This window comes from Ambystoma mexicanum, chromosome 9 (assembly GCF_040938575.1).
Source record: "Ambystoma mexicanum isolate Mex_15411 chromosome 9, UKY_AmexF1_1, whole genome shotgun sequence".
Lineage (NCBI taxonomy): Eukaryota > Metazoa > Chordata > Amphibia > Caudata > Ambystomatidae > Ambystoma > Ambystoma mexicanum.
The window spans coordinates 169,690,106-169,762,194 of NC_090931.1; the positions used below are offsets into that span (position 1 = coordinate 169,690,106).

The window sequence follows — 72,089 nt, forward strand, 5'->3', positions numbered from 1 at the left end:
GAGCCCTGGAAGTCCACAAAAACTGCACCCGAAACAGAGAGCTCCCGTACCTTAACATGGACACGGTTACTTGAGATTTGAACAAGGATGGTCTGACAGAAACACTTGAAGGGAAGCCAGCACCTGATCACAAAGGCTGCCTGTGTCCAAATGTTTTATATGGCTCGCAGTTTGCAGTCATTTTACTGTTAGTGTGGAATAACTAAAGGAAGGCCAGGGTTCATTATGAACTAAGAAGGTGTTCGCAGGCTTTAATCACAGATTGTGTGTTCACTGTTTCCCAAAAATGCTCTTTTATTTGATGAAAAACAGACAGTAGCTTTCGTGCTTTCTCATTGATTTCAGACCCAGCTGAAGATGTATCTGACTCATGGTGGTCACCCCCATACCTCCCTCCTTTAGGTCACACGCAGCACAATTCTGTCACACACTGTTTCCAGAGGGCGCCCACTCCTATTGATTTCATACCACACTTAAAGCACTGCCAAGCAGAGGTCGCCAAACATACCCAACCAAGACCTGATCCCCAATCAAGACTGTCTCAGTCGTCACTGATACCAGTGGAGGAGAATAGAATGACCCTCTGCCTCACAAGAGAACCTGTTTTTACAGAATGATAAGTGCCAATTCCATTTCATTTAATGAGTGAGTTTCACTAGGTCACCATATGCCATCAAGGGAGCAAGAACGTTTCCCGATATGTTCCTAGACCCCAGAACAGAGACCCAATCTTTTTAGGGGAGCAACCAGCTGGCCTGACTACACTAGTACCACCAAGCATTTTAGTGATGCATGAGGAACCGACATCAGTACCCAAATTAGTTTTTTACTTTGATACATATGATTGAGTAGTGCGACCTTGTATTTCAATGTTTAAAAAACAAAAAGGGAATGGGTGTTAAGAACCAGAATATTTATTTGGCATGCCAATAGGCAAAGCATGTGGCATATATTGGCAGCAGCAGCACCGACTTACTTTGTGTTCTATCACATCAACCAAGGAGAGATTGTTTTAAAAAAATACGTGCCAATCAGGAGCTAGGAAGGATCTACTTTCCTGTAAGGCGAGGGTGGTACACTGAGAATCCTGCAAGTCGTGTGTGCGCACACTCACCACATTGGTCCGATCTCCCTCCCAAACAGTTTGAACAATCTTGTCTGACAACTGATGCAGTGCCTCTCCTCCCCCTCAACCCCCCGATAATATGCAATTCCTCCTATGGACGCGTGTGAATGCATGCTTGCTGATGGAGCACTCTAGATCACAAACAAGCAAACGCATGCTGCTTGAAGACATCCCTGGACATGCTGCTTTCATGCCCGCCTTCTTGCTGTGAGGAAAGGCACCACCAGCTTTATATTTTATTTAACCCATGCCCACTCCACGCCTCCAGGTCCCACACATGCTACTTCTGCCACCAAAAGGACTGCACCACCGGAGTCCAAAGGAGAGTAGGCAACATAACTCCAACAAGCATGTGTGGCTAGTTTGTGTTTTTCACTTCTCGCGCCATTGGGGCCATAACTTTCGGTTACCACTACGTAACTTGGGAAAGACAATATCCTCCATTTAACAAATAAAATACAGACACTGCACACAGTGTAGCATAAGGCAGCAACAATCCTTCATCCAACAGAGTAATCAGTTAATACCCCGAACAATCTAATGTGATCCAGGAGGGAACCTCACGTTACAGTCCAATATAGAACATTCGCACCTGGGGAAGGGCGCTCAGCCAATCAGGGGACTGGAGCAGCGAGTGAGAACACACAGTGTACCCCTCGCTGTTTCCAGCCACCTCAGGCCCTACCCTGGAGGGGAGGGGGGGGGGGGAGCGCAACCTTGATTGTGGGGAGGCTACAGTGAGCTTATCCAAATTGCCTCCCCACATATCCCCCTGCCCTGACTCAAAGACAATCTGCTCCCCCTCTTCAGCCCCTCCCTCCCGCTGGCCCAGAGCTGTGTGGTCCAGTCCCGGCACTCCACCCGCACACAGCCACTGCCACGGAAATGGGACTAAATCCCTTTTCCCATTGCAGCAGCCATCTTTTTCCGGGGAGATTGGGCTTGCATAATACACAGAAATAAAATTAAACCATTTGCACCCTTGATGAATGCCGGGGATAGAATGGCTATCACCCCCTTGTAAGGGTGCGGACATGGGTGGTAATGGCCCACAGACCTTGCTGGAGCCCTTGCTTCGTTCAGGCCTAGGTTCGGGCTGGCAGGTTGTTACTAGCAATTTCCACCCCTCCCCCCCTAACGCAGGAGCGATTGCCATAGACTTCTTGCCTCAAAGGAGGGCCATACCACCAACAACTCCTGCAACGTAGTTGATGCAGCCCATATTGTAATCAGGTTCAGACTCTCATGACATACTCTAAACTGTATGCATTGCCTGCCCCAATGTAGAATAAATCAAGGCCATACCCTCTACAGGGTGGTAAGGGACAACTTTCCACACAAAATCAAATCATAATCAGGTACAGGAATCACCACCTGTGGTGTGACAAGGAATAGAACCCTCAGCTCCCCCGATATAGTCAAGGAGATAAGCTTTACCTCTTCCAGTTTAATCAGGCCTGCTGCACTCCTTCACAGGGAAGAGTTCTTCCCCAAGACAGTGCAATCAAGAATAATCCAATTACATCATGTAGAGGAAACACTTAATTTCACACAGGGTAACAAGACTTCGCTCACTAACTCAGCAAAATGAAGGATACGACACTCACCAGTGATTTTAGGTAAGAACCCTAACCTGTCTAATTAGGTCAGATATCTCACCCTCCCTACCCTTATGGAAAAATGCACACCCCAATCCACATATACAGTTTATTCAACGAACGCACGAACACGCGAAGAACACGCGAAACACGCGAAACACACACACACACACACACACACACACACACACACACACACACACACACACACACACACACACACACACACACACACACACACACACACACACACACACACACACACACACACACACACACACACACACACACACACACACACACACACACACCCCCCCCCCCCCCCCCCCCCACCCCCCCGAGCTTATTGCTCAACTACAAATTTAGCTAATGTGTTCTTCAAAAGTCAACCTTTATTCATAATGTTGGGCTCTTGTTCAAAATGTAGGTTGCCAACACGTGTTTCGACACTGCAAAAAGGTCCTCTTCAGGGATACATTACCATTTTGATATCCACAAATTTGCATTCATCAGACATATTAAAATGCACATAATCCCCACGTACATTTAAAATTGTTATAACACATTTTGTTGAGACAAGGGAATTGACGGAGCAAAATATAAACCAAAAACAAACATTTTTAATTAATTTAAGCATAAACGTTCATGGGCCCCATTTCACAGATACAAATTAGTCAAAAATATATATACACAAGTATTAAGATACAAACCACCAGCCAGTACGCCATGGTTCGGGGAAGAAGAAAAAGAAAAAAAAAAAAGAGCAAAGAACAAAACATCCAATTAACAACAATACTGTCCTCACTTTCCACTAATAATTGTCAACACAGATGCATATTTCAATAGGTTGCGCACCACCACCAAAACAACCATTCATATGTAGGTACTGACATAAGTATAACAAGAGGACCCTCTAAAAAAAGTGCCCAAAGGACATTGTCCATGTTAGAATTGCAATTATGTCCCATCATAGGCCAAACACCACATCACCAATGCCCAGGAGTGCTCCCACATTCAAAAAGCACCTACAGTGTCCAGGTCAAAAACATCAAAGAGGACTGCGTCATTACTGAGTATCGATTTGTCAGTTTCCATAGCCCGCATTTAAGCCAAGGAACAAATCAAAACTGTACACACCACCCTCATCACTTCTGCCTGCCATAGATAAAATGAAAGAAAACCATCCTCCAATATAATATGGAACCATCCTTTGTCCCCTCCCAATCTAGCTCTGATCCCATTACCCGATTGCTTTCTATGCATCTTTCAGTGTCATGATACAACGTTCTTCACACTTAATATCTTAGTCAGTTATTGTTCATTTCCTCATAATGTCATCTATAGACGTATCCTGCCAGAGAGGAGGAATCCCAGAAAAACAATAAAACAATAGCGTGATAAGTACCAACTCATATTACATCAAAATGTTCCATCACCCAGGTGCCCTCACCCAAGTACGCATTATACTTTACCTTTAATTCTCATGAGCACCACTTCACGCTCCTTCAGACTTCCACTATTGCCATACTTCATGGGTTGGTTCCACATACATCTTAGCACTTCAATAGCCTGCACAGAATTTAAACATCAACAACTACATTTAAAGCCCTCCTCAAAGCCAAAACAACATTGCACTTCGAAAGCTGCAACTCTAAACTTACTCGGCAAATGCCAGGTCAGGTCAGGTTTGCTCCGTCTGCGGCATTCCACTCTTTCCAAGTGGCCATTTCCCTGCGCGCCTCTTATAACCTCGTCCCTGCATACGCAGCATGCCCATCGCATCTCCTTTCCATTTCACAACAAACACACGTCACTGCGTTACCAAGCACTGTTCTGTGCCATACAATACGACAAGACCTAGTCCTTTCCGTGCCCACAGACCCTCATCTGCAAACAGCCCGGGCCCAACCTTACATAAGTGATAAAGCTGCACATCAGTGTTAACATGGTCACGTTAAATTCCTTCATCCTTGCCTTCAACCATATCATAATAACCATAGAGTAAAGGCACCAAACAGACCAGAGCACACACTAACGGATCCCTTTTTTTGATATATAGACTAAATTGCATACTCGTTACTCACCTCATAATTAATGTGTCACCCCACCAACCTTAGAACCCAATATATCTGACCTTTCCCATATCACTAAAGTTGTCAAATGCCACACAATCCTTATTAACCTTAAAAGCTGGTTCTTAAGCTAAACACAGCACTCTAACCCCACAAAGAGTATCATAAAACACTTGAGGGATTAAATAACCCCAAAAACTGAAGGGCGGTGTGGTAGTGGCAAAGTCCCCTTGGCCTACACATTCTTACAACATATATAATTTCAAGAATCCTTACTCATCCAAGTTTAACATTGGTATTTATCTTTGTGCAATTGTACATTTCCCCCACATATTGAGACGTGTGTACTAAGCTCTCCACAACGTCCAAAACATAATCACTGTCTCTTTTGACTGACACTGTTGTTATCTGTATCCATTGTCACACTACCCACGTGCCACATTAGATCATTACTGCACAGTACACAACACCCCATTTTGTGTTCAGTATTCAAGCCTAGAATTATTAGTCTATATTTGCAAATTATCTTTGCTTCTGCTTGTCTCAGAAGCCTCTCACGGTCTCCAAATCTAGAGTCCAATCTTATGGTTTTGAGGCTGACAAAACATACGTCATCTTGAATTTCGTGCCAATGTACTGACAGTGGTCATTTATGATCCTCCTTACCAAGTGTAGCCAGGTGTTCCCTAATATAAATCCGTAGTTTTCGGATCGTGGGAATATAACAAACTTTGATCTGCAATTCACAAACTCTGATATCTCAAATTCTTTACACATATTACTTTGGCACTTTTAGAGGGTGCTCTTGTTATACTTAAATAATATATGTCAGTACCTACATATGAATGGTTGCTTTAGTGGTGGTGCGTAACCTGTTGGCAACCTACCTTTTGGACAAGAGCCCAACATTATGAATAAACGTTGACTTTTGAAGAAAAAATTAGCTAAATTTGTATTTAAGCAATAAGCATTTGGGGTTGTAATTGTAATTTGGCACAATTGGTCTAACAATGTTTGTTGTCTTACCATTATAGTGTTCGCAAGGGCAGATTCGCTCCCAATTTATTTTCAGGGTATAAAATAAGTTATACTATAATAATAAACACTGACTAGGGACTAGCCATGTTATGTAGGGATTGGTGTACTAACACTGTGTGAGACTACACAACACTTTATCTGCTTGGTATTGGGTAACCCACCTTTTGGTATAGGTCTGTAATACACAAGTTGGTAGTGTGACCAAAATGCATTGGGCACCATGAAAATTTCCCAAAAAAATTAAAGCTTCAATTTTATGAAAAACGAATTGAATACTACAGAAATCATGGTTTAGTATGAATGTTTGTAACTAAATACTGAGAACCGTAAAAGTGTTATTAAGAGAAACCATATGCGAGAAATTCACCTGATGTCCTTCCAGACCTCCGAGTAATCCTTACCCAGACAGCATTCCCTAATAAAGTAACCAATCACACCAGGAGTGTCAGTACAAAGCTTTGGGTTCTGTACCACCACATCCTCCTGTCCTACCCTCTCAAAATTGGTAGCTGACAGAGGTGAAGAATAGTTGACAATACCATCGGCCACCAAGTCAGGAAGAGAATGACACAACTTTGTGACTGTTGCAGTTGTACTTTTTGGATTGTGCGAGACTCGTTAGGGTGAAATTGCAAAATAGCTGGCATTTGTAAACATTTAGCTCTTGTTGAAACCATGTAGGAAATATTGAAAAATTGATCTCTGCAGCAAAGCTAAGTCAGCAGGGGGTTTGGTGGTCAGTCACGACCTCTGCGATAAGGCGTGGGGTAGGGAGAATCCAACAACACTGTTGCATTGTCCTTAGTCTTAAATGTCCCTTGGCAGACGTCAAAGTCCATAGGAGGTAACAGGTCAAGCTCTCTGTACGTCCGAGGAAACTCCCCTCCGAGATGCACGGCTCAGTAATAAAGAGCCCTGGAATGACAAAATGCAGTACATCAGTAGGGGCATTCAGGTGCTACAAACCCTCAAGTCAGATAACGCCCCAGCCAAGAATTTTACAGTACAATCAAAACAGACAAGATAATAAAGCCAGACTACCACAGCAGGCACCTGTGCTGGAAATTCAGGTCTCTGAGGGGCAAGGTAAATAATCTTCATCGAGCTCTACTGTCAGAACACGGACACGTCTGATGCGTCTCAGGCCCGAACCTGCTTCATGCGCCTTTTTAGAGGGTAAATGAAAAAGCTGGGAAATTTAGTTTCAGCTTTTCTGTGGACATCAATTTGCAATAATTGCAACGTGGCTTCAACAAATGCTAGCTATTTTACAATTTCAATCTCACACAATCCAAAAAGTACACCAATTAAATGAAATGAGACAGTCACGAGGTGTAGTGTAAAGTCACGAGGTGTAGTGTAAAGGAGGACATTCCTGCCCCTACGCAATGCCTCCGACAGTGGTGTACCCTTCAGTACGAGTCACACTAGAAACAGCATTTGCACTGTACATCTGCTTTTCCTACTGATGGCACAGAGAGGAGAGACTTATACCTTCTCTCATAGAAGAGCCCCTACACTCTGGGCTTGCAGTAGTACTGAGATACACAAGTATTTTGGCAGTATACAAATAATCACAAATAGGCAATTTTCTCAAACTCAGCCTGTGCTTACACTGATGAAGCACGAGGTTGGGCTGAAGGGACAAGAACAATGCACTGTGTATAGGGCCATGCTTTTATTTGAGAAAACTGTAACTCCGTACTTGACTTAAACTGTTTAAGCGGAGTGAAGAAAGACTTCCAATCCATCATGCATGCATTTTTAAAAGCAAAGTCAGGACTGGAAACATTGCGTTAGGCATCACACAGAGACAATACAAATTAAGGCTAAAGAAATGGTACTAATACGAGGCTAGCAACCTTACTAAGAACGAGCATTTCTGAGAAATTCGACAAGACACATCTCAGTAAAATGTAGACTGCCCTTCCTCTAGCTTAGTAGGCAGAAACAAGGCACCTTGATTCATATTGGGCGCCCGATATCTTTTTTATTTCACATTCATGATTTAAATGTCACGAGGTTTAGGAGGTCGAGAGCAGCGTGGCACAAGCTGCATTTGAAGAGTGGTTTTTGCTTTAAACAATGTACGTGCAGTAAAGGAGACAATTGACCCTTTGGATCTGCCTCCCAAAGGAAACTTGTGTTGAAACATCCTGCGCCCCTCTGTGCTGAGCAAAGGCACATTCCAAAGGTGGACAATCCCAGGTCTGCTAGCTCCTTCCATTCAAACCAGCAGTTCTGCACCCAAATAAGAACCCTACCCCTTAAGCACACATCACCATATAGAACAGGGATCCTAGCTAGCAAAATCCCAGAGAAACTTTTGACCTGGCCAGAGTCTTCGCCAAAACATTGACTCAGAATATTGGAACCTGCTTTGAGAAGGAAGGCAAAAGTTATTGCAACAAAAATTGGCCTTCACTGTAACAAGGAGAAGAATTTCACATTAGTAAATATTACACTTGAGCATTGTTCAAAAACTGTACCTTTCTGGTCAATTCCATATTGGTTTGAATTACAATAACAACACACAAGTAGGCTCAAAAGGGCTACGGAATGTGCTATACTTGCATAGATGACTTGCAAAAATAAAAATGTGCTGCTGAAATACCACTACCCAGGAGCTACATTGAGAGAAGCCTGGACACCACATCTTTGATAACAAGTAAAGAAAAATGTGGCAGAATCAGTCCATGAATGCACACAGCAGGAAAACAAGATAATTCTAATCAAAGTAGAAATCTGCCAGCACAAAATTCCCAGTCTTAAAATAAAAAATTGAATGCTCCCTTCCCCAATATAACAGCAAGAACATTATTAAATTCTCACACCTTAAAGTGAGCAGTGCAGAATTTGAGAATGGACAGGGCTTTTCACATTTTCATGGACACCATGTTCACTTTTGGTGGAGGGTAATGGGGGTGAGGGACAAGCCCCATCAGGAGAAACAAAAAAACAAAAACACTGCACACTGGCAACGTAGTGCCTAAAAGGCAAAGCACTCTTTTAAAAAAAGACTTTTGTACAAGGCAGGGATCTGCCTAAACCAAAGAGTGCTGCCAGCATCTCTTCAACTGCTGCCATGAAGAAAAAAAGAGAGCGAACAGTTGAAGAGCTGGAGGTGCAAGGAGTGCATGCGACAGACCTGAGCAGCAAAGGAATATGGCAGCAGGGAGGCTAGTGGTCACATATCTAGTTTTTCATTAAGAACATTTCCCTAGATCGAAAATATAAATGCCTCGCCCTAATCAAGCATACTTCCCCTCTTGTTCCACACAGCATTACTGGAATATAAAAGCAAGCACAATATTTGGAATAGCTGATCATAGCAGGCTAAGTGTCATCAAGAAATATGACATTGTTAAATTGTGTGTAATAGGAGCTTGTAGCCAGTTTTTGACGTTTTAGTGCTGTTCCAGGTGAAGCAGGAAATCGGAACATGTTTAAAGCACTAAAGACTTTGCATCATAGTTTTAAAAAGTTTTCATGTTGTGAAGTTTACCTGCAATGAGTGGTACAAGTAAGGAAAGTCCATCCTTAACTCTGCATTGTTGCCATTTGGTACATGATTGATGCACGCAATGGACAGCTCGGGCATGTGTCATTCAAACACTGACTCGCCAAGGCGGCCTTTGCGGACCGGTGTGCAATAATAGACATGAAAACCAGTAGAACAAACCTCTAGAGATACACATTTAATGTCTGCAAAATCATTTGACGGCAAAGAGGGCAGTTGCGCTGGTAGATTGGTTGCTGCAGAAGAATTTTGGTGCACTCACAGCATAGGCATAAGTGCCGGCATGGAAGGAGCAAAACAGTCTTAGTGTGGTCCTGGCATATGACGCACATCTTCCTTTCCTCTTGTTCTTTCAATAGTCTCCAGGGGTTGTGTGCGGAATCAGCATCTTCTTGGTCTTCTGAATCATTGGTCACAGGCTTTTCTTGGGATGTCCCAGGTCTCTCCTCAGATGTCTGGATATTATGCATTCCAGAATAAGAAGCATTTCGACTTGAAGATGGTTGCATATTTGTTCCCTGCTCAGTAGGATCACGTAGCGGGAAATCAATTACTCTTGTTCCAGCGTGTGGTTGACGATTAACTGCAGGTATGGGCAGACGTCCATGGTGGCCTGCAGAAGCCCCAGGATTAAAAGCAAGAATTCCCAGATTGACAGCAGGATCCCTTTGATTGGCTACAGGGACAATCTGCCGCCCAGGGTTAACTGCAGCTGGCTGGCCAGGATTCCCAGCAGGTACAACCAGTCGTGCATCTTGGTCCAGGTGCTGGGTTGGTGCTTGAGCGGTTTCATTCCAGTTGGCCATCCTGAGAGCTGTTGCTGCTATTCTGTGCCAAAGATCAGAACTGACAACCATGTGAAAACTTAAAAGAACTACTCGATGAAGGCGTTGAACATCCCTCCAAAACCTTTGCAAAGATGGCACAGTGGTGAAATACCCTGATATTAAGTCTACGATCCGCCAAGACAGTGCTGGATTCACTACAAGGATACTTACTGTTATGATCAAAAGCAGCAATATTAGCCCATAAAGATTCAGTAAAAAGAGGTTTACAAAGACATTGGTTACTGACACTAAGAATTCAAATGCCAGCTGGCATGGGCTCCAAAGAAGGATCGCCATAGCAATGGCGCTGCTGGATACGCGCGACAGAAACGCTGTAATGAGTTCTGTGAACCTCAGAAAAGGGCCCACAATGGTGTCCCACAAGGCCAGCGTGATAGAGAAAAGATTTTGTGTTCCAATTAGGCACATGTTAACGAGGCTATTTACAAAATATGCAACCAAGCTCATGATAATGGTGCACACATCACAAGTCTGTCTGAGGACTGACTGGCCAGAGACAATGAGGTTCATAAACCCCTTGTGCACAACTTCCTTGCTTCTGAGGACAAGATGTGAAGACAGGTGCCCAATCACTTTCAGACTCTCCAAGCTGGCAACAAAGCTCCGGACCATGTTTGCCAAAACATGCACAGAGCCCACAATTGTGCAGCAAAACATCTCTGCGAGATACAGGGCAGAGAAGAAGGCAGTGTTCCAGCAGTACATTAGGCCGGAGACCAGCGCATTAGGGAAATTCAATACAAAGGTTATTATCCAGATGATAACCCTGAGCAACGTGGACACTAACCAAAAGTTCAAGTCCAAGACAAAGGTCAGGAGGTTCAGAGCCAAACTGAAGCCATGTAGAACAAGAAACACCAACTCCATGATTGGGATTCACACAGGTGCACAAGTACTGGATGGGAGGATTCACTCGTTCAGGAACGGAGGATTATGTGGGAGTTGCTGATTCAGAAATTTCCAGAATGCTCCCATTCTCAGAATTATCATATCTTTAATTGTTAAGAAAGATAACTTCACCAATATGTCAGTTTGCAAGTAGAAGCACCTGCCTTTATAGAGGTGTGAATGGGCTTTTGGTCTTTGGGAGCCGTTGGTAGTTTTCGGGACCACTTTTAATCTCATTGACAGCCGTGCACAGTGCCAAGTTCAGGTTTTATCTTAAACACGGTTTGCTTTCCCAGTCTCGCTTCTGTAGGCAGTGCTTCCCTAGACTTCAGGCACAGATCCAAAAACTCAGGCACAACTTTGCTCTTCTAGGCCTAGATCTTCCTTACACTGAACCAATTATAATCACATCTCTTTATATTAAGACCCAGTTCAAACTAGTCTTCTTGATGTTATTCTCTAGCAGCTTAACCTTTGTCTCCTCGTCCCACTTTCAGTCTTACTTTTGATCGTCTGGGTCAAATCTTCCCGGTTATTCCACAATGGATGACAACCTAGGAGGGGGAAAAAAAGAAAACCTGTTTTTGGATTATATTTCAATTACATCTGTCTAATTTTTAGAACAGTTGATCTTTTCTTCTTTAGTGGGAGAATGTATACCTTCTTTATTTCTCATTACATAATCATGTTCTGATAATTGCTAGCCACATATTTTGATTAATTGATAGGGAAAAAGTCACTCTACTTGCCACATTTTTATAGGACTTATTTTGAATGTGTTGAGCCTTACTTAAGCAAACTAATTCAGGATGCCCATTTTCATTGGATTTATGTTAGATTTTAGTGTTGAAAAACATGTACAATTTGCTCTCCTCTTACGAGTAGCTTATTGGCCCATCCACAACATCATACATTTCATAACCACATCACAGCCACATGTACAACCACAATCCACAACAGTATCTGCATTACAACCACAATCATGTCTTCATCTTAACTACAGCCAGACCTAAATCACATCAAAACATCACCAACATCTTCAGCAGAATCAATTCATAACCACATCAAAACCTCTTCCCAAAATGCATTCCAATGGCAACGCAAACTCATCCACCACAAACATTGATGTCACAACTACTTAAATAACACAACCACATCTTCATCACAATCACATTGCAGCTTCATCACCATCCGCATCCATATCCATAGGCACACATCACAACCACATCAAAAGCTCATATAATAACATCCACGTCCCATTAAACCCACAATGTAACTAACCCCAGACATTGCCATATTCCATTCACATCGCAACTACAGAAATGGCAGAAGTGTGATATACAATACCTTTTACATCCAGACTCAAGTCACAGCCACATAAATCAAAAATCACAAACACATCAACATCACAGCCTTATCCCATAACTACCACATCTTCATCAGAACCATGTCATAACCACAAGCACATCATACATACCCAGATCCCATCTTCACTCAGAAATTCACAATTACACCTTAACACAGGCAACAAAAAAAAGGTCCAAGCTACCAGCCATCTATAATAAGTAAATCACTACCTCAACCCGACACATGCCTGCAGCTCACAATTTCGGAGTCAATTATCACTGGACAATGGCTAGAGGTGAGTGTACGTTTTGCACTGCACCCAAATCTATAATACAGTACAATACATAAATGTGTTAGCATGAGTAAATAAGAAACATTGAAGCTGGGGTTCGTAGGTTAGACAAGGGGCAGCACGTGTGTTTACTTAGAGCTTTTTTGAGCTTTATGTCTCTGCCAAACCTCTTGAAGATACATATTACAGGGGTCCTGATTGCAGTCAATGTATCTATGATGCAGAACAAGTGCCTCCTGTTGAATGTTCTCTTACAGCAGCAGCTATCGCGGAGGAGCCAGTAGAACTGTAAGTTGGGCGAGGGGATAGGGGCAGGCATTGCTGAATGTTGCTTATATAGTTTTGTTTCCATGCTGCTTGGTACATTGATGGATGTTCCAATTGTGTGCTACATTAAATTGTTTTTTCTTGACAAACACTGTTGCTAATAGTCATAGTAAGAATACTTCCACATTCTTTTTACTAGGTCTAATTAGCGGGTTTCTGTGCACTCAAAGATTAAATTGCATACTTCTTTAGACCTTTAGAAGTAATTGTTTATGAAGGGCCTATACATGTAAATATGGTGATATGATGGAGCTTTTTAAGATGGTGTTAGGATCTTAAAACACCCTTTTTTGTCACTATAATTACTTCCTTGTGCCCTACACACCACGTACCTCCTCCTAAAGTAGACAGTCTTGAGTACTGCAACAACATCTAAGCAACAACAATACTGGGCTAATCCCAATGGACGCACGGACCACAACTCTCAGTTTTATGCTGCTGTAAAAAGACGCTGGCTCAAAAGCTGGTTACCCACACCCTGCACATTGATGCGATGCTTTCGAGCTTGGTCTATGCTCTGAACAATAAAATAAGCATGTTTCTCTAACTAGACACCCAACATCGAGGTTTACATTTTATATTTTTTTCTCAAAAGCATTGGTATTCTGCTCTTTCATGTTCCACAAATGTCTGACGCAAGATGGGGGAGGAGTTTAGGAGTACTCACTGCCAGATTCAAAAGATTAATTAACACATCATTTTACCTACTCGGTTTGGGTCCAATAGAGAAGCACAATGAATTGGTTTTGTGAAAATCATCCAAAGTTTGGGGCCATTTTAGGGGTGCTGGTACCTTTCAAAAACCTGTTTTCCATTATACCCAATTTAATACCATTGAACAGACCCCATAATCTGACACATAAGAGAACACAAATGGCTTCTTTCTGCAAATTATGTTTTTTAACAGATGCATGTTCAAAGAAGTTAGAAAATCCTCGAGGGAAGAGCTGCTGCTACTCAGAAGCAGATTATTTTTTCCAACTGTGTCCCTCCAGCTGCCATCCCAACTAATCTGCAGGCCTAAACAATAATAAAAATAATTAAGAAAATAAAAAAAAGAAAATGTAGTTTTGCCATTGGTTTAGCCTCAATTTCCTGCGCTTGCTTATTCTTGAAACAGTCCATAGCTGTGGTCCTTCTGTCGTTAATTTCCAACAGGTCACAGAAAGTATATTGTTTCCTTAGGCTTATGAAGTAGTTCAGATGAGCACAGCATCCTCTACATAAAAGCAATATGCCTGCCCTATGTACTGGTGCTTCTAATGATAGAGCTGTAATTTTCTCTGGCAAATCACTGGTAAACAGAACAAAGATGCAAGGACGCAGTCCTACCCGACACTTTTTTCCACCAGGCCCCAGAGGCTGCATACCCTACATACATAACTCTACAAGTAATGGCTTTGGAATATTTTAAGTAAGTAGAGATATCTAGGTTCACCCATGTAAATGTGTTCTTCAAATCTATTAAACGTACATAGAGCTGGCACCATAATTTACACTCACCACTAGTCATTGCCGAGTAATAATAAGACTAAGAAATTGGTGTGCTGTGTGCATGTGTAGAACTGAGAGAGGAGAGTGACGTTTTATGGCTGGCAAGTAGCTTGCAACAAAAACATTTAGCGCTTTTTCAGAAGGGCATATTTCAGAAAAAGAAGAGCCTGTACCTCTGATACATTGTCAACTGCTAAACACTTGGGGGAGGGGGATAATATTTGTCACGAACTACACCTAATCTGGGGATATTTGGACCTTTCTGTCACAAAGGCTAATATAATATCACACAAAACAGGACTAGGCAGAGGGTCATGATTAAGACTGTTATTTAGATAAAAAAAAGAAATTATGACTGTGTTCCCCATCTGTCCCTGGCCGGAATAACACCCTGACCCTGCAGGGTGGTCTCACCCTTGGTGGCGGTGGTACAACGCCTATCTAAGAGAGATAGAGGAGAAACAGCTGTCCCTGGTTACACAATGTATAGTTATTAATCAACAGCTACTCTACCCAGGAGCCAGTGTGCATTTTACACATTTGGTATAATATTTTTGTGATAGGTAAACTGGTGCAGAGAGGTAGATGCATTTATGGGTTGACAGTTAGGGCTTTGAAGATAACCCTCTCCTTTATAGGGAGCCACGGGGCTGATTTTCTGGCGGCCGAGATGTGTTCTCTTTTAGAGATACCTTGGGCTGCACAAAGACAGCTACTCTACCCAGGAGCCAGTCCCGGAGATATTTTTCTAAAAAAGAACAGGTGTAACGAGATGGAACAGTTCACAGGGGAGTATTTCCAATAGTTTATTTACCCTACACAGAGTGTGTTCCACTCAGCCATAAAAGACAGAGAGAGATCTCTATATTATACCAACTTTCTTTGCCTTCCTTAATTATTAGGAAAGTTCCTTTTCTTCCTCCTTAGTTTCCTTCGGCACAAAGCGTCATAAGAAGGGCGCTCCAGTGTAGAGAGGCAAGGTAGGGGAAGCTAGTGCCTCCTGATCTGGCTCTTTTTACCCTAGTCATAGTGAGCATGGTTGCGTAGGGTGTTCTGGTCTGCCTTACAGCTGTGGCGGCGTGGATTGTTTGTGATACGTAAACTGGTGCAGAGAGGTAGATGCATTTATGGGTTGACAGTCAGGGCTTTGAAGATAACCCTCTCCTTTATAGGGAGCCACTGGCATCTGGCGGCCGAGATGTGTTCTCTTTTAGAGACACCTTGGGCTGCACAAAGAGCATTGTTCTGGATTACTTGCAGTTTTTCTAGATTTTTTTGTGGCGGTCGCTAGGAAGAGTATGTTACAGTAATCCAACCTAGAACCGGTGATCACTCTGGCTATGTTGGTGGAGTTCTCTTTAGAGAGAAAGGGCCTGGCAGCGTTAATGAGTTTTGCATGGTAGGCTGCAGAGGCAATTGCATTGACTTGTCTCGTCATGGATAGATTGGAATCCAGATAAGACTCCAGGGGTTTTCACTGCGTCAGATACTGGGATTTTGATGAAGTCAATGGGGAAGTGGCTGAACTGGGTGTCAAGATTTTTTAGCGTGTCAGTGGATCCTACCAGCAGGAGTTCTGTCTTGTCAGAGTTGAGGCAGAGTCCGTTGACAGCCATCCACGTTTGGATGGTGTTGTAGATGTTGTTAAGAGTCGTGGAGTGTGTGTCGTAGTTGCCTGTGAGGGTGAGGAGGATGTGAGTATTGCCAGCGTAGGAGATACCCATGGCATCAAGGAGGACAAAGAGGGGGCGTGTAAAAATGTTGTAGAGAGTAGGGTAGAGGCAGGAGCCTTGGGCACTCCACAGAGCATGATGGTGGGTGAGGCCGAGGCTAGATCAGAGAAAACTTGCATGGTCCTACCTTGTAAGAAGGAGGTAATCCATGCAGTGGCGTCAGGGGAGAAGTTGGCTGTGGAGGTGAGGTGGTGGCATATGACATTATGATCTACGAGGTCAAATGCCGCCGAGAGGTCCAGAAGTAGGAGTAAGACCGGTTTACCTTGGTCTCTAGCATCGTCCATCTGGTTTATTAGGTCAAGTAATGCAGTCTCTGTCCCGTGCCTCGGGCGAAAGCCAGATTGTCATAGCCCTAGGAATTTGTTCTCTTCTATGAAATGTTGCACTTGCAAGTACGCTGCTTTGTCCAGCATCTTCAATAAGAAGGGGACGGTGGTGATGGGCCTGTAGTCATTGGGTGAGGTGGGGTTCTATCTCTCTTAGATAGGCGTTGCACCTGCACCATCTAGGGCGAGACCACCCTGCAGGGTCAGGGTGTTCATCCGACCAGGGACAGATAGGGAACACAATGATGTTTCTTTTTTATCTAAAATCACAGTCTTAAATCATGACCCTCTGCCTTTTCCTGTTTTGTGTGATACTATAGATTCTACTTCCAGTTAATTTAAACAGACTTGTCCATCATCCTTATTTGTACAGCAGAATTACTTCAGCAGGAAGCGGAGATATGTCATCTTCTGTAACCCACACATTTTATTAAATGAGAGAGAAAAATAAGCCACCCAAACAGACAGATCTGTAAGTAAATATAGGGGCAACTATCAAGGACAAGGGGCTTTATCGCGTTTCTGGCTGTCAATTTGAATTTTTAACAACCTCTGCAAAAGAGGTTTTCACAATCTCTTGAGTGGACTGTAGTTACTCTATACAACTCCCGAAGTCACTGAAGTGTACAATAAACTAACAGCCTGTCCAAAAAAAAGATGCTAGACAACCAAATCCATGCATGCTTTTATTTGCTATGGCCGCTTCCAGGAATTCACATTTCCCTTCTACATAAGGTAGATTGTTTTTGCATTCCTTCTTATGCAGGACGAGCAAATACAATTTCTTATTAAGACATTCTGTGCTCTTTGAACAAGGAGAATATCTTACTTTTGGTGTTCTACACTTTACATCTTACATTTTTAGGGTCTCCGTTCCTAAAGTATTAGTAATCATAGGTTTAACCCCATTTAATACTCTTTTTTGTATAGGTTTTTCTGACAAAAGCAGGTTCAGGGTTTGGATTCTCAAATGTTATAGTGTACATTTCCAGGAAAATAATCAAGGTCCAAACAGAACCACCTAATGTGCGTCTCATTACTGGTTCTATACGATAATATTGGCTTCTGTATCACAACTATTAAAGTGTTATTAAAATGAAAATCCAACCTTAATAACAAAGGGTTGTGATAACGTAGGAGCTTCAAAGTTTTACCAAGATTAACACTAAAAGATTTTCTCATATTAATTAAAATGTAATCTACATGGCTGCATTTGTCCCCACTTTTACAGGTCACAGCTGAAAGACCATCACCAGAAGAGCTCCTGTTGCAGGCACTTTTACAAGCATATTGATGCTGCCTTTTGGGCTTCCTCGTGTCAATATTCAGAATCCAACAGCTTTCCGTTTGGTTATACCTTTAGGGGTTCGAACTCAACCTTCAGAACCTCTAGCTGTGAAAATGTAGACATGCAATTACCCTGGTTACCAGCTGTCCCACTTGGGCACCCTCTTTTGCTCTTTATAGCGAGTCCAAAATATTTGGTTCATCCCTCATCACAGATCTCATTTATTGGCCAAGTTTCACGGAAGTAGATATCATTAGCTAGTATCAAGCTCCTCCAGTCTGCATCCGTTGCATTTTTCAAATGGCCTGTTAGGCTTCAAATAAGAACATTTAATTAATCAGGCTCTGGGACTGCAGTTCATCTAGCCTTATAGGAGAGGTGGGACAGAACGGAGTGGGAGCTGGGGGTAGTTAATCAACAGTCGACATGTAGATGCACATTTTTCCTTTTGCTCCAGCGGCCATTGGTTTAAGACTCGTTTCTTGCACTGTGCAAACCACTTTGTGTGAAGTTTTGCAGGCGGCCTGCTGTTGAAAAACTTGACACTTTCTAATGTCACTTGAATTGGAATGATCCAACAATGGGGAAGGAGCAGGGAGTTTTTACTTCAATAGACAGAAGTCTGTCAACTAAATATTTAGCCACTGATGCGATACGAATATAGAAACAAAGCAGGTCTCCAGGGAAGCAGAAGCATGCAGTTTCTAGCATATCCCCTTGTACAACATGTCACAAACAAGGTATACCATTTTCTCTACTTCCCTTTTGTAGTTTGGGTACATTTGTCATGTCGTAATTTAGATTAACCCACTTTTACATAAGTATCCATGAATTGGTTCCCGCGCACCTCAGATATTCTTCTTCCCGCAGACCCTGGATTTGATACTCGTGAACATATTGATGGCCTGCCATTGCATACGGTGTCCTTTAGAACTGGTGGAGGGCAGGGTGGAGGAGAGAACGGAGGAAGTCCATCTATAGGTTTGCTAAATTTAACCGCTTTACTATACCACACATGTCTACTTTTAACCCTGGCGCTGACACCTTATCCAGAGTTGCACAGAAGTGTTCTTTGATCGCTTTTCCATTGCTCACCTGTCATGAGGTTATCAACACTAGTAGGTTTAAAATACAGCCCACCCCTTAACTCGAAGCGTTTTACTTGTCCCGTTACATCTTTTACACCACTGGAGCTCCATTCCAACTTCAAAAATAGTTCCCTTGTGAACACTTTAGTCATCTTCTGGAGTAGCTCAATTTCTCGTTGTAGAGAAATGCGTGCTGCAGAGATCATGATATGAATTATGCTGCATACCTTCATGAGACGACATGGAAGTGGATATCATTACCCTATCCATTTGATGGTACTTCTATTCCTTTTGTAGTTGAAAACACATTTCCAGTTCACTCAAATCTTGCTCCAATGAGCCCGACCCTAGGATACAACTCAGTGGGGGTAACGTATGAAACAATGCATTATCTTCAACTGCAAGACATTGGGGGGGTCCTCGTTTCCCAATGTAACCCTGGGTTTCTCATGAGGTTCTGGTTGTCCCAAATCTATTTTTTAGAGAATGACTTCAAATGGAATTAACAAGGCTGCCTTCTTAGTGCAGCACCCTAGAAACTTCATGGCATTACCACAGTTTAACATATATCCATTTGTGGTGCCTGTTTTGCTTAACCCCTTTCACACAAAATCAAGTTTTAAACTGCCACATTTTGTGGCTTATGAATTAACACAGCCACCCTAGTTTTCTCACAAATCATACAATGATCTCACTAATCAAACAATGTCTTACTGTATGGGAGCCATAGCAATACTAGAGTGCAGGGAGAAACATTCCAAGTTACTAGCCAGGAATAAAAAGTCAATCGCCCCCATCCACAGCCCCCCTCAAATTGTCCACGTGGAGACAAACCATTTCTTAAGCTCCATGGACTAATTATCACTAAGCAATGGCTAGCAATGAACGCAAAGTTTGAGGCCTGGACTAGAGCCCCTTTGTAGCTTACGCCGGGGAGAGTTTCGCATTTGCCTTACATGCGGTTAGGAAAAGAAAGCACAATTTTAAAAAAATGAAATCTCTGCAAAAAGCTAATAAAAACAGGCTGATAAATACAATATTATTATTAAACCAAAAAATGTGAACTTTCCTCTAGCCATTGACCAGTAATAATCCACTCGTGGCAATTGAGAAATGGATTGTTGTGTGAATGTGCATCATTGGGGGGCTTGTTGTGTGAATGTGCATCATTGGGGGGCTGAGTGCAGCCCTACAGATAAGCCACGTTTACTGCCTACAAATTGTCAGATACTCCATAAAAATAGGGAGTAAAAATACTCCCAAAAAAAAAAAAAAAGACTACGAAGAATCTTGCGCCCCTGCTTTTATCCTCACAGCTCTATGGATATATTTGGACCAGTAGTACACGTAGTTTCACAGGAACAATCTGCTATTTTAACTGCCTGATTGAATGTGCACGAATAACTAGGTGCAAAGAAATAAATATTACAACGTTTTTCAGTTATAACATATGTTTTCGCTTATAAAATACTCTCATTGGGAATTGGACTTCCGTTTTTACTCCCTAAAAAATATTTTACTACCAACTTTAAAAAATAGGGAGTAAAATACTTGCACTTATCTGGAGCACTGAGTGACTATGCATAGGTTTACCTAGCAACCTAAAACGTTTGCCACGTTATTAGAATTAAACCATAATTAATCAAAATATTCTAACAAAAATATTACAGAATAAAATATACGTTAACAGAGACAGGAGTATAAACAAGGTGGTGTCGTAACAATCTTTCGGTTCCACATGGATGCAATAGGTCCATGATCAGCTTCCCTGTCAGTAGTTCAAGACATTGTAAAGCTATTTAGATCTCCGCAAATCCCATTTATACCCACTACTACAGTAGATTTGGTCGAGTTCACAGCCTGCCCAACCTGGTTAAGGCTGCTACTCTATGAAATAAATTCCCAGTCAACTACTCCTTCAATGGCTTAGGTTTGCGTATAGCCCATATACAAGAATATCAGGAGGGAACTGCAAGCCAAATCCCTTCAGAAGTGACAAAGGCATGGGTTTAGAGCACAAATAGGGCTCCAGTCTCCAGCGCCTTCATTAATTCAAGCCCCAATGGGTCTCACTTGAGCAAAAGTCCAAAAGCTTCTATGCAGAATGGGCTTCTGAGCAATTGCCCTTCAATGAGAATTCAACATCAGCATTCCAGTACAATGCTACACTCCTAAGCGGTTCAGTTTGCCTTGAGACCTTACTTAGGCAAAAACCAAAATCCAAACACAGAATAGACGGTGGAGTGTATTCCATGGCAAAATTAAGTGAGCATTAGGCTTACCTTTCTTTAATCAACTACTCAGATGCCAAGAAAAAAACAACAAAATATTTTTTAAAAAATACTGCACTCAAAATGCTACAAATCCTGTGAACACTACTAGGGTTCGAGTAGTACAGTGAAAACTTTCAACTAGTCAATCCAAGATTCATCCCCTAAGGCGAGAGGTTCCAACCCCTGTGCTGACCCTAGGGCTTAACATTCTTTGGCGATTGTGTCGGTTATACCCGAATATTTTGAGTGTGAGCAGTTACAAAACAGGTTGTGTGGCTCGGGAGTCGCTGACATAGTGGTTGAATCATTAACAGTGCTTGCAAGAGTTTTTTTTAAAAAAATACATCTGATGGTGTGAGCCCCCCGGTCGGGCGTCTACTCCAAAGACTCCAATAGCCAAAAAAGAGCAGACCCTAAATGAAGTGGGCCAGGCCCTTAACGAGGCTACAGTGAAAGAGCCCCACGATTCATGCTCTGCACATGGACTAGGTACCAGCATTCAGCATTCCAGTTTGGCACCAGACCCATTGCTCCAGGACCCAGCAGGTGCCAACTGGGTCCATAGCGGTGTAGGCATAATGAACATCACCCAGTGACATGGAAACTGCAGAAGACTTCAATTTAAGCTAGGAAGTCGGCGTGGAACCAATGACATTTTGTGGCAATGGGTAAGACAAAGTGGACGTCGGTCTCCGCAGCGCATAGTGGCCATCATATTCAATGTCGTATGTGAATTGGTAAAAGCATAACAAAGTGCATCCAATAGTCCCTAGGACTACCACTGTATATACAGCTGTTGGGGAGAATTCTCAAAAATGTGCCAATTCCCTTCACCTTAGAGACCCCCAGCAACTTTGAGGACTTGATTTTTTTACCTGGAGAGAGTGTGACCCATTTTCTCCCACTCTCTCATGTGTTTTGAAATGTGTTTTACTCTTGTGTTTTCTTTGGTTATGGAGTCTAACCAACTCCATAGGCATCATCTTTTCATTTGTGTCACACAGAACTCTCAGTGCAGTGGCACAGGGAAACCTTTTCAGGCTTTCCCAAGGTTTAAATACCTTCCCTGGGATACACTACTGTTTCCCAGAATAAGTAAAGTGAAATCTACTTTAGTAGTCTTTTTAAATTCCTAGACCCAGCACAGCCTATCTTACAATAGAGTGCTGGAGGGGTTACTTAGTATCCCATGTGTCTAGATACTCATGTAGTAGCCAAATGCTACCCTTTCCTCTCGAAATGGCTGGTGGCAGTGGTTTTACAATGAATTACCATAATTTTTGCCGACCGCGAACACTGGTAGCGTTAAATCGCGGGAGCCATGTTTTTCAAGATGGCGTCTGAGCCTGCTCTATAAAAACAGGTCCTGGTCGTCTTTTTTTACCATTTCTTTGTGGAAAGGTCCTTCTAGAGTTTTGTTCTGGGCGCCAAACCAGATTTGGTTCCTTTTTTCATTTGCCTTTGGCAGGCTTCAGGAGTGAAGACTGCCTCAGACGCCCGAGTGTCTGGGGTGGGCAGGAAGTGAGGGAGGTGCCCGAAACTCCCTGTGCTTAGTCTCCTAGGAGACCCAAATGCACTCTGTGGTGATTGGCTGGTTGACTATCCGGCAAGGACAGCCACCCTGCTGGGTGAGTGACAGCTAGGATGGAATTAATGGGAGAGAACTGAATAAAAGGCAAGTCTCTTGGCTTGGAAGGAAGAGTCGACCACTCTAACGAAAGAACCGAAGACAAGCTTGAAGAGGACGGCTGCTGCAACTCCTAGACCGTTGGTTTGCCAGGTGAAGCCCTGTTGCAGGTCCGAATCGCCAAGTTCACCTCGACAGAGAAGCCCTACAAGGACGACTTCTTCCTTTTGAGTTGGTGGGACTAATCAACTCGCCACTAAGCCACCCAGATACCAATCTCAGAGCTGGTTGTATTGTGCTGCAGAAAACCGAACAACCAGGGAGAGGGACACCAGCTTGTGTGCTTCACTACAGCTACCGGAATTGAAGATTTGCCAGTTGCCAGCTTTTTGACCAGTGCAGTGCAGGAGTCCCCCGACGTCCTCCCTCTTGTCCCCACGACTGAGGCCCAGGACAGCAAGATCTGCAGGAACTGCCAGAAACAGAAGTCTTCAGTTGCATCTTTTACTTCATTTGTAAGGTACTGTGAAATGAGAGAGTACTTACCTCTCGCGGTGAAAGTGCTTGAAACTTTTGCAAATCGCAAGCCTAATCAGCTTGTGACCCAACATATGACGATTCTTTTTACAAACCACTTCTGAGAACTTTGGCAGAGACTTTTCCGTTAACCATATCCAAGACTTTAGCCCATTGACTTTGGCCTAGCCTATTGAATTGAAGTGACTCTTCTGGTGAACTCAAAATATCTGCACCGTCTAAGAAATAATTGTATTCTTTCTATGTCATAATTGTATTCTATGTTCTGATAACCTATGCCTTTTTGCTTCAAAGTATTCTGAATGTCTCAGAAACAGAGTGTACAGAACTGAAGTATATTTGTGTGTGATTATATTGCCTCCTTATGAATGTTTTATAACTGACAAACACATTAATAAGTATTTAAGAAAGAAACCTTGAGTGTAAAAGTTTGTATGAACACATGGGATTGTAGACCTCTGTGTAACATCATTACAGCTCACATTCCCTCTTGAGATAAGCCTGGCTGCTCATCTCATGCTACCAAAAACGGTGTAGTACAGACTTATACCAAAGGTTGGTTTTGCTTACACCTGTAGTCCTAGTTGTGTGTAGTGGTCCCAAAGGGTACTGCATACAAAGCTTGCCTAACAACAGTCTGAAGCAACTTAGATACTTCCAAATGGAGTGGTGCTGGATCCCCTTACTGCATTTGCCCTAGCTACACTGCACAGGGCCTAGATGTTTGATCTGGTAAGGTACGGACTAAGATAAATACACACACTTTTTTAAACATCAAGAATCACAGCCTATGCCCATAAGCAGTAGACCTGGACTGTGAGGATGAACGGGGGAAATACTAGGAAATTAACCTGGGTAAAGATCTCACCCAGAGTTTCAAAAGGGTGCTTGGGGATTCTCTAAAGGACTGCAGAAAGGGTGAAACCATTTTTGTAACAGGCTGAAAGCACTATCGTCTCTGCTGGGAAGCAAACATGAGAGGGATGGGTATTTCTGTGGCAAGACAAACCTTTGCTCTCTTTAAAAAAAAAAAAAAAAAAAAAAAAAAAAAAAAAACTCTTGTGCAAGAGGGATTTCTCTGGTCCAGGAGGGAATGCCTCTCCTTCCTCTTGTGGTGGAATGTCCTTTTAATAAGCCCAAGGCTGGATTCTTAGCGCTATAAGTCTTTTAAAAGGCTTTCATTCAAAAGTCTGTATTTACTTGCACATTTGGTCGAAATCATCCAAATACATATACACACAGCCTTGTTTTCCAAGAATGTTAATGTTTTAAACTTGTATTTGTTGTTCATGCAGTGCTTTTATGTAGAATAAAGCTTTTGTACACCTATATATATGTATGAATGTGTAGGTAGGGTAGTCAGGGTTTGGTGGAGGAAGGGGTGGTTCCCCCTCAATAAGAAAAACTGGTTGATCAAAACTGCACTAACAAAACGCAGACTTTTCAAATGACAGTCATTCAAAATACACAGCAGTTTCTTAGGACAAAGTGCTCAGCCTCAAGAACCCACGCCTGCATGGGGAAGGTCTATAAATGGGGGAAATAGGGAATATAGATTTAGATTCACCAACACCTTGTTAGCCTACCAAGGGAAGATAACATGGGACAAGGAGATCTCTTCTTAAAATTAAGACTAAGATACCATAAAGCGGGAATAGACAGCCAGGACAAAGCATGTAAATAGCCACTGACCCTATTACGAAGGAAGGAAATGTGATAGTCAACCCGTTTAGCACCAGACATCCGAGGTTCACACAGTCTATTCAGTTTCTCAGAGTAATAGTATATAAAGCAGAAGTTATACAAACCCATGGAGAAAGAAGTGCATCAGTGACGTGAGTGCAGCCCCCTTGAACAGATATTAAGGGTAATATGGTGGAAAACACAGATATTAAGGGTAATATGGCGGAAACACACGGCCTTAATAAACACATGCTCACATTTGTGGCCAAGTCGCATAAAGAGCAGGTTTTGAGTAGCTGGCTGTTCAAATGACCAGGCCCTGCCACCTAGTTGCTCCGTCCACCAAAGGTTTCTGCCCCTTCCAAGCCTCTAATTAAGAACTCTTATGCAGCTCCAGGCAGACAGCAGCAAGTAGGCTGCTGGCTACTTGACCAGGCTCTGCCACTCAGTTTCCACGCCCACCACCAGTTTAATCAGTCCTCCTAGGCATCCTCATCAACAGCGTCCTCAGCAAACGACGGGCAAAGATAAGGACCTGACCAGTTTGGGCCTCACCCGCTATGCTGCATTTCATCAACAAACTAATTGCTACTACTGCTACTCACCAGAAGACATCACCATGTGTCTTCTTCCTCCAGAGCCCACCTCCACTCTCACTAGAGTCCAAATGGCCAGGTGCCCTGGGCAGCCCCGGCAAGCTACAATAGAGTAACTTATCAATAACGTCCTTGACCCCATTCAAAAACCATGCCCTCTCATGTTGTACAATGCTCACTCAGCAGTCGCTCATGCTGCAGAGATCGCTGACCACATTTTGTAAAACCTTGATGCCTTGTTCATCACTGAAACATGGTTTTACCCCATCCGCCCCACATGTTTGACGTCCTCCTACCCAAATGCTACAGCATCCAACATGTCAGCCGGCAGGAGGCAGAGAGGGAATCATCCACAGGAGCGATTAGCCATGTTCCATCCCCTCTGCCAGAACAAGCTTGTTTGAATTTGTCACGTGCCAGTTCACTCTATATCCCACAAGGAATCCATCACCTTTCACCTCACAAGAGTTACTCCATTGTAGACATCTTCAACTTACTCTCCTCTGCAAAATTAGCACATTCTAATAATGTCTTTCACTGCAATTTTAACGTCCCAAAGTCAGTCTGACAACCACACTCGAAAATTAATTTTCACACCGACTGCTTTCATGGCCCTTAAGCAAACTGTGCTCTCCCACACGCACAACAAAGGCAACACCCATGACTTCATCTTCCCATCATCCCCTGCCTCAACTGTGCAGACCCTATCCCACTTGACAGGTCGGACCACGCCGCCATCCTATTATCAGTCACATACTCGACTACGGTCCACAAAGGTCAGGCTCAAGGTCCCTCACTCAACGCTGCTCACTCAAAGTCTTGCAGACTTCCCCACCGCAGGGAATGCCTTAGGCCTCCTGGAATTAGACAGCAACTCAGTTATGAAATTGTGGACACTCATGCCCCTCGAAAATCCAGTCATGCTAAGACCAAACCATCCACCCCATGGTACACCCATAGGTAGCCGCCAACAAACGGTCAATCACAGTCCTAGAGAAACAGCAGCACAAAAACCATAACCTGGGAGACCACACTCAAATGACTCAGTGCAAACTGTAGCATTCTGATTCCCGAGGTCAAAGTTGCTTACTACTCCGCCACCATTTTGGCAGTCTAACAGGAGAAAAGCCCTCTTTGAAGTAGTAAAGCATTGTACCAAATCCTCACCCAACCCAGAGGTACAAGCAACTCAAGACAAATGCGACAGAATCAACACATTTGTTTTAACTGAAAAAAATAAAAAAAATACTAAATTCGAGAGACCATCGAATCAACCTCTCACAGCATTAGCATCTTATGCACCACAGCATGCAAACTGCCCATCTGGGCCAAGTTCTCTTCCCTTTCTCTCTATGCCCCGGATGGATTGCCTTCCTCAAACCTACTTCTTACTCTAATGATACAATCCTAGCCTCCATCATTAAACAATTGACGGTGCTGGCAGTCAATGCCTACCTCACAGAATGGCAATTCCCGGACACCCTCAAGACTGGTCTCATACAACTGCTTTTTAAAATAAAATGGCTAACTACCAGCCCATTACGAACCTCCAGTTCAGTAGCAAAAATCTTGGAAAAAGTAGTTGCTACACAACTACTCACCAGAATTGAACAACTCCACCTCCTAAATGGCTCAGGGTTCCGCCCCAAGAGAAGCATCAAGAGCCAGGTGGTGGATGATGCCCTCCAAATCATGGATAAGAAAGACGCAGGTCTCCTCCTTGATCTCTCTGCTGCATTCGCCTCAGTCGCCCACTGCATCCTACTATCCTTCTTTATTGACTGGGATTCTCTAGCACGGTCCTGAATTGGTTTTTCTCCTACCCATCAGGCAGATGCTGTCCAGATGAACTCACTGCATTCTGACTCCAGGTCTCTTGCGGAGTCCCCCAAGGCTCCATCCTCTCACAAAACCGTTATATGGGAGCCTGTGGGCACTCTACTCAAATATCCCAATATATCCATCCACCAATACACAGACAATACTCGGTTGTTCATCAGACTAAATAGCATGCAAGACCTAATTTGTCTCCGTGATTACCTAGCCATTATCCAATCCTGGGTGTCGACTGACTATCTCAAACTAAACCCATCCAAGACTGGATTCGTCCTCTTGGGTCCACCTGCTAAAAAACAATGTTTCCAGCAATGGCTCAATGATATGCGCCTAGAAGGATTAGATCCACAACTCTCAGGCTCAGCAAATCCTTAGGCTTCCCCATTGATAGCAGCCTGCCCTTGCAGAAACAGTCGACATGAACCAATCAGCCTTGCTCAGAATCACTACCCTTCGAAAAAACAAATGCTTTATCCCAGTGAAAGACTTCTGGATCATAGTGCAAGCCCTTGTGGTCTTGCACATCGATGGGGGAAATTCTCTTCGGACAGGGATCTCTGCTGCTCAATTGACTCCCCTAAAAGAAATCCACCAAGATGCTGCATGTCTTATTGCAGGAGCACAGAAATGTGTCTGAATCACACCCTTCCTACATGAACTACATTGGCTTCCAACGCAAGCCAGGATAACATTCAAGACTGCAGGTATGATCTACAAAGCAGTCATGAGTAGCAAACCAGCATACCTGGCGGCTAAGCGCCACGTATCTGGTGGAACACGCTCCTCGCACAGCAAATAGACAAACCGACTTGAACCACAAGTCGTCCACAAAGAGGACCCGCAAACAAATCCTTCTCTTGTTATGCACCCACCCTCGGAACTAGATCAGCTCGGAATGCCGCCACAATTCTCCAATTCCGCAAATCTCTAAAAACATGCATCTTTCAACAACACCTGACCAAGGACTAATTCCAATGGATGCAGTCCTCACAGCATTGCTCTACTGTTAATAGACGTAAACCCAAATGCTGACTACCCACACTCTTTACAGTGCTCTGCTGCTCTCAAGCTAGGTCCGCGCTTTAAACAAAACATTTCAAAAAGATCCCAAGAAGGGTATGGACAGGTCCTGGAAAACATGCCAGCAAGAACTATTGGAATATAACTGGTCCATTTGTGAAGATAATTGATCTAGTCTAGAGTGCTTGAGATGCTGGGGAATAGACGAATCACACAGTCCTAGCAAACTGAGTGCAAAGTGCAGTATGCCTTAGGTGAGGCCAATTGCGCTATCTCAGCTGAGAGAAAGCGAAGCCTCTTGCTTTGATCAAGATTGACTCAAAATGGTGTACCTTGCCTCGTATGAATCTGGGCCAGCCGACCAGGGTTACTTTGAAAACACGTTTGTCGAACAGACAGCACGTTTCTGGGTACCTTTGTCTTGCTAAAGACGACCCGCACCTCAATTCTATATATTTTTCCAAGTAGACTTTCTGGACTTTTTCCAGTCAGCAAGAAGGCACTGAAGCCACGCATCCCTGGTAATACACAGAACACAATATGTTTTTCCACAAATGAAGAGCAAGGCTGAAGACCGAAATCGGCATCCAGCCACCAGTTTAAGTGAGAGTGCAAGGTAGAACAGCACAATTTTGGCAGAGGTGGAAGAAGGTTTCAGAAGATGTTGCTTCATTGTTTCGGACAGTGCTGCATTTTCAGCTAGAGTTCTGGGACCCTCCGCTGTAAACCATCTACATCATTCTACTGCGTTGTCAGTAAGAGAACAGATGCCAGTTGACCAAGCATATAGAGGAGCTAGCGCAAAAAGGAACGCAGAGCTAAAGGTGCTGGGCAAGGAAGATCTGAGTATCAATTTCTTAGTAGAGGAAAAGCAAAGTGCACCCTCAAATAAATCTCTGAAAACTCAAGGGATGGTTATTCTTTCAGCATTTGGAGGGAATCCACCTTCTAAAAGACCACTTGAGGGACAGCAACTGGTTTATCAAACTCAATCTCAAGGATGCTTACCTCACAATACCCATTGCCCAAATCGCACAGGAAAATCCTATGGTTTGCCCTAGAAGGAAGGAGCTGAGAATTGCGTGCCTGTCATTGGGCTTTCAACAGTGACACGGTGTTTCAACAAGTTGGTGAAGCCAGTTACAGCACGGCTTACAATTCATCTGGATGATGTGATTATGTCACAAAAACCTTAGAAGACCAAGCAAGTGATCTCTTGCAATGTTTGAGGATTCTTATGAACTGGGAAAATTGGAATGGACACCGTCCCAGAGATTGGACTTCATAGGTTTCACAATATACAATAAGAAAGGGATGTTGAGATTCTAACCCAGATAGTAAAAGCAATAAAAAAAGTGTTGAAGACAGCCATGGGGGGAAAAGGCGGAATGCACTCATGGAGTTAACCAGCAGAACACTATTCTGCCGAGGTGGGCAATGTTTCAGCGGATACATGATTCTGGGGGGCAAAAAGACTTGGCAAGTCGATGAAAATTACGGTGGCATCATAGTACATTTCTGAAGGAGGCTGGTTCAGAAATCTTCCTACTGCTAGCTTGGGTATGGTGCCCTTTCCATGTGCATATTTCTTTGTAACTGCCAAAATGGCTCACTATTTCAGCTAGAGGCCAGATCCAGGAGAGAAGATCAATACGTTTCTACAAAACTAGAACCGGTGAGGGACTTATGCATTCTCTCAAATCACTTTGCTAGCAAGATCCTGAAAATGAACAAAGTGAGGAGGGAGCAAGCATCCATAGACACAGTAAAATCCCAGTGGATGTCACAAACTTTGATTCCAGTTCTTCTGGAACTACAGAACCTGAAAATGAACAAAGTGAGGATGGACCTCTGGAACTACAGATTTCTCGTGGATTCTTCCCAGGGGGGGGGGGGGGTCAGTCGATGTTAACAGATCAAGACAAGTCTAAATCAGTCTCTGCAGCCTATATCTTACAAGATTTTTGAAAGGGCTGGAGATTGCCAGGACGTCAATGCTCCTCATTGAATTTTGGGTGCCCATCGAAGCTACAAGCGAACCTGGCGTGTCTGGAGCGGGTGGTGCAGGCCTCCAGATAAGCATCACACCATGTATTTTAACGCATTAAGATCCTGCAAATACCACCACTTTTATCTTTCTGTGTGTATTATTTACACATTATTGGAGGGCAGGTGACTTGACGGAAACCAGAGAGCAGTTGACTTGACAGAAAACAGAGCATCTTGATTGTTATCTGCCTTGTCGGGAAGCATTCTGAAAGACACAGCCGACAGGGAGATAACAAATGGCTCCTTTTGTTTACGTTCTGCCGTGTTTTGTGTCTAGATGCTCATGGAGAGAAATATGCATGCATATTTATTTTGCTTGCATCTTAGGGTACTGTCAGTAATAAGATGGAAAACGCAGTCACAATTATGCTCAACTTTTAAGTGAATACTCCACGCTGGAGTTGCACAAAAGTATTTTTGTGAGTTCCTGTGTTGTGCACATTTATCATCAGGCTGTCTCTACGTAGTGTTCATACATAGTATGTAGCAGAAGGCATTCCACAAATATAATGCATTGTTCATTACACCAATTACAGGTTTCACAGCCTCTTTCAGAACTTCAAGACTACAATTCAAATATTCACACACTGACTATCCAACCTGTGCAAGTGCTGTGACAAAACAAGCAAAAATGTGTTATTTAGTAACTTCCAAGCACTGTGGTTATTATTGCCTCGGTCAAGTTACTGACGGTTCTTCCCAGCGAGTATTTGACCATGAGATTGGTAACATGCAAGGCAAGCTCAGATAGTAAGTTCTCTTCTTTTCCACCGGTGAGAGGGTGCATGGGCTTCTGCACTCTTTGCTTTAACTATTAATTGTGAGCAAAACCTGCTTTCTGTCACAGTGGAACGCTATCACGTGTGAATGATTTAACTTTTTACACGTGTTGTCTGGATGACAGATACTTTTTACTCTTGCGAAGGAGAACTCATTTTCATCCATTGAAATTGCATTTACTCTCAAAGTTTAAAAATAGGGAATAGAATACTCTCACATTAAAATCTTATCTGGGACACTGAGGTGTACATCCAGTTGTTTCAGACCCTTTAGAAGAGCAGGGCGTACATTGGCTTTTAAAAATTGATTAGCAGAATTTGCTGATTACAATTTTCTTGATTAGCAAACAAACTTATTTGATTAGCAATTGTGTACTGATATGTTTAATGTCAATGATGCTATTTCTAGGCAAGACAAAAATAATTAACAATGCAACTTTTTGTGTAGCGCTGAAGTAAGACATTAGCGAAAGGAGTGTCTGTAAAATTTAGCTGCATGAATGGACACACAAATAAATATGAAAGAAATCGCTCTGAAAACTGTTTTCACTGCATGGCTCTGTGCAGCCAAGTGCAGTTGGTGTTGCACAACGCAGTGTCCTGTACATTGTATGCTTCACACATCGTTTGCTGTGTAAGAAGTCCAGATGTTTTGTAAATCCAAATGTTCACTATGTTAAAGGAAAGCCATAGACTGAGACTAATTACGTAGTATGGTGTTGTGGCAGGCAGGGTCATTGTCAACTTCAGGTGAGCAAGATGGCCCTTGCCGGTCATTGATTTCAATTGTTTTCAATGTAGCGTTAAATACCACTTTCAGGGGAGGGCAGGGCCCCTAAATATCCCCAAGCCTGAACCACGTATGCCCAGCGGCAGAATTCCACCCCTGTGCACCCATTAAAGTAGTATTTATCGACATTAGCATTTGGAGCCTCATTTGGGGGTGCTGATACTTTACACATGACATGTCCGTAATTGGAAATAGCCATTTCCAGGACCTGTCTGCGAGACAGGTGAGCGGTCAAGGTGTGGCACTCCAGTGGAGACTTGCACTCGGGCACTGCATCCAAGGACAGGGTAAAGGGTGGGCAGAGGTGCAGCAGCACGGAGTGAAACGTGGACAGATACTTGTAGATTCTGCTTGTGTCCCAGCCTCTCCCGCTGGTGGAAATATATAATGCAATTACAATCTTAGAGCAAAGTGAGCTCTTGGAACTAACAACAGTGCATTTTATTGCAGTACATCTGTAGCTGTGCAGACTGGATGGACTATTGATCACTACTTTGCACAAACATCTAGTTAGCTTTGTATATTAATTAAGTAAGAGGCAAGAAAGTAAGAGATTAGCAGCGTAGATGGGTAGCTGGCAGATAACTTGGCAAACTAGGTGGATTATTGTAGTTTGCTGCCATCTCACTTACAGGGAAGCTGGCATAAAGCAACAGGGTTATAAGATAGAGTGCCAAGGAATTTGGGATCACCTCGTGAGTTGCACAGATTTATGTTAACAAGCAGGTCATTGAACTAGGTTTGCCATCAAATCATTTAGCCGTGTTATGTACGTTTTTAAAAGTGTTCACTCGTCAATATCATGCACCTTCCTCAACAAAATGGAATCTAGTTGACATTTTGGGATTTAGATCCACTAACCTAAACTTTGCTCAAACACCAACCTAAACTTTGCTGAAACACAGACAGACAATGCAGTGTTTCACAATAGCAATACTATAATTACGGACTATGCATCAACGTACACTATTAGGAACGGATCTGAAGGACTCTCTTTAAAAAAATTAAGTTAAGACATAGTGGTCTTTGCCAAACAAAATATAGTTAGCTTAATAAAAGTATACCGATTACTTCTGGTTTGCAATTATTTAGAAAAGAAATAACGTTTCTTGCCTAGCACTCCCACACAAGCCTTTGGCACTCGAGTGGAGGAGATGATTTCTGCTGCACTCTCTCTCCTTTAGCCCCCATGAACTTGCAGTGAACAGAGAAAAGAGCGTGGAGTGAGCCCAGAGGGTGAGACAAGAATGCAGAATAAACTTTGCTTTCATTGAACACGGTATGACACACGTGTCATTTTAATTAGCAAACCTACAGAACTGCTTATTTCACGTCTTGGAAGAGATACTTAATTTCCTCTGTCCCAGGAATGGAACCATTCAGGGCTACAGAATTCAGATCAGCCATTTTAAACAGTCACAACCATATGGAATGTGCTACAGTGGTGGTCGGAAGATATCCTGCAGATGAACTAAATCAATTCGATCTGAGACCACAAGAAACATGATCTTTTTCTGCTTTGGGACGCCAATTTAGTTCTAAAGCTTAAGATTTCCCAGCACCAACCGTTAAAGGGATAGTCCAGTAAAAAAAAAATGTATTTAAAAAATAGATAGGCAACATTAAAAAAAAAAAATACTAGCACTTTTTTTGTAAACTTCCTATGTAAAATTTTGAGCTATTCAAGCTCAAAATTCGCAAAAGCAAGCACATGGGTGCATCCATTTTGTGAAATGGATGCCCGCCTGTGCTGGCTTTTGCGGCACTAATGAAGGAAAAGCCAGCCAGCTGTAGTAAACAAAAGCTACCGCTGGGTGGCTTTTCCTTCATTGGTGCTGTACGCGGAAGACGGGGACCGGAGACCAGAGCAGGAAAGCTGCAGCTGAATCTCGGTAAGAGCTATTTATTTATGTTTTAAAATAAGCAATAGCTGCGGTTTTTTTTCTAAGTTTTCCGGGCTGGAGGAGCCCGGAAAACATAGAAATAAAACCGCAGCTTTAAAAACGTATTTATGTTTGACCGCAGCTTTAAAAACGTATTTATGTTTGAAAACGCTGCGGTTTTTCTTTCCAAGTTTCTCAGGCTCGGAGGAGCCCGAGAAACTCGGAAAGAAAAACCGCAGCGTTTTCAAACACAACCGCGTTGTGTTTCTGCCTGCTGTGGCTATCACTTTGGGTCTCCGGTGCTCCCCCAGGGGAGCGCCGGAGACCCAAAGTGAAAGCCAAGGCAGGCAGAAACACAACGCGGTTGTGTTTACATGCCGCGGTGCTTCTGCCTACAGCTGATTTCCCATTTGGGGCTCTCGGGCTCCCCACGGGGGCCCCGAGAGCCCCAAATGGGAAATGCTAAATGCTGCAGTGTTTCTGCCTAAATCTGATTTCCCATTTGGGGCTCTCGGGCCCCCCGTGGGGAGCCCGAGAGCCCCAAATGGGAACGCAGATTTAGGCAGAAACACTGCAGCATTTAGCATTTCCCATTTGGGGCTCTCCCTGGGGGAGCACCGGAGACCCAAAGCGATAGCCACAGCAGGCAGAAACACAACGCGGTTGTGTTTGAAAACGCTGCGGTTTTTCTTTCCGAGTTTCTCAGGCTCCTCCGAGCCAGAGGAGCCTGAGAAACTTGGAAAGAAAAACCGCAGCGTTTTCAAACACAACGTTGTATTTATGTTTGCAGTCGCTTCAAAAGCGACTGTATTTTTAAAGCTGCGGTTTTATTTCTAAGTTTTCCGGGCTCCTCCAGCCCGGAAAACTTAGAAAAAAAAACGCAGCTAGTGCTTATTTTTTTAAAAAAATAAATAGCACTTACCGAGATTCAGCTGCAGCTTTCCTGCTCTGGTCTCCGGTCCCCGTCCTCTGCGTACAGCACCAATGAAGGAAAAGCCACCCAGCGGTAGCTTTTGTTTACTACAGCTGGCTGGCTTTTCCTTCATTAGTGCCGCAAAAGCCAGCACAGGCGGGAATCCATTTCACAAAATGGATGCGCCCATGTGCTTGCTTTTGCGAATTTTGAGCTTGAATAGCTCAAAATTTTACATAGGAAGTTTAAAAAAAAAAAAGTGCTAGTATTTTTTTTTTAATGTTGCCTATCTATTTTTTAAATAACATTTTTTACTTGACTATCCCTTTAAGAGCTGAACGTTTTATCAGCTGAGCTTTCTGTCTTAGGTCTGAAATCACATAGAAGAGTATCAGATCTTAGGGCCCTTGAAGTCTTGAGTAGCAGTTTTTTTGCTGAGGGTTTAATATTTTGAAGCATACCAAAGATAATTCCATGTCAATTTTGTAGCTATTATTTCACAGAAAATCTGCATCTGTGCGCAGAAGAAGCTTAATCCAGCATGAAAGAGAAAAGAGGGACAAACGTGTAGGTGTATCCAAGCTGCTAATTACATTAAGGAATCCTTTGTGTCTTCGTCCTCACCCACAATATCCCAGTCGCTTCCATGGGTTATGGCAAAAGCTAGCATAGATGTGTCAGTGTTTGATGTGCACCCAGTCAGAGGAACCATAACTTCAAAGGCCTTTACAGAAGGAGCTAGGCTAGATGACATCCTAAGGTTGGCAGATCGGTCAAAAGATTCTACTTTTACACATTTTTATGCAAGCCTATTATGGAGGCGGCTGTCTTGGTGTTTAGATTCACTGTAGCATAATGCGTGCCTCCGGTCTGGACATGTTTTGATACAATGAAAGAGCAAGCCAAGCATTAACGGCCCCACCCACAATTAATGGTAAATGCTATCCAAGGGTCGGATGTAAGTTAATTGCATGCCGTGGATAATTTGATACCCGTCCACTGATTGAATCTTTTGGTTTTAGGAGCTTCGCAGAAGACTGTAGGATGACGGAGGGAAAAGCTTGGAAGTGTTTGAACTCCAGTTCATCCAGTCAGTTAAGAATTGACCGGGATGGGTTTTTGAGGTCGAGTTGTGGACAGCACTCATGCTCAAATTAAACATCAGGAAAGCAAAGAAAGAGGAAGGACTGGGCGGGGGGGGGGAGCACAAGGGCTGGTGGTTGTTGCCTTAGGAGAGAAGTGTAGGCTCGGGCATGCTTTGATATTGGAGGTCTCGCTGGACTACTCCGAACGCCATTGCTTACTGGGTTTGTACTAATTTGAGTTCAATATTGTTTTTGTTTTGTTCATGGCTGCAAAGTTGAGTAAAGAAAGTGAAGCATAATGCTCGCCTCGATGTCTTTATTAAAATAAAGATGGCGCTATTCTAGTCACTGTGAACTTTATTACGATAGCAAGCAGTATACGGTTAAGTCAACTGCAGCGCAGCACAACTGGCTTTCACAGTTGTTAGGCTACTCACTACAGAATCAGTGGAGTACCGATAAGTGTCACTATTCAGCATTTTTGAAACTTCACTGTATTTTCTCTATGGCCACTTGGCAGGCTGCCGCCAGGCTCCCACAATCAGTCTGAAGATTTCAGGGCATCTCACAGGAATAATTCTGTGTAATTTTAGCACCAACTCTAAGCAGTGGGCTGCTAGTAGACTGCCCCACTTTGGAACTGAGGAAAACAAGGTTATTCAAACACCCGTCCTGTGAAAGAATGGCCATCTGGTGAGGGCAGGAAATTCTGAGCCATTTGTTTTAATATATAATGATGGCGGTAATTCTGCTCCTGAAAGGGAGGTCTGCAAATCACACTCCTGCCCCACTTCAATACATGATTTATGCCAAAACTACAGTGCATTTGCTGAAAAGGCCTCCTGGCACCATCAGCGCCAGCCCTGCAGTGACATAGGGAATAGTCAAAGATATCATGGAATTGCTGACTGCTGCTGGAATCGATAGTACATGCAGACAGAGGTGGCTTTTTAATCTTCCGCACCTCTGTTTCCAAATGTTATAATTGTATGATTAGTCAATCTAGTTTTATACCAAATGATCAAGAGATGCTTTTTGAAATTCAGATTTCATGATTTTTCCACACATTTTTAAACAATGGGGTGTATATACCTAGTAATCTGTCGATCATCAAAAATATTGACCAAATTGGCATCAACAGAAGAGACAGAAGGCGGGATGGTGGGTGGGGTGGGAAAATTGTTCTCCTCCCCTCAAACCAATATGACAACATGGGCAATTATTTACTTTCAAAACACTCCCATTGAAGTTCGAGATGTCCCTTTTGCCTTAAATTCTACACTTTACTCAAAACTATGAAATAATCTTCCTCGTAGGCCCATAGTCTCACACTAGAGAGGAGCCGAGGAGAGGGGGTTGGGAAATTAAAATAAAAACGAGTGTGTGGAGGGGGGGTACCCTACAGGTTATGTAGAACGCGGGCTGAGATCAGAGATTGTCTGCGCCCCCCGCCCCGGCCCGCCCACTTGGGCCACTCCAGTCAGTCCTGGGGCAGACATGTCAGTGGTTCTGTGATAAAGTAAGTTCTTTGCTTACTCTAAGAAGTGTATATAAGAATAATTCTCTCATGTATTAACCCTCAACCTACATGAAGCTGCAGGATATATCACTAAAGTATATGGACTTTATTACTACAAAAGGCTGCCAAACCTGGGTGTGTGGGGGGTGGGGGGACAAATAGTGGTCAAGTCAAGAATAGTGTGATTAATCCTACAGATTCCTCACTAATTCCCTGCCTAAATTCTACTCCCAGGTGGTCAGGGAATGGCAGATGCTTTCTGATCCCGACCTTGGAGGTGGTGTTCTGCAGGAGATCACCGGGAAGGAGAAAAGGCCCAGGGGAAGAAGGGGACTCTGTGGGATGAGACACAGTATCTGTTTTTCCGATAAGGAGGACAACTCTACAATGCCAAAGTATTCTATACCTTGTTGCAATAATCATCTTGATCTTCAACAAGATCTGCCTGCAAGCAGGGGTGAATATTATAAAACTTGTTTAAAAAATCTTGAAACTTGGCAATCAAGCTTGGTGATTAATTCCTATGAAATTCCTTTAAAGAATATTGGGAGGAATAAAGGTGTGTTTAAAAGTGCAAATCAAGCTCAGAAAACAAACTTTGTCATTAGGTACTTAAAAGTCCAATAATTCCTTGAGTACTGGGACGAGGAAGAGGTGCAATGTTGCAGGAGACTGCACTCAAACATTAATCCCAATGACCCACACCTGAGGGAGACGGAGAGGCTTAAAAAGCCTAGCAGCAGTAAGACGGAGCAGTGCGACTCATGAAAGCAGCCCATACTGTGGCTGTACGAGAGATAAGATGCTGGGACTCTTGTGTGGCAGATTGCAGCTGCCGGTCCTGAGAGTGTCTGTGCCTCCCAGAGTTGGAAGAGCAGAGGTCAAACAATGGGAAGAGTGCAGGAAAGAAGCTTGCCCGTTGGAGAGCCGTGTTGCAGAGGTTGCGCAGCAGGAAGCGAAGGCAAAGGAAGATTTCTTTCCCCGAGAGGCCGTCTGAGGTGGCTGCAGTGCACTCGAGGAGATCAGATCATCTCCTGAGCAAGGGATGCTCCAAATACAGGTGGCACAGGCAAAGGCCGACAGAAGGAAGCAGAATGCCGAGAGGCGGGAAGTCATCAAAGCAGAAGTCCTGCGAACGACGACTGAAATGGAGGCACGTGGCTTAACCGGTGAGTTCACATGTTTGTAGTGACCCCGGAGCGCGCAATTCTCCCATGCATGGCTCATGCAGGCGTTTGGTGAGTGAGCAACGCTCGAGTAGTTGTGACAGGAATTTTGAATACCGAACAATTCGACAGACGCAGATAGAGCACGCACGTAGAAGGGAAAGTGATTACCAAGGTGAAATCAAATCTGTAACGCAAAACAATAGTTTTTAATCAAGGCTTATAACTGTAATGTTAAAGGTGCGAATCTGTGGAAAAACTAGCAAACCAAGGGGGCAATATTGTTAAAAGCTAAAACCTACAAGCATTGCCCAAGCCAAGAGAGACTAAAACAGGCACGAGCAGTTTAGTCAACATTGCCAACAGCAGAAGAGGGCTAATGATAGTTCTGCAGAGGGGGGATACTTATTGTCCATACTTTGTCGAACATTTGGTGCGATGCCGGTAGAAACTGACATTGCCAAAGACAGGGGAGAAGCAGAAAGAAACCCCATCCTGGATGTCATTGGTTACTGGTGTGGTGGAGAAAAAAAAGAGTGGCAAAAGGCTGCCCTTGTGGAGAAGAGATTTCCAGAGGGAGCAGAGCATCATTTGTAAAAGAATATTAAAAAGAGTGCCAATGGGATTCTCGTTTACCCTGAAAAGTTGTTGCAAGTGCTGAAGCTACAATTTATGAACCTCTTGTCAGCTGAGCTAAACCACAAAACCACTGTTGTTGTGAAATGTTGGTCGGGCAGGGGAGTATACCCGGATGACAAACCTTTGGAGAAGTAAGCCTGGCATGGGAGTAAACCAGGTGGAAGTTGTACGGAGTAGCTCTGACAGAGACCATTTATGTTGTTTGTGGTGCTAAAAGAAATGCAGATTAAAGCTGTTGGAAAGAAACTAGATTTCTTTTGAATATATTTGTTGAGGCAAAAATCACCGTCGCCAAGACAATTACTGCTGCTATTTATGAACTGAACTTGTTCAAGGGAGGAGGAAAAGCCTTATACTTGTGTGTTGGAACTTTACGCTGAAGTTGAAGTTGCATAAGACTGTAGGAACTTTTATTGAAATCCAGGATTTCCTTGTGTTCTTTTTTTGAACTGTGTCACAGAATAACATTAAAACCTGAATAAGGGAAATTCGCCCAGATTGCGAATTCAATGATTTGTTATTTTGAACTGCCATGCATTTCCATATTCATTTGTTATATGTATAAGTGTGAGGGACAGAGGAAATCCTGAATTCATTTTAGGCTGGGAAAACCTTATCAGGGTCAAATTAATGAGGCGTTCACCCAACCTTTAAAATATAATAAAATGGCATTTGTTGAGAAAACGTAGAGTCATGCAGGGGCTTAACCCCTACCAGCATCCTTTGCCAACACTTGCCCTCAGGCCCCCTTCCCCAGACCATCCCAACTTGGTCTTCCCCGTCTACTGCACTCAACCTCCCTTTCCCTAGCACTTGCCACCTTGGCCCACCCAGCATTTGCCCGCCTCCACCCATGGGGGTATCCCACGCCTGCACTTCTCCTTCTACCCCCTGCACGTCCCACCTTGTCATGCACTTGCATGGTAGGATTGTCACAAGGCCGATATAACCTCTTTTGTTGTTCCACTATTGGATTCCCATGTCCCTACGCCCAACCCTCCACCTTGTCTTGTGGCGCCTGGAAACACCCGTGTATAGGCACCATAGAAACGTCCAATCAAATAAAAAAGGGGCCTCGGGGAGGCTAAAATGGCTAAGAATCACCAAATGGGGCGAAATGGGTCTGGCCAGCTAAAGGGTTTGGGGAAACAAAAGAGGACAAAGGGTACCTGGAGGAGAAACAAAGTAACTTGAATTTGCTGCTGCCTGAGAGCACCAGTAGAAAGTGTTTGAGTCCTGCCCCAGCCAATAAATGAGGTTGTGGGGCGGGACAAGCAGCCATGAGGCAGGGCCCGCTAAACAGGCAGAGGCACTCTTTTAAGTGCTGTTGGCACACTTACAGGAAGGCGTCTTTTTTTCTAAATCTAAAAAGGATTGGGCGAGCACAAGGCGGGGTCAGGCCAGAGCCCTAGGTGGGCCTCAGGTCGGCCAGAGCCCAGAGTCCCGCCAGACTCTAATTTACTTACTTAAAAAACTAGGTATATTGACTTTTTCAAGATCTGTTTAAAGTCTGCATAGACAGAGATTGGTTTGTGCTCTGGAAATAGAATTAATGGCAAAATGGAAAACATGCAATGGACGTGCGAACCCAAACTCAGTACGGATACACACATAGCTCTCAACTCTCACGCTTTTGGCGGGTGTCACCCGCCTTGTAAACAGCTGACTCACCCGCCAATCCTCCAGCACGCCCATTCATTTCAATGGGCGTCTCACCCGCCAAAACTAAAATCGGGTGTTTTCACCCGCCTTCACGACCCAAATGGTTGAGAGCTATGTACACTTCAACTTTGCATTGCTGTCTGAACAGATCGGGTGAGACAGTGTCAGCTGGTAAATAAGAGTTTTCTACGATAAAGATTACTTGGGATAACTAAGAGACAAGCACGCCCCTTGCATGTTATACTGTTTCCCCGGCTACAGATGGAAATATTATAACTGGTACTTTTCTAAGCTTTGGTAAGGGAGGTAGTTTTACGCTTCAAGTCAGAACCAAGGTACATTTATATATTCGATATGCAATAACGGCGATCAAGGTACTGACTCGCTATTGCCATAACATTTAAAACTCAAATGAAACGAAGAGGAAAGGGGGAGGGTATACTGCCATTACATATGGCATTGCTAAATATTGCTGTATGAGGCAGACCACTGCTGACTACTTATGGGCCACAAATCCAGCACTAGCTCTTCAAAATAATGCACTCTGGGATTTGTAGTTTGGATCACTTAAACTGAAGCGATTAGATGTATGTACCGGATTACATGGCTTTTATAATGAACTCTCTTTTGCTGCCGTCAATTAATAAAAGTGTTACCAAACAGCCAGACCTGCAGACAAAATAAAGCATCCGTACTTTTTTCAGCGTGTATATTATAACACCAGAGACCCCTGCGTTCCATGGGAATCAGACGTACATAACACAAACACTTGGGGGGCGGAGGCAGTAAATTAAGGTTAATGTAAGGCACCTGCACTTATTTGAGTTGCACCCGTGAGCCGTTGGTTTGCTGATCCTGCACCAGCGCTGCTGGGCATGCCTGTACCAACGGGTAACGTGCCTTCTTCAAATCCGAGAATTGGACCCTAGCGACGCTCCGCCTCCTCCTGGTCACGTGAGTCTCACGTTACGTTGAAATCACGCACGCCTGCCTACGTCACCGCTTGAGCCTCGGCGTGTGCTGAAGGGCGCTAAACTTCCAGTGTGGTTGCAGCAGCGGGAGAGTAGGTGCCAGGGTGGATACATGCCAACATTCAGATACACTGGGGAGGGAGATTTCCACAGTGAAATCGGGAGATGCATATTTCCCCATAGAAATCCATTGGGGCTAAAGTTATTGTAGGCGGGGACCTGTGAAAAATAGCAATATTTTTCACCTAAAAATCGGGAGGGTTGGCATGTATGAGGGTGACCAAAGCAATAGTGGCTGAGAACTAAACATTGGAACGTGTGCAGCTAACTATGCCACACGTGTTAGCACAGGGGAGAGATAAGATATCAAATAAAGTGTCTCAACTGAACATTCCCATTGGATTTCATTGGCCTTATAATTATTTTAGGAGGGAGCAGGGCTGGACTGGGAACTAAAAGAGGCCCTGGAAATAATTACTGGGGACCAAAAGAGGCCCTGGAAATAAAGTTCAAAATGGCCCTATATGACACATTTTCAGCAAGCCCAATGCTTTTCCTATGAGAAAATTTGGAAATACCACAGAAAAGAGGCCCAGGGTGCAGAGGCTCACCGGGAAATCTCCAGAGTTCCCTAAAGGCCAGTCCACCCCTGGGAGGGAGAAAGAAAAACATTCTTGCAAGAAAAATCGTGAGGGTTGGCGACAAAGGCATTTCCACTGTCAATGTTTGGTAAACCACTTTCCACTTTGGCAGTTGTGGTACTGTGAAGAATGGCAGAATACTTGTTTTCTTTGGACGCGTGGTGATTTGACTAGGGCTAGGTGGGTAGGAGGCTATCTGCATTTTTACTGCAGAGCAGATTAGCGGGTGATGGGAGGGATTTGGCCTGTGTAGACGTTCTGGTTTTGGCATTTATCCTGTAGTGGGGTAGACTTCAGTTTTTGAAACGTGTGGTCCTTTGCACAGGAGTGGAACGCCCAGGGCATACATGCCAACCCCTCCTGGTGTAGATGGGAGGGACATCATTTAGTTATTTTTTTACTTTCTCCCTTATAAAATTCCAATCCTAATGCAACCCAATGGGAAACATGTATTCTCCTGCTTTCTGTGAGGAAAATCTCCCTCCAGGTGCTAACATTTTTTGGCATGTATGGTCCTGTGTAGAGGAGGGGTTCAGACTGTGCAGATGGGGTATTAGGCGGCGGTCGAAGTGTACAAGAGCTAAAGGGTTCCTCAAATTTCTGGTAACATTTAAATCCTTCCCTTTTTGTTTGCAAAGAACCGTCCCTAAACATAGGGTCACAGTGGGAGTGAACTCAAGGGTAGAATGGTCCCATACTTTTGGGAAAAATCCACCATCATTCCCTTACTTTGTCACCCAGAGCACCATTCCAGTATGGTAGGGAAGGGCAATTTTTTTTCTTTTCCCCTACTGGGGATTCAAAATTGGGTCCTGCTGGTAACACCCTATTATCACATCTCACTGAGCTATCTCGCTCGCAGGATTGCTTTTGTTTATTTGAATGAACTGCTTGTGACCTAGCCACCATTCCGAGTCTCTACAAAGTCCCGCTCGGCAGTGATCCGTGTTTGATCTCTGCAATTGAGCATGAGTTGCTGCAGACACAGCTGTTTGTACAGGTAATGGGAGGGGTGGCTATAGTCCTGGGCATGACCCTTAAGATGTGCAAATGGTGGGTGATTGGAATGGGGGGTACATACAGCTGATTGTTGTGGGGGGAGTATGACTGAAATTAATGTTTTTTTCCAAAGTCTTGATAGTACTGTTGTAAAACACAGGGTTGTGGAGTGCAGGAAACGCAGTGTCCCAGTATGGGGTTTTAATTGGTGGAGGGTGAGTATATGGTCTTGTCGGGGGGGATTCTGCCGGGGTCGGCCGGGCCGTCCGCAGACCTCCGGGCAGGGAGGCCCCAACTCCTCCCGTGTATATCTCGGATCGAGACAGAGTATGAGGCACACACAAGGAGCAAGGCAACTTCTGTCGTTTATTATGCAAACGGCAGGGATGGGTCAAGGAGCGTACGCGTTCGTCCTGACACACACACAATAGTGGGGCTCGCAGGCCCTTTTTACTACATTATGACGCGCTACTTGCGTCATTCCAAAAAGTTACCAAAAGAACCTATCGCCACTCTTGATTGGTTGCTCGAGTGGTGGGGTTAGTATAGTACGCATATAGAGAATGATATTAGTGGTTAAGATGTAGTCAGGTGGTATATCTGGGTTGTCCCTACAATTAGATACATAAGAATTGTTACATGAAGACCCCTGAGGATTGGCTAACGTTACTGACGTCTGAGATAAGAACCTCATGTTCTGATTGGTGCATTCGTGAGCTCCCCAGCCTGGGACCACCGTTGTTCCCAGCACACGGTGCACCTGTGGTTGCAACAGTGTTTCAGTATGGGTACGTGCAGGCAATGTGAGGATTTATTCATAGGTGGGAGACTGACCGTTCCCACTGTAGCAGGTGTCCATTGAGCCTTTCAAGTGTGTCGGCCTGCGTCTCGTAGCGAGGTACCCAGACGCCTTTTCTCTCCTGGGTTTTGGCATCTCGTCAGGTTCGGCTTGGTCACGTGGGGAGGGACCGTGTTTGAGGCATAATTCTGCACAATTAATATTGTTTTTCCACTGTATGTCTGGTTTAATTTGCAGATATGATTTTAACATTGGTACGTGGAGTGCGAGGTTGCAACATCGTGCCTTTGAAGATTTGTTTCTTGACTGTGGGTTTGCAACATTACGACCTTGGCTGGTTGCTCCACTGGGTTCTTTCTGCAGGCTCAGCAACCTGACTTTTGCTTTGTTAATGTCCACGGGAACTCTTGCTTGGGGCCTACTTGGGCCTGGTGTACGAGTAATCCATTTAGTGCATGGATGCTTTAGGTTATAGTGGCATACAGTTTCATGGCCAGTATCGTGTTTCCATTATATCTCTCATGATGGTAACGGGTTTCAAGAGAAGCGTGAGCAAGCGTTATAAATGAGCTCATGGTGCGTCTTGCGTTTCTGCATTCTGAAAGCCTATGTAAAAATAATAAAGATGCACGTCCGTGAATAAGCCTGTCGCCTACGTCAGAGCACTGAGTATGTTCTTCGTGTAGATTGGTGTGGAAATGTTCAGCGTGTATAATAGTTCAGCGGTGCTTCCCGTTATCTAGGTCGTCATGGCATCTCTAACGATGTGTAGATTTCAGTCTAGTTGGTCCGTGCCGCAGGTGTCGGCATGGCCAGTGCGGGCTGTTGGGCAGGCAGATGGACACATCCGTATGTTTCTGTACCAGGGTATTTGGTCATCTGGTAAATGGGCAAACTCTTCTCGTGGCGGGTGTCTGGGCCGCGACCCTCTAGGCCAAGCGCGAGAGGTGAAGGACGGGAGTCTGGTTTTCCATTCTCCCACTTCAGTCCCCCCTCTGGTCGACTTGTCGACCACAAACATATTCTTCTCGTTATCTCCTCTTACTCTCCATATCTTGGTTATCCCTCCGAGATGTCCATAATGGTTTACGTGATCTTCAAATGACCAATACATGTATTCGCATGTTCCTCCAGGAGTACAGTACACCCATCTTCCTATGTAGCTCCTAGGGTTCCTTGGGTTCTCGATCTTCACTGATGGTGGGTCTAGATGATTGGCGATGATTTGGGTGCGCAACTTCTCCCTTTCGTGTATTATCACACCTGTGTGCTGGCCGTCATCCGCTGGCATCAAGGGGTGCATTCCCACCATTTCCAGCAACTCATCAGTTGAGCGCGCCTTCCGGGCTTTCCAAAATCTAATTATTATCAGTGCAGCTCCAGCCAAAATAGCACATCCCACTATTATTTTCAGTCCATCTGACAGCCAAGATGGCATCCATGACCATAATAGTGAAAACCAGCTTTTATCCTTGTTTACGCCGTTACTTTCGTCCATCATTTTGGAGTGCATCTGGGCCAATTGTGAAACTGCTTCTGTTAGTGTACCATTGTCGGCATCGTTGGCAGGTATGAACGTGCAGCATGATTGTCCTATCTTTGCACAAACTCCTCCTTCCATTGCTGTGAGAAGGTCCAATACATATCTGTTCTGTAGTGCTACCATCCTTACAGCTCGCAGCTCCTCTTTAATTGCGTTAAACCCATTTACTGTCGAATTTATGGTCATCATTAGTTCCCATCTGGTTATTTGCAGCCATTTTGCGTTTGCGTATGCCTGCAGTCCCGGATGTATTATTGAGGAGAAGAACATTGCTGCTCTGCTGAATAGTCTGTGTTCTGGCGGTATTGAGGTTAGTTCCGTTTCCGACCTTCCCCACAGATAATTTCCTGTTAATGGCTCTCCTTGTCTTTTTCTCCTGTTTAGGACAGTATCATTGCTGTTTGTCCTGTTTTCTTGCTCCTTCTGGAGTTGTGCAGATCTCTTTCTTCTCCTGTCTCCTTCATCCATTTTCGGAAATTTCGCCACATCGACATGCTTTTTAGGTACCACTAGTGATGGTACATTGACGTGTACCATTGTGCACACACCACTCCACAGGGGAGGCAGTGTATGATATGCCTTTTCTCCGCAGGCCCAATAATGGTCCATTATTACTGCTGTTCCCGCTCCCCCCTCAGGTAACTCCATCACACTTGCACAATTGGTGTTATATCCCACGTCCACCTCTCCTTTATGCTGGTAACATACTTTGGGCGCAGTCAATGGTAATATAGTTATCGGGTCTTCATCTTCTTCTACCCACGTGAGCATTGGTACGTACTTGATCCATGTCGTCCAACATCGATGATTGTGTGTCTCGATGGTTGAGATAGTTTCTTTTGTTACCATGTTGCTGCCAACCACTCCTATCTCCCAGCTGGTACCCAGGAACACCTTTCCTGTTATCGTCAGTAATGGCCTCTCCCAGCATCCTTGTTTACCCGGAACTTCCGTGGCGTACCAATCACATGGTAGATACTGCAGTGTTACCTTCTTTGTTTCTCCTTTTTCAGGGCCACTTGTTATGTATCTGAATGCTTCAGCATGTAAACTGGTCTTGTGATAACTCAGATAGGTCTTGAGGAAGTTGTTTTCATATGGGTATGAGTCTCGTGTTTTCCATGTCATGTGCACTACTGTTCCTTGGAATCTTCCTTTCGTTTGGAACAGGGCCAAATATATTATGCACTGTGCTGTTTTTTCATCTATTTCTGTGGCAACAAATGTTCGTGAAGCGCTCATGGCGTATGGTATTAATGAGCAAACGTAACAGCTATCCTCAGTTGTCTGCTTACCAATGCGGGTCATGTGCTGGTACCATATGTTGTTTGTGACGTGTGCTGAATCTTGTACATAATTATCAATACCTTTATTGTCTGAGTATGTGCTGCGTTTAACTTTATTTCGCTTTTGTTCATTGTTACTGTTACCACCTGACGTAACACCTGTTGCAGCAGGGAGGTGGGGTACATTAGGTTTGGGTGCAGCAAAAAAACTCATAGCATAGCTGTACTGCCATACAGAGGCAGCCAAAACTCCGGTGATCATAAAAATCCCTATTATTTTTATTACATATGCTAACCTCACCGACATTTTTGCTCTTACCTTGCTGCAGTCCTGGCAGCGTATTCTTGCGACGTTAAAGTTGCCCGCCTAAAAATTCTCAAAAAGTGCTTGTTATTAAATGTTAGTTTTGTTTCATTAAGCTCTCCCTATCAAATAGTCATTCAGTGCCCAGGTGAAGAGTTGCTCCCACGCTACTCTAAGTGATCGGTCTCTCAAGACCGGCAAGTATGGGCGGAGGTGGGGCATGTAATTTTCTATGGCCAGGAGGAAGGCCGTGTAGTATACACGTACCCTTTTCTTTTTTAAGTATGTTGGCCTTTTTATTTCGTATACAAATTGGTGTGACAATTCTTCTGGGTAACTATCGTCTGGCAGCACCATCTACGCCTGCACACTGAATTTGTTAGATAACTTTTCTTAACAATACAATATTACGCAGCTCCTGTATGTGCGAGAGAAAAAGAGAACATTCACGTGTTTACATGTGTATTGGTGCAAGCGAAGTCCTTAGTTTTTATTACAATTGTATTTAGTAGTCAATGGGGGGGGGGTTTGCTCAGATGGCGGGAGCAGTTTTACTCTTTGAACGTGTGACCATGGGGTGGGCAGTGTGGGGATCGCCCCCTTCTTCGTCCGTTATTCTCTCCGAGGGAACAATTGGGTCGTTGTCTGTGGTTGTGTTTTCTTCCGCTGCCGGGGATGTTGTTGGCGTTTTTCCAATGGACCTGTCGTTGGCGCTGGGGCGGGTCTGCAGTTTGTAGATTTTTACATCATGCAGGTGGTTCCACGCACGCTTATCCTTTAGTTTTACTGCTCTTGTTGATACGTCCTCTACTAAATGGGGGCCAGTGAACCTCTGCTGGTTCCACCTTCTATTAAAATTTCGAAGTAGTACGTGGTCACCTTTGGCAAGTTGGCACAAGTTCTCCTTTTCCAATTCTGTATTTTCGTCTATTTCTTGGTTGCTGGTGGACCCGCCCCGTGTGCGCTCGAGCTGTTGAGACACAAACACAACGCTAGTAATCAAAGAAGACACATATTGATACATTTCATCACCTAACACATTCGCAGAACTTTCTTGGTCGGAGAATGCCCTTGACGTTGGTGTTAGGGGAAGGCGCATTTGGCGTCCAGTAACCACCTCGTGTGGGGTGAGGTGGTGGTCGGACCCTGGCCTGTTTCTAAGTTCGAACAGTGCTAACGGAAGGCAATACAACCAACTTTTCTTTGTTGTTTGCTGTATTTTAGCAATTGCCTCCTTCAATAGGCCATTCAGGCGTTCACATACACCATTGGCCTGTGGGTGGTACGCACATGCAAATTTGTGTTTAATGTTCAGTAGGGATGTGATATGCTGGAACATTTCATTTGCGAAATGGGGTCCGTTGTCTGATCTTAACACCTCGCACACTCCCCACCTGGGGAATACCTCCCTTACTATAAATTTGGCTGCTCTAAACGCATCAGGGTGTGAACAGGGCCCTGCTTCGATCCACCTAGAAAATGGGCATACTACTACTATCATGTATCTATTGCCTTGACAAATGTTGATCATATCAACATAGTCAATGTGGAGGTGCCGAAAAGGTCCTTCTGGTCGGGGTATGGTACCTCTTATCACCTTTAAAGTATGACCGGCCGTGAACTGTTGACATGTAAGGCAATTGCTGATAAAATTTGACACATGGGATGTTAACTCGGGACAGAACCAATCTTCTCTAATTCGTGCTGCTATTATTTCTTTGCCTGTATGGGCAGGGTGATGTAATTGGTTCAAGGCGGTATTTAACAATGCCAATGGTATTACAACTTTCCCAGTGCCACCCTGGCGCCATAGTGCGTCGGTTGGTGACATTGTGCATCCTCTTTTCACCCATACTTCTTTTTCGGCCATTGGTGCAGCCGCTTGTAACTCCATAATCTGGGTGGCTGGGAGATGGGTGTACCCTTCTTTTATTAACATCTCCCTCGCTATTCCCCTCCCTCTCCCTCTCTGTGAGTCTGTGGGGTTCCATATCTCACCAAAATATGCAGCATATTTTGCATGTGCGTCTGCTGCTGCATTTCCTTTTGATATATAGTCTTCTCCATTGGTGTGTGCTGTGCATTTTACTAGGGCTAGTTCTTGGGGATCGTTTATTACTTCAATTAGTTCAGCCAACAAGAGGGCATGTTGTACTGGAGTGCCGTCAGCTCTCCTAAACCCTCTTCTTCTCCACTTTGATAGCCCTGAGTGGACAGTGGATGTAACATATGCACTGTCGGAATATATAGTAACTTTTTTATCAAAACTTTCCTTTAGTGCCAATATGAGTGCAACCAGTTCCGCCGCTTGAGCAGAGTAATGCTGTGGTAATTGTACACACTTAATAGCCACACACACTGGCGCTTCCATCATTTGTACTACTGCTGCCCCAGTCCTCCTTATCCCGTCTCCTTGATCAATAGTTGATGACCCATCAATAAACAAAAGCTCACCTCCCTCTAGTGCGTTTTCTTCAACTTTCCTAGTACATGAGTACATCTCAGTTACTTGGGTGCAGTCGTGGGCGTAATCTCCCTCTTCAATTACTTCTGCTAGGAACCTTGCAGGGTTAACCGTGCTACATCTAACAATTGCCAGTTCAGCTTTGGACAAAATAATCTCATAACCTGTTGCCCTCTGTGTCGTCAGTGTGGACTTAGGTTTATTCAATATCGCAAATAGTGCATGTTCTACAAATAGTGTAGTTGGACACCCCATAGTTATTGATGATGCTTTTTCTACTGCAAATGCAGCTGCAGCAAGACCTTGTTCGCAAGAGAATTGTCCTAACATTATTGGATCTAAGTGACCGCTGTAAAATGCTACTGGTTTATAGCCCATGCTAGTCTTTTGGGCCAATACTGCTTTCATTACTGCTGAGTCGCAATGTGAAAATATAAAAAATCGTCGCTCATAGTCTGGGGATGCTAGTACTGGAGCAGTTGATATTGCTTCTTTTAATTCATCAAATGCCTCCTTCATTTCCATAGTCCATCCCAACTTTTTCTCCCCTTTATTTGCTTCCTTCAAACCCTCAAGCAGGGGTCCTATGTAAGAGCTGTAATCAAATACCCATGCTCTACAGTAGTTGCACAGTCCCAGAAATTGCTGCAGTTCTCTTACAGTCTGTGGCACGGGAGTGCCTGATATTGCCTGTGCTCTTTGTGGTGCAATCCTTCTTCCATATTGTGATATCAGTTGGCCAATGTAAAGTACCTGTTCCTGACAGTATTGTATCTTTTCCATGTCTACCTTGTACCCCTTTTCAGCCAATATCGTCAACATTTTTAATGAGTCCTCTCTACATTTATCTTCATTTGTACTGCAAATTATTATGTCATCCACATACTGTAACACTGTGCTTTCCAACTCAACGTTACCCAAATCCATCTGTATTACCCTATTGAAAATTGAAGGTGATTCACAATATCCCTGTGGTAATCTGGTATGTTTCCACTTCCTATTTCGGTAAGTGAAGCTTGTCAAGTCTTGTGAGTCTGGGTGTAATGGTATTGAGAAAAAAGCATTTTTAAGGTCAATCACTGTAAACCGTGATGCTTCTGCTGGAATGCCACACAAAATTGTGGCCGGGTTTGCTGTTACTGGATACTCTGCTTCTACTATGTTGTTCAACGGTCTGAGGTCCTGTATGAACCGCCAAGACCCTCCTTTAGCCTTGCGCACCGGGTACACAGCTGTGTTGCATGGGGATTCTGAGGGGACCAATATGCCATTGTTTATAAGGGCTGTTATGGTTTCGTATATGCCCTCATCTGCCTCTCTTGACAATGGGTATTGTTTCACTCTTGGTAGTATGGCACCCTTTTTTAATTTTATCTTTACACCCCCTATGCTTTTAATGCATCCTACATCATAAGGGCTAATAGTCCATAATGATTTTGGCACCTTTGACATATCTTCTTTAAAAAATGGGACTGGTGTGCCAGCGGGTGCCTCAAGTGCCATTGCAATTTTCTGTGCCACTTGTTTGTGAGCCACTGTTAGCCACATTTCTACACTCATCATGAACACCATTTCATTTTCCTCCTTTTCTTCTGAAAACAACTCTTCATCTGACACCTGGGTCAGCCTACATCCTTCTGCTAGTGCTATCACCGCCCTCCATGCTCTCCCTTCTTTATCTTGGGCGTGCACAGCAACATAATCAGCTGTTGCAATAATGCTCTCAATGTCCACTGCAATAACCTTCCCTTCCAGTTCATTAGCTGGTGTTTCTGGTCGGAATAGATAGGCTGCTGGTCTCCTCCATATTTTCCCTCCTATCCCTGGCATCCATGCAAATGCCATGTCTGTTCCGTACTGGAATAGCTCGCCGTCTACCGGCTCCGCCCTGATCGCTATCTGTCCACAGTATGCTTGCAAAATCTGTCGTGCTGCAAGCATGTTAATCCCTGGAGTAGAGCAAATTATGCCATCCTCTGTAAAGGAGATCGTCATATTTAATCTGTTCATTATGTCCCTCCCCAGTATGTTTACTGGTGAGGCACTATAATACAAAAGTGGTACTGACAGATCGTAATCTCCAATAGATAGCGGAACGTTATCAGTAAATGGAACCAACCCTTTAGCCCCAGAAAACCCTTGTGTGTTCATTGCTTCGCCTGACATCTTAAACTTACCTTCCCTTATGCAAGACCGGGTTGCCCCGGTGTCAACAAGGAATGATAATTTTTTGTCACCTATCGTTACCTCTATGCGTGGCTCCTCCGCACTATTAGGTGTTACTGACAGGATGGGACACACCAAGGCCGTCTGTGGGCTGTCCTATTGGGGGTACAATGACTGGCCATTCCCTGTGTAAGGGTTGTGCCCCAACACCGTCACCCCACCCAATTGCGTTCGTTCAGGTTGTGGTGGTGGTTGTATTAACGCTGCACCAGTTACTTGTGGCAGGTATTGTTTTATTTGTTGTTGTGGTAGGGAATAGTGTTGGTCACTCCCTTGTGGTGACATCTGCTGTGGTTGTATGCCCTGCTGTTCTTGTGATGTCCTATGTTGTGCTTGTTCGTTCCATGCTGGTGTTCCTGGCCTGACCCTGCATGTACGTGACATGTGTCCTAATAGTCCGCAGCTCCAACACACGGGTGGTTCCCTGTTTTGCCATGGGAAGTTCCCTGTGTTGTCCTGGTATACTGGTTGCCCTGTCTGGTAGTTATTTCTGAGTCCCCCAGCCTGTTGTTGGGTATTATATCCGTATCCTCTTCCCCTCATAAACCCTCCTCTCCCTCTATTATAATTATAATACCCAGCTCCTTGCATTGGGTACCCTCCTCCCATGTTCTGTGCGTGTGATTGCAGAGGCAGCACTTGCTCTATTACCTCTTGTGGAGGCGCTATTTGAGCTGGATTTTGTGCAGCCACTACTTGCGTTGGGCTTTGGGCCATTGGTGTTGGCGCAGTTATTAGTGCCCCTTCCATGGTATATTTAGTAAGTTTTTTCTGTACTAATTTGGCCTCTTCTGTTTTCCTGTCCTCTTCCTTTTGTTTCATTTTTCCTTGCCATGTTCTACAGTGATGTACTATAGTCAGTTGTATTTCCGGCCATGGTTTTGCTTCCATCCCCACTACTTTCTTTAATTGTCTCTGAACTCCTTCTGGGAGCCCTTGTACTAGTATATGATAAAATATGGCTGGTGTTTTGTCCCATTGTTCTCTAGTTTCCATGCGCCACTTCTCTTGAATATCCTGGATATAATCAACAGGATCCTCGTTCTCACCCATCTTACGGGAAGTAATGGCTCCTATGTCTGATGTGTCTGGGTACTGCACTCTTAGTGCCTGCCATAGCGCATGTCTGCAGTTTGCAAATGGTGCCCCATCATGCGATGTGTTTGTTATTGTTACCCCATGGAATCCCGCTCTTTTCCAAATGTCATCCGCTCTATCCCCTAATATTGATATTAACAGGCCCTTAACATCTCCCACTGCTAGTTTCTGTCCTGCGGTGTGTTTTTCCATTTCATATATCCATTTACCCGCACCTCCACTTAATGATGGGAGCCTACATTTTATGTTTTCCTTATCCGTATGTTTCCAAGGTACATATTGTGGTCTAACCCCTCCTCTCTCCAGCAGTGGCATTACATTCTGTCTTGTGTCATCCTTTATGCTCCATGATGTTAACTCTTCACACCCCTCCTCTTCCCCCATTCCTTTTACTACTTCAAATCCTTCCTTACTACCTCTTCTCCTACCTCCCTCTTCTTCCTTTCCCCTTTTTTCATCCTTTCCTGTGTTCAATATTGTCACGTCTGTTTGCCTGTCTTGCCTGCGACTAGGGAGGTCCCTAAGCCGACATGCATAAGGTGTAACTTCGTCCATGAAGGGTGCGAGCTTTATTCTGTGCAGAGAGCGTGCAGTTGTTGAACATGTGGGGTGTGGCGTTAGAGAGCGTGATGGTGATGTGGGCGGCGTGTGTTGGTTGGTGAGCGTCGGTGGCGTGTGTTCGTTAGTTTGTGTTTCTCCCATTCTTTTCACTTCCTCCTTACTTCTCTCCAGCTCCTCCCATCTTCTACTCACCCATGGCGAATCTATGTTTGTTCTAGTGAGGTATAGCTTATCTAAGCTTTCCCTTTCACTCTTCCTTCCATCCTCACTACAAAAATCATTCATAAATTGCGCCCCCCACTCTGCCTTTTTTCCTTTTATTGTTACAGTTTTTAAGTCTATTAGGTCTCCCTCTTCCTTTCCGTTGTTACCACCTGTTCCCCTTAGTGCTGACGTTGTTGCTACCTCTCTATTTTTATATACTTCTCCCCATCTTTCACTCTCCCTCTTACTCTCCTCTCTCTCCCCTTCACTCCTCTCCTCCATCTCCCTACTATTTTCCTCTCTTTTCCTTTTTAATTCCTCCATTACTTCGTTGCTCATCTCTTCCAATATCCTTTCATCCTCTCTCCTCCTTTCCCATTTCACCCTTTCTCTTTCTACTATACTCTCTATTACCTTCCCCTCTTCATATTTTTTAGCTGTCTCTGATATTATCCTCCTCCTCCATATTTCCATTTCTTTTTCATTTTCTTCTTCTTCCTTCTTCTTCTCCCTCATCACTACTCTTGATACCCTTTCTGCTGCTGCTTTTACCCTTACAGCTTCCCTCTTTCTCTCCTCACTTTGCTCCCTTAATTTTTCCAATTCGTCCTTACCTTCTTTCCTTTTCCTCACTCTCTCTCTTTCCTCCCCCTCAAGTTGTTTTATCAGTTCATTCTGCTCATCCCTTAGTTTAGCTAATCTTTCCTCCAAAATCTCTTCCTTCTGCCGTAACAGCTCCTCTCCCCTCATTTCACTCTCTCTTTCACTATCCTCGTTTGTTCTCTTTACCGCCTCCCTTTCCTCTCCAGTTAGTGATCCTCGTAATTTCAACAATATCTGTGCAGCTACCCACTCATCGTTTCCTATCTCTACAGTCTGCTCTTCTCTCCTCCCGTCCCCCATTGGTATCTTTCCATGAGCCACATATGGTGGAGGGCTGTATGCCGGGTTTGAGTATCCTTCAGCCGCCCTTAACTGTCCTTTTATTTCTCCTAATTCTCTTAAAGGGTACAACCCTCCTCCCTCTGTTTTCACTCCCGGTGTTAAGGGTATCTCATTGCTCGGTTCCTGTTTTATGTCAGCTAATTTATCAACCTTTCCTCCACCCAGTTTTTCATTCCCCATATTCTTTTTTCCTTCACTCTCCTTTTCCCCATCCGTTCCTTCTTTCTTAATCTCCTTTTCTTCCGGTGTTTCCCCCATAGTGAACATTCCATTTGGTCCTGGTCTAGACCCCTGGAACATCCTCCATAAGTTAAACACCTCCACATGGTTTGCCAACTTCTTCCCCTTGTATGTATTGTGCAGATGGTTTAATAGTGAATGTTGGGCATATGGGTCAAAGCTACCATTAGGCGGCCATGGTGTCAACATTTTGTTGTCCGTCCCCTGGGTCCACTCTATGCTGTACTTAATTAACTTCTCCCTATGTGGTGGCAGTGTGGTGCATATATGTTGTAGTGGGGTAGTGAGGGTATTCCCCCACCCTCCCAACCCTCTCCCGTATGACATACTAGCGCACCCTTTCTTACCCTTCCCCTTGCTACCAGTTTGCAACATACAACCTTTTATTGCTTACCTTGCCCCGCAAGTGTGGGGACTTACTACAATCCTTTGACAAATTATGCAATGATAATAATCACAAAAAAAAAAAATTATAAAACAAATATATTTATGATGTTATATTATATTCCTTCCCCTACGGCCCCCTGCGGCCGAAGCGCACGCAGCCCCCTGCAGCTGCGTACCCCTTACGACGATCTTACACAGTCGTCCTTTTTCCCCGTTCTCCTCCCACCTTTACACTTGCCGTGGCCGGCGTTCTCCGTGCGCAGCCACGCCCCCTTCCCCTTCTCCTCTTTGATCCACTCGTTTATCGTTTATCTCCGTGTCCGCTCCTTTATCATGTTTCTCTTCCCCACCAATGTCAAACCCAAAGCTTCTTGTGTTCACGATATCTTACTAAATCCCTACTGGTGACGTCACCTATTTCTTCGAACTACTGGTATATTCGTGTTATGTTCTTTAAATTCAAAATACACTTGCAATCTACCCCGCTAACCCTACAGCTGTCTTCCTGTCTCTCCTGGAACAAGGTAATCTCATCAATACTATAACCGGACTGCGCACGCTGCGTCGCCTCGCGTGTGATACGCCCCTCAACAGGAGGGCTTAACCAGCCAATTATCTTCCGTTTTGGGCAACTACGTAACTAGCCACCGCCCACAGGGAAACGTCATCTACCTATCGAGTTTCTTGCTCGAACAATAGGGAACCTCATCTACCTATCGAGTTTCTTGCTCGAACAATAGGGAACCTCATCTACTCATTGAATGATAAATGTCAAATCGTAGGAAACCACACACACCCACCCTCACACGTAGTCGCGATTTAGGCCAATCAGTGTCTTTCGAGCGGCTGCACGTGATGTTTTCGTGCCCCGCCCCCCTCTTTCGCGTAACGTTAGCTTTTTGTTGCGAGCGTCTGCACGTGTTGTTCTCGTGCCCTGCCCCCCTCTTTCGCGTAACGTTAGCCGCCTTCTCTCGCACTCAATTCACTACCATTCATTCCATTATCATCACTCAATTAAACCTTCACCCCACCTTTTTACAATACCTCCCTCCTCCCTTATTTACTTCCGCCCCCTCCCTCACAATTTCGCATTGCTTGTTGTGCGTGTCATGCTCACCAAGTTCCCTCGATGCAGGGCCGCTCGACTGCGTGCACCCCTCCAAGCGGCTCGCCACCTCCCCTCGTCTGGACCACGTCTGGACACTCGCCGACCGCGGGCGGGATACTTCTCAACCGGCTCCCGAGGGCCAATATCCGGATTGCGCTGTCCGGTCCTCTCGCAGCTCCGCGATGGTCCTGTAGTCCTCAGAAGGGGGCAACGGCAGAGGGGGCCGCGCCGCCGGGCCTCCCCGCAACGGGAGTGCCTGGAAAAATAAAAAATAAAAGTCGATCTTAAACAGATCTCAGCAGTGCCTCCAACTTGTCAGGGGGGATTCTGCCGGGGTCGGCCGGGCCGTCCGCAGACCTCCGGGCAGGGAGGCCCCAACTCCTCCCGTGTATATCTCGGATCGAGACAGAGTATGAGGCACACACAAGGAGCAAGGCAACTTCTGTCGTTTATTATGCAAACGGCAGGGATGGGTCAAGGAGCGTACGCGTTCGTCCTGACACACACACAATAGTGGGGCTCGCAGGCCCTTTTTACTACATTATGACGCGCTACTTGCGTCATTCCAAAAAGTTACCAAAAGAACCTATCGCCACTCTTGATTGGTTGCTCGAGTGGTGGGGTTAGTATAGTACGCATATAGAGAATGATATTAGTGGTTAAGATGTAGTCAGGTGGTATATCTGGGTTGTCCCTACAATTAGATACATAAGAATTGTTACATGAAGACCCCTGAGGATTGGCTAACGTTACTGACGTCTGAGATAAGAACCTCATGTTCTGATTGGTGCATTCGTGAGCTCCCCAGCCTGGGACCACCGTTGTTCCCAGCACACGGTGCACCTGTGGTTGCAACAGTGTTTCAGTATGGGTACGTGCAGGCAATGTGAGGATTTATTCATAGGTGGGAGACTGACCGTTCCCACTGTAGCAGGTGTCCATTGAGCCTTTCAAGTGTGTCGGCCTGCGTCTCGTAGCGAGGTACCCAGACGCCTTTTCTCTCCTGGGTTTTGGCATCTCGTCAGGTTCGGCTTGGTCACGTGGGGAGGGACCGTGTTTGAGGCATAATTCTGCACAATTAATATTGTTTTTCCACTGTATGTCTGGTTTAATTTGCAGATATGATTTTAACATTGGTACGTGGAGTGCGAGGTTGCAACATCGTGCCTTTGAAGATTTGTTTCTTGACTGTGGGTTTGCAACATTACGACCTTGGCTGGTTGCTCCACTGGGTTCTTTCTGCAGGCTCAGCAACCTGACTTTTGCTTTGTTAATGTCCACGGGAACTCTTGCTTGGGGCCTACTTGGGCCTGGTGTACGAGTAATCCATTTAGTGCATGGATGCTTTAGGTTATAGTGGCATACAGTTTCATGGCCAGTATCGTGTTTCCATTATATCTCTCATGATGGTAACGGGTTTCAAGAGAAGCGTGAGCAAGCGTTATAAATGAGCTCATGGTGCGTCTTGCGTTTCTGCATTCTGAAAGCCTATGTAAAAATAATAAAGATGCACGTCCGTGAATAAGCCTGTCGCCTACGTCAGAGCACTGAGTATGTTCTTCGTGTAGATTGGTGTGGAAATGTTCAGCGTGTATAATAGTTCAGCGGTGCTTCCCGTTATCTAGGTCGTCATGGCATCTCTAACGATGTGTAGATTTCAGTCTAGTTGGTCCGTGCCGCAGGTGTCGGCATGGCCAGTGCGGGCTGTTGGGCAGGCAGATGGACACATCCGTATGTTTCTGTACCAGGGTATTTGGTCATCTGGTAAATGGGCAAACTCTTCTCGTGGCGGGTGTCTGGGCCGCGACCCTCTAGGCCAAGCGCGAGAGGTGAAGGACGGGAGTCTGGTTTTCCATTCTCCCACTTCAGTCTGTATGGAGTGATGGGGAGTAAGGAGCAGGAAAACATAGTTCCACTATTTTTTTTTTTTTTGGCTGCGACCCCTGCCTGGACAGCAAGCTAAGAGCACATTTTGTTTTTTTTGCTGCCTCCCTAATTGGGATTTGAACCTCATCGCTGCTGAATGTGCTCCACTGCCTCACCCGTTAAACAGCAAGCCAGCAGCTGCAAAATAGCATGTTTTTGCCTGATTGGGACATAAATCCCACTTCAAAGCTTCCTCATACCTTGCTCCCGTAGTTATCCGTGTTTTTCTTTTGTATACAAATGGATAAGCCAAGAAATTCATAGGGCAAGCAGAGCCAAGCCAGGGGTCAGGAGTGGCCCCAAGAGTCAAAGTACGAGCCGAACTATCACCATAATGGTGTCATTAGGCACCCCTATTTTCTGTTCATCACATAAGTAGCATAATCAATGTTGTAGTTATCATTATCATGTAGGATAGTGATAACCCAAAATGTAATTGTTTTTCAAAGAATATTTTCCACTGTAACAATGTAAACACATTTTGTATTTCTTTCTAATTGTGATAGAAGGATCAAAGGCTAACAGCGTTTGTAATATTATAGATGCAAACATCTCAGCTATTTAGGAGAAAACTGAGTACTACGTGGCATTAATATATCAGGGGGAAGCACTGCGGCATAATCTGATATTCATACAGACAGAGCTGACTGGGATCTGGTCCTAGCTAGAGTGGATGGGACCTCTCTCAACCTGGGTTGGAGGCCTACCAGGGTTTCCCCCAAAGCCAGTCTTGCCCAGAGGTATTTTGGGAGTACCTAGTGCCTGTCCCTTTTACTTGCACTTGCTTGCATGGCATGAGTACCACCTGTTCTTGCCCTATGCCTGTACTCCACAATGTTGGCCAGTCTCTTTTCTGTCCCGTAGGACTTCAACCTCAAGCAGGCCCAGTGTGAAAAAAGGAGCAAGCAACCTGCCCGGGAAAGAGGGAGTGATGAGCTGCTGCGTCTCAGAGCAACCTGATCCATAGCCCAGCAGGGCAAACGCACTACGCAACATGGACCAGCACATAACATGGGACTCCAGCATCACCAAGTAGGCAGAACAGACCACTCAGCATTCCAACAATCTCAACACATTCAGAAAACCTCACAAAGTCTATATTGTTCCCTGCGATGGGGCTGCAGACTCAAAACGCTATCCTAAACACGCCGGACAAACCTTGTATGAACTGGGACATAGAATATGATTAAAGTGGGCTGCTATTTCCTTGAGCTGGCGTACCCACATAAGGGAAGGGGGTGGGCTTGAGACCCCTTTTGTGTATTTGCTTACCTGTCACACCTCCCCTGGGGAAAGGAAATGCCATGTTTGGTTCGCCCGGGGAACTAGGTGAGGAGAGCCAATGCAAGAGAAGAGGGAGGATAAAAGGGGGCACAGGAAACAGGACGGTGTGGGTTGTGTGCAATTAAGAGATTAAAAGGAAGACCAAGAGACAAAGCCGAGTAAATGACGATGTAGACGGGTGTGGAAGAGGATTGCAGAAGTAGTATGAGCGGTGATGTTTCTTTGGTGGGAGAAAGTAGTACTTGAAGCAAGTGCGACTAATAGAAGGAAAGCATGGTGTGTATAAGCAGGTGGCTGAGAGAGTGGAAGGAGAGTGAGTGAGGGAGAATGTGTGGGTGGAGTATGTAGAGAGAAGTGGTGCAGAGAGGGGGGAGAGTAGTAGTTCACAAGAGGAGAGTAGTAGTGGTGTGGATAATGCAGAGTAGTCATGTGGAGAGAGAGTAGTAGGAGAGAGGTAGGTAGTAGTAGCTAGAGAGAATATTGAAGGGAAAGGGAGGAAGAGTGGCAACAAGGGAGAAATGAAGGAGAGTGGTAGGAATAATGGAAGGAGTGTAGTAGGAAGGGAAAGGAAGGCTAGAACATCGGGGAGAGGAATACAAGGGTGTGGAAAGGAAGAACCAAGTCTGGCTTGATTGACTGGAAGGCACTTATCCTTACATCACAAAGTGTCCTCCACATAAGTCCTCCAAATATCTTAGTAAAGTCCTTACCCATTAATGGTGACAGCTAATGTGTGTTCCTTTACATTTAGTAGGGATCATGTGAGTGCCTGCTCCTTACCCCCCCTCGCACCCTTCCTCTGGTCAATGGAACTATGGTGCGTGATATTCAATGTAGGGTCAAGCAAGAAGGAAGAGGGTTGACGTCCAAGGCTTGAGAAGTAAGGTGGTGGTGGTGGTGACGAGAACAGCCCATGGTGATAGAAGGAGACCAGAGATACGTCCAAACCGGTTTATAGTGACTTTTTCGAATGGCATATTTTCGAAATGCCATTTTTTCGGCACAAAATTGCTGAAAAAAAATTATTGAATGTTTTTTTATTTTCTTTTTGAAATTGGGGGGGTTTCCTCCCCTAACCCCTGTTTTTTTTATTGACACTTTTTTTAAACTTACGAAACAAACAAACATACATATAACATAAAAAAGAATAAATTCGAGGGGGGAAAAAAAATCGGCAAATTGTTTTCGACAAAATGGTATTTCGAAAATATGTTTTCGAAAATATAACCAGATACCGTCCAAACCATAGTGGTAGTGAGGAGACAGTAGCAAATAAGGATTAGGAGATGTCACCTAAGTAAAGGAAGCAATGACATGTAAGGGAAATGAGGTTGGCATTGAAAGGAGATGGGAGAAATGCTATCTCAGGACAATGAGGAGGAGAGTGAGGAGGAAAGTGGGCAACTGAGCAGGGAATCCATGTCTTTTTTGAGGAACTACTCTGTGAGAGAATACTGGAGAAAGATGAGACAGCTAGAGGAGGAAGTTAAGTACCGGAGGGCCAGGTCAGGCCCTAGGCAAGTCCAGAAGGTGTGAGGAGGTTCCAGTTAGGGTCTGGGGGCATAGCAGTGGCTCAGATTGGAAGACCTGCTGAAGAAGAAAGGCAAGTAGGGAGTGACCCATCTACCTCTCTCTTGGGTGACCCCTATGTTATTGGAAGAATATTGCAATCCTACAGCAGAGGCGTTGCTAGGGGGCTAGGTGGTTGTAGCTCCAGATAAAAGCTCAGGGGATACAACCAAACGGCTAGTAGCTAGCCCTCAGTCCCGAAATTAGCACAGCCCAGGATCTTTTCCGGATCTAGCAACACTCCTGCTTTACAGATTAGGTCAGTAATGGGGTAAGGGACCACGCAAAGCCCTGAAGCAGCATAGACTCATTAAAAGGGTTTGGTCATCGTTAAGCCCATGACTCAAGAGGGCAGGAGGTGAGGTAACCGCTGACAAACTGTTTGGACTAGAACTATTGCAACAAAAGCCTGAAAGCCTAATGCCCCTCATCAAGCAAGAGACATTTGAAAGAAGATCATCTTGATTGTGACTTCATTTGGGGATACCCGTAGTTTGAATTGGTCACTCCCTACTTGTGTGCACTCCCCACATGTGGTTAGAACTACATTTCTGAGATGTCATCTTTCTTGCTTCCAGTTGTCCTAATTGACAAGGGGTAGCAGAGTTAGTTAGAATGAATAGGAAAGGAGGGGCGCTCCAGAGGGTGAAGAAATGGAGTTGAGTGGTATATATATATATATTTTTTTTAATTTTTAAATTTATTGTTTTGGTTTATTTCAAACCTTTACAATTTCACAAGAGAAGACATACAGTTTTACAATTTTTACAGAAAATCATCAATTGTTCAGTTAATTCAACAATGAGTTTAAACATAAAATAGAATTCAAAAGCTTAAAAATCCACATTGATCAATTTAGTTAAACTTTGTACACATCAGTAAAGACTTGCATTGAATAAGTAGCAGCAGAGAAGTTAAAAGCATAGATGAAAACCATAACTTTTCAACCAATTGTATTAAAGAGAAGAGCACAAAAAAAGAAGACAATGACATTGAATCCAAAAATAAATTAGGAACAAATCACCTTTCTTAACAGAAAATTAATTATCCCGTTTAACTCAAATCGCAGACATTTCTCAAGAAACTTGTCGCAGCTATTTTTAGACTTAAACAGACGTCATGTAGCATTCTGTGCCAAATGAAGTCTCTTTGTACTCCAAAGATCGAGACTACAAACTTTGAGAAGTACCTAATCCTCTGTGATTTTAAGCCTGGACAGACCAGTAAGATATGCTGTAAAGTTTCAACAGTCTCAACTGTTTTGCATTATCTACACCAAGGGACAACCTCATTGGTCCGATTTCTAATACATAAAATTTATCTGGTGGGTAAGACATTAAAGCGGAAGCGCCTGAAGTCACTTGAGTGGTTTAGTGCAATCAGTGATTGGCAGGATGTCTTTGAAGAGAAGAGTCTTCAAGTCCTTCATGAATTGTAACATTAAGGATGCTAGTCTGATCTGCATTAATGACTTCTTCCAGAGAGGATGCGTAGAATGAAAGGACCTTTTTCTCCTAGTGATTTCCCTCTTCCAGTTCTTTGTTTCCAGTCTAGCAAGTTTGGGGCTCCTGGCAGTGCATAGACTCCAATAATTATGAGTTTCTCGACCAGTTAGATTGGTGTTTTGGTTATGATGGCTTTGTAGGTGATGCATTCTGTATTGAACACGTGGGCTCGCAGTGGTGGCCAGTGGAGCTTCTTGAGGATGGCAACAATGTGGTCAAATCTTCTTAACACTGTTATGAGACATGCTGTAGCAGTTTTCAGGGGCCAGGATGGGATCTGGGCCACCTGTGATGAGACCGTTGTTATGTTCAGGTGGAAGCTGACTAGAGCTTGGACAACTAGTGCTTGGGGTAAGGGTGGAAGGCTTGACCTTTCAGAGCACCATGAGTTGGTACCTTCCTGTTTGGGTCTCATTGAGTTTGTGTGTTTTAAAGGGACCACAGTGGATGTAAAGCTAAGAGATCATACACTTGTACAAAATGTCTTGGCCACTAACTTGTCTGGCCACCTTTATTCGGCAACCGCTCGGCTATGAGAAAAGGGAATGATCTGCATTACTTGGAATGGGCTCATCCATGACGGAGTTAAGTGTGAGCTGATGGGCTGCAACCGCTGTCAAGGCAGTCTACCTTCCCTCATGTCCCACTGTAGCTGTGAGTTGTAAACATTCCTTGATAATAAATCTATTGGCCCTCAACACAAGGCCATGGGCATTAGGTCTATAGAGGGCTGCTTTGGTTTTTTGATGTTTCGGTCATATAGACCTTTCCACCCTTTTTTATCATAACTGGATCCAATTGTCATCAGTTTTGAGGTACCCTTCTCTTTGCACTAATTCTTCCAGCTTGCTTATCTTTGTTCTTGTTTTGATTCCTGCAACAAAATGTTATCTACTAGTACCGTGTTGAAACTGTTTTCTCGTGACATGTGGAACATTGGTCAGATGAAGTCCATTTCAACCTTTTCCCATGCATTATCACGATACTCGATATTGTGCAAGGGTGCTCGCCTTGTATTTAGAACTTTGTCATCAAGATTACTTTTTTAATTTTCCATGTCCATTGCTTGCCGTTGTTAGGAAATATTTCTCTAAATGAAACCTTTTCTCCATATTTATTGACCCCCGCCCCAAACCTTTTGCATTTTGTTACAGTATCCTGACCTGACATTTTACAAAGTGGAACCCAGCCTTCAGCTGCACTCCACTGGGCCTTCGCTCATTGTTTTGGGGTAACTGACACGTCCTTCAGGCTGTCAGTACTGAGAAAATTTGTTTCTCTTAGCCTTTCGATTTAGTTGCCTTTTGGCAACATTTTATCATTGCGCATACCGTGCAATGGGATCCTTGTGTTTTCTTGCCCTAGTCACCCTCTAAGGATTTTTATGGTGATTGTACTGTGTGCCGATGAACAGACTGGTGACAGCAGAAGCTTTTGTTTGTATTTTTACAACTTTCTAACGAACTTTACCACGCTTCCAGTGTTTGGCTCCTGAATGTGGCTAGTGTCCGTCATTGCCATGCCACAAGGTCCTTTGTCTTTTCCCATGGCCATCTTATGCTTTGTGCTTCCCCCTGGTCTACCTGAGCCTGTATTTTGTTATTGGGGGAATTAATTTCCCCACGAAACCCGCTTCTTGCATGGGCTCCTGTCCTGCAGATAACGTGTGTGGGAACCCAGAAAGTGGGCTGTGTGAGAAACCTCTCGGTGTCTCCCTAGTTAGTCCCCGGGAATCTGTCATCTAGGTGGCCAGGACACGGCCATCGCTATTGGATCCAGTTCCTGGGGGTGGCTCACTGAGGGATGATCACCTGGAAGGGGTGGTCCTTGGGAAGTGGAAGTGGGACACCCACGGATGAGACGCTCTATCCCCCTTGTTTCGACATCTTTTCCCCATCCTACCACATAGGATATTCCAAAACTCTACCCCCCCTGTACGAAAGACAATGGACTAACACCAGAGCCTTTTACCTGACATGACCCAATACAAGGGTCAGGCAAAGTCAGGCAATTGACCAGAATCACACACACACCTGAAGGCCCTTTCCCTTCCCCACAGGGTTAAAAGGTGGAGCACAAGAGGAGAAAGGCAGACCGCATGATGTGAGAGCTAACTCATTATGGCAGTTCAAGAGTAGGTGAAAGATGGCGCATACCGAGAGGGTGACGAGGAGAGAAGCGACCTTGCCCCTTTCCAACCATGGCCCGTGAAACCTCCACAGATGAGGAAATATAAGACGGAGAACAATAGCCAGCGTGTATTGCAGCAGTTGTCAACAGTACACAAGACCCTCCTCTGCTTATTACCAAGCCGGGGAGATACGCTTGTCCGGGAAGTACCAACCTTGACTCCAAAGAGAAGGAAAGCCAGGCGGTTCATCACAGCCGGTGAGTCGAGGGGAGAGTTGATTCGAAACCGAACTGCGTTGAATGAAAAGTAGCCAACGGCTAATTTGAACTTCGAAAGGTTTAAAAAAACTATTGTTGAAAAGGGGGGGGAAACCAGCAACAGAGGCATCCGGCACCATGTGGGTGTTCACGCAGGAAACACTAGGTGATTACCCAATGGTAGAGACTACCGTAACCAGAAGGCCTTGATAAAAGGTGAAGAGAGGTCAAAGTAGTCATACAGGGGTCTTGAAAATCCCCTGTACCGTTGAAAGTCTTTGACCGACAGATGATTGCGAAGGAAAGGGAGATGAGTCCCGCTTGGTGAAACTACTATGTGTCATAAAGGTGTAAGTGTATCCCTAATTATGCTCACACCAGAATAAATACACTCCTCTAGGGAAATGAGGCAAAAGAGCGATCTTATAAGGATAACAAATTTAATCTTGCAAAATGAGGATGGTAGCAGTATGCATATCGGAGTACCAGCTATTAGACGACTCTGAATGCTGAATGTCAGAAATGGCGTCAAACCCCAACCCCTTATATAAGTCACATGTCATTCGTACTTCCCGTTTTATTCTTCTAAGAAAATCTGTGGGGGTGGCCTGCAAAAAGTGAGGCATTGTTGCATTGTTTTATTCTTATTTATCATAGACATATTCATACTAGCATTATTGTCCTTTGTATGTACCTGCCCATCCCTCCCTTTATATGGCCACCCCATATAACAGAAAAAAAGTCCCTCTGCCAGAAATTAGTCCTGGTTACGAGAGCCTTACCCAAATTCTCTAGCTCACTATCTTTCACAGAGTAGAAATATCCACAACTTATCAGTCTTTGTCCTGCCCTGCTTTAGATATTTCTCCTCTGTGAAAGATAATGAGCTAGAGACTCTGGGTAAGTCTCTCGTAACTGGGACTAATGTCCGGCAGAGGGACTCCCAGGAACCCCTTTGTTTTTTGCATATTTAAGTAACTTTGGGTCTCACCCTAAGTTACTAGGGGAATCCAGATGTGGACCCCTTGCTCACTATTCTTAGAGGCACAGCTCCGCCCTAATGAGGAGGTCCAACCAGACCAAAACATGTGTCTGGGGCTGCTGTTGGTACTCTTGTTCAGAGGAGAATTGCTTAGTATTTTGGTGGACTGCCCTAGGGCAGGTCAAAAACAGATATGTTTTAGATATTTCTCCTCTATGAAAGATGGTGAGCTAAAGACTCTGGGTAAGTCTCTCGTAACCGGGACTAATGTCCGGCAGAGGGACTCCCAGTACCCCCCTCCCCTTGTTTTTTGCACCCCATATAACAGACATACCTTCATACATTCCAACAACCAGTGTCGCACATAACATTATAATACGAAGAAAGCATAATGCAGAATTCCTAGAACAAATTATACATTATCCCTACATAACAGAGAGGATTGAACATATCAGCCAGGCATCCTTGCTTATCCCTGGAGAGGGGGAGAGAGAGAGCGAGACACCCCCTTTTCCCACCAGGGCCGACCAGGCTGTAGTTCTTTGAACATTGAAAAATCAAAAAATTGTAAAAAGAAAAACAATAAAAAATGAAAAGAAAAATCAGCGTTGTACCAATGCACACCACCCTGGCATGGATCCTTTACTAAATGTCTTGTTCATCAGTTATGTTGTTACTCTGTCAATTGAACTTTGCAGGCTCTTGATGCCTCGATGAGAGCAACACGTTCCGCTGCCTGAGCTAAATAGTGCATAGGTAATCTTTTCATGATCAGAACTTCATGCTCCCCATCCCCTTTTACCGCGCAACCCTTCCGCCCCTATGTGCCTCCGTCTCATGTGCTGGTCAATTGTTGATGACCCATCAACATATAGTATATCTCCTTCTGACAATGCAGTGTCTCTAGCTTTAGATTTACCCTCCTTTTCACCATCGTATGTAGTGCAGTCATGCATTTTGAGGTCATTATCGGTGGATTCCTCTGTCAAAAATGTGGCAGGATTCACCGTCCTACACCTTACTATATGAATGAGTTTTGGATATTATAATATCATATGGCGAGGATCTGAGTCGTCAAGGTCGATGGAGACCATTCCAAAATGGCGAATAGGGAATTTTCCAGTAACAAGATAAGAGAGCACCCCATGACAATCGTGGAACATTTCTCTATTGCAAATGCAGCCGCTGTGGGTGGAACTGTCACTGCATGACTAAGTAGAGTGTTCCACTATAATAGGCCAATGGCTTGTGGGCCATTGTGCTCTTTTGAGTCAATACTGCAGTCATGAGCCATCCATCAGAGTGGAAAAATAAATAAAACTCCTTTGTATAATCCAGAGTTGCTCAAACAGGGGCTGTGCAAATAGCTTCTTTGAAGTCCTCAAATTCTCTATTCATTTCTTCAGTCCATTCAGATTTGCTGTTTTCTGTCTTCTGTCCTTCTCTGAGACTTTTTAATAGTGGCCTTGTGTAGGCTGCATACTCCAGGATCCATGCCCAAGCCCAAAAACTGCTGCATTTCCTTGACAGTACTAGGCCTAGAGGTAGCGCATACTTCTGCCGCCCTCTCTGGTAGTATTTCTTTCCCGTTTGCAGAAGAGTGGCCCCACGTGTAGTACCTCATGTTGGCAGTATTGTAGCTTCTTTTTGTAGCTTCTTTTTATCTGTCTTGTACCCTTTTTGAGCCAGCAGTTGCAATAATGCAATAGAATCGCTCCTGCACTGCTGTTCATTTACACTACATACCAGCAGATAATCCACATACTGGATGATTGTACTAGGCACCTGAATATTTCCCAAGTCGGCATGCAGCACTTTATTGAAAATACTCTGACTTTCACAGTATCCTTGAGGCAACCTTGTGTGCTCGAAGCCCCATTGACCATGCGTAAACGTAATGAAATAACATGAATCAGGGTGGATAGGGATTGAAAAGAATGCTTTCTTTAGATCCACCACTGTGAAGTACGTCACTGTCTTGGGAATGCTACATAGGATTGTAGCAGGATTTGGAACTACCGCAAACTCCTCTGCACCACGTCATTACGAGGACGTAGATCCTGGATCATCCTCCTACTACCAGCTGTTGCTTTCTTGACTGGGTATATAGCTGTATTACACGGGTACGTGGGTGGCACAACGATTCCCTTGATCTAATAGAGCCTTCCTCTGCTTCCCTTGACAGTGGGTACTAGTGCACCCTCAGGAGTACTGCTCCTGACTTCAACGTAATCTGTACTGGGGTCACATCTCTCAGTAACCCAACATCATGTGGATTACAGTCCATAATTGTGCTGGCACATATCGCATGTCCTCCTAAAAAAATAAAGATTGGGTCACCACTGCTATCCGGGGGCACTGTACCTTCCTATACTGCATCATGATATCACAGGGGATGCAGATTTCCAAAATTATCTCCCTATTTTGCTCACTTTGCTCAAATAACTCGTCATCAGTCATTTCCTTCAATTGTACTGCCGGGTGTACACATAGTACCATGTGCCACTCGCACCCATTATGATATGTTCAAATCAGGACTACTCTTTTTGTCTGACACTACTAGTCCTTGCAAATCTAATGACCATATTGTCCCTGCCCCCACCTCTGGTGGCACCATGGGTCGGAAAATAAAATCTGTGGGAACTCGCCAACATTTTGTCACAATTTGAGGCACTGCTTTTGATGGTACCTTGATGCCATAGACAAATATGTCCAGGACCACAGGAACTCCAAGGTCTACCGACTCCCTTGCCATTGCATTGATTATTGCCATTGCTCGAGCTACACACATCCCTGGAGTGGAACACAATACCCCTTGATATATGAATGATATAGTTACATTTATCTTACTGAGAAGATCCTTACCCAACAAGTTAACAGGAGAACTCTCTGAATATAACATTGGGGGCTCGTACTACCTTCCCTCCCACTTTTATGTCCAGCTCCTCAGTTTATGGAACTGTAGAATTAGCCCCAGGGAATCCTTGTATGTCAAATTTCCCCTCCATAATGCATGATTTAGTTGCACCTGAATCTACATAAATATAAATTGCTTGTTTCCTATTCCCGCCTCCACCAAGGGCTCCCCTTCAAGGTGTGCGGTTGTCCATAGGATTGGACACACGTGCTGTCTGTGGGCTGCCCTAATCAGAATATGTATTCGTCCCGGGGAATGAAAAAGGGCCGCCTCACCATTGTAACTCGGGAGGATAGCTCAGGGGCAACATGCTCACCTTGGAAGCAAGACGACATGGAGCAACACAGGTTCGGGACGCGCTTAGAAACCTCTGGGTATTAAGCACGTTATAAATAACCAATCAAATCAAACTCCTTGGAACGGGCACCCATCCCCCCTGCCATCCTGTTAAACTGTGTTCCCTCACGTTGTTGCCCACGTTGCCCTTACCTGTCAGCCCCATAAGGGAACTGATTTTAACCCCCTCGCCCAAATTGCGGGTGTCCCATTCCTTAAGGCCCTTGGAATCCTTGCTCTTGAGTTGATGGCCCATAATTAAATCCCATCCAAGGCCTGTTCCTGCATTCCCTTGAGAAATGCCCCCATCTCCAGCAATACCAGCACTGTGCATTCCCTTGAGAAATGCCCCCATCTCCAGCAATACCAGCACTGTGATGCTCCCAATCCTCCTTGCCAGGGCCTTATCCCCCCCAAAGCCGCCTGCTCTTGCTCCTCGAAATCCTCCTCCTTCCCGTTGGTGCTCCTTCACACTGCCACTGTGGGTTGGGGTACTGCCCACCCCACCCCATTGTCCCTGTCCTCTTTTGGCCCATAGTGGCGCATTTACAATTTGTTGAGTATCTTCTGTCCTGCCACTGAGCCGGTGCCGTCAACCTTATTTAGTTTATTTTCCACTAGTTTTGTGTCATCCGTCTCCCGCTTCTGGGCAGTCTCCCTGTCCCGCTCCTTGTTTCTCTTGCAATGGTAGGCTATTATACTTTGGATCTCCGCCCACCCTTTGGCTTCAACTCCCACAATTTTATCTGGTGCCTTTCTGGACCTCTTTTGGTAAAACCCTCTTTACGATAAAATAGAAAAATGGTACCGAATGGTCCCATTGCCCTCCTGACTCAACTCTCCACATTTCCTGTAACTTAAGAATAAACCTAACTGAGTCTTCATCACCCATTATATCTGCATTAAAGAATGTAAGTCAGGGGCATCTGGGTGCATATTTCGTAGGGCATCCCATACCCTTGCTCTTACTTCATTAAAGGCTGCTCCATCAGGTTCGTTATTTGCAAGATTTGTCCCAGGGTACCCAACCCGTGCCCATATGTCCCCAGCCTGGTCTCCTACTGGTCGCCATAGTTAACGCTTAAGGTCTCCTAGTGCTAAGGCTACCCCTGCTGTTTGTTTCTCAAATTCATAGATCCATTTACTGGCTCCGGTTGCAAGCTGGAGGAGAGCTTCAATGAAATTATTTTTGTCAATTTAAGGCCATGCACATACTGCGTTATCCCTACTCCTTTATGTATAAGAGACATCTGCATGTCTATTTTGTTTTCAACCCCTTTTTTAATATTCTTCTCATCTTTTTCTACCACCATTAAATTTCTCCCTTCCCACTGCCTCTTGTGGCGGGGATGGGTTTCTCGCCACCTCCACTCCTTGATCTTTCTTGCTGTGCCTCTTCATTATTTCTGACACCTTGATCTCCCCATTCATTTTCCCTTGTTGGTTCGACTTCTTGTCCCAGGATCGTCCATACCATCTCCCCATCATCTTTTTCGACGCAAACGTTTCTTATTGCCACAGGGTTGAATATAACCAAAAAATCGCCTGACTTCCAATCTCTATTTTCTGCACCGGTACCCTTATTTCTGGTGGTACTTCTTCAGGTTCTTGTAACCTGACCGGGAAGCGTGGCTAAGAGGCCATGAAGAAGAACGTGTCTCCTCTAGAGCTCCACAATGTATACAGATACCCACAAACAGCTTCCTTCCTTCACGTTCCCAGTTAGTTTACGGGCTCACCCTGACACTCGTTGTGCTACCTATTTAACATACATTTAGGTAGACCTGCATGGTTTTTTCGCAAATATACATATTTTATTATTTATAAAACACAATTCAATCAACGAGTCAATATTTAAAAAATAAAATACATTCATAATTCATCCTACTAAATATTGTATCTAAAATACCCACATGAACCAACAGTGTCTTCTATTGGTATATAAGCATGACCCGAGAGAAACAAACAAATGTTGCTTTCTCTTTTGTCACCTTATGGAACTACTAATTAGTTCTGTCTGCTTTTAAGCTAAACATTAAACCTTCCCTCTTTGTGGAGGAAAACACTGTGTGCCAACACTGTATATGTGTTTCTAGCACCAATGTTTACTGTTTAATATGCAATCAAATTAATTCTAATCACATCCCTTATTGGTGCTGTCTTCAGGGCACTTGTAATTTTCATCACATAGTGCTGTTCAACATGTGGCGTCACAGAAACCTGTTGCATTCCAAACAATCTACAATTCAAAACAAAATATAAAACCTCATTAGTACCATATATGCAAGCCACCATGAGAACAGGGATATGCTGAAAATAGATAAAATGAGCAGGACTTTATTTATTTGGTTTATTGTATTG

At 44.3% G+C, this 72,089-nt stretch overlaps 1 protein-coding gene across 1 annotated transcript; it reads right to left on the reverse strand.

The window, feature by feature from the left end:
• Positions 1-9,367: 9,367 nt before the first annotated feature.
• On the reverse strand, positions 9,368-41,985 carry RNF26 (ring finger protein 26). Its single transcript, XM_069614366.1, has 2 exons — positions 41,856-41,985; positions 9,368-11,644 (listed from the first exon to the last, which is right to left on the reverse strand). The coding sequence occupies exon 2, from the start codon at positions 11,067-11,069 to the stop codon at positions 9,519-9,521; it is 1,551 nt and encodes a 516-aa protein (XP_069470467.1). The 5' UTR covers positions 11,070-11,644; positions 41,856-41,985; the 3' UTR covers positions 9,368-9,518.
• Positions 41,986-72,089: the final 30,104 nt, after the last annotated feature.

Coding starts and splice junctions, on each gene's coding strand:
- RNF26 (XM_069614366.1), bottom strand. CDS start 11,069: ATGGAGTTGGTGTTTCTTGTTCTACATGGCTTCAGTTTGGCTCTGAAC.